This window comes from Aquarana catesbeiana, linkage group LG09, assembly GCF_042186555.1.
Source record: "Aquarana catesbeiana isolate 2022-GZ linkage group LG09, ASM4218655v1, whole genome shotgun sequence".
Lineage (NCBI taxonomy): Eukaryota > Metazoa > Chordata > Amphibia > Anura > Ranidae > Aquarana > Aquarana catesbeiana.
In genome coordinates, this window is record NC_133332.1 from 39,140,585 (window position 1) to 39,212,673 (window position 72,089).

The window sequence follows — 72,089 nt, forward strand, 5'->3', positions numbered from 1 at the left end:
GCTGCCTATCTGTGCCCACCAGTGCCACCTATCATGGCCACATATCAGTGCCACCTATCAGTGCCCATAAGTGCGGCATATTCGTGACTCCTCATCAGTGCCACCTAATCAGTGCCCATAAGTGCCGCCTCATCAGTGCCACCTCATCAGTGCCCATCAGAGCAGCCTATCAGTGCCCATCAGTGCCACCTCATCAGTGAAGGAGAAAAATGACTTATTTACAACATTTACTGACAAAAAATAAGAACAACTTTTTTTTCCAAAATTTTTGGCCTTTTAAAAAAAAAAAATTAAAAACCCAGAAGTGATTAAATACTACCCAAAGAAAGCTCTATTTGTGTGAAGAAAAGGATAACAATTTCACATGAATACAGTGTAGCATGACCGCGCAATTGTCATTCAAAGTGTGACAGTGCTGAAAGGTGAAAAATGGCCTGGGCAGGAAGGGGGTGTAAGTGCCTGGTATTGAGGTGGTTAAATAGTTTCAAAAAAATCACAGCGGCTACAGACTGAAATTGAAATGTAAATTTTATTATGTTAAATTCATAAATGGCTTGTGCAGCAATTTTGCAGACTTTATTAAATGTTTTATTGTAAGTTGGGTTCTCCTTTAGGCACTCAAATGGATTCCCTGGAAAACAAGAACACAACAGTATTTATATGTTTAAAACATAAACTATAACTCGTGCTAGGTGAAAAATAATAATAAAGTAAGACCGCAGCTGCTGTTGCAAAGGTACTAAAACCTTGTGGATAGAATAAACAGTGATAACAACGCTAGCGGAATAATGACACAATGTGATACCATGTAACACACTAAGAAAAAGAAATAAAGTGCTCAGTGCTTTCAAATGAAATGATCAGTGAACAAATAATATAAGCGCTAGTGATAGCACAATGTGATCCCATATATCACACACTAAAAAAATATTGCATATTAAAATGCTGGGTGATTGCGATAGTAAACAATGGTGATGAAAAAGTGCCTCCGATCAGATGATATCACCTCTTGTGACCCCACTCACCGGAGTTATTGGACCCTCAGCTTTGCAGTCCAGGGGTCAACTGGGCTTAGAGTTTTTTTGGGAGGTAAGACACCGATATCAATTTCTCAGAGGTGATGGGTCTCAGCAGGATCCAGGATAATTTAGGACATGATGAGGCAAAAGAGAGAGAAAATACATGTGAAGGACCGCCAGTACACAAAACACACTGCGCTGCTAACGAGTATCACTCACGAGACATTAGGCAAAAACAGGCATCAGCGTTTTCCGGGTTCGCACCATCCGCGTGCGTTCCATGGGAACGGGAAGTAGCGTCACTGGTTCACTACTTGATGACGCCCTGGAGGAGGGGCGAAATGCGTCAACATAATTTCAGTATAGTGAACCAGTGACGCTACTTCCGGTTCCCGTGGAACCCACGCGGATGGTGCAAACCCGGAAAACGCTGATGCTTGTTTTTGCCTAATGTCTCGTGAGTGACACTCAGCAGTGCAGTGTGTTTTGTGTACTGCCGGTACTTCACATGTATTTTCTCTCTCTCTTTTGCCTCGTCATGTCCTAAATTATCCTGGATCCTGCTGAGACCCATCACCTCTGAGAAATTGATATCGGTGTCTTACCTCCCGAAAAAGCTCTAAGCCCAGTTTGACCCCTGAACTGCAAAGCTGAGGGTCCAATAACTCTGGTGAGTGGGGTCACAAGAGGTGATATCATCTGATCGGAGGCACTTTTTCATCACCATTTATGTTAATGATGGATGAGTATATCCCGGTCACTTAAGAATATCTGAGAACAGAAATCTTGTAAGGGGAAGTGTGGAGGGGCATCTTTCTGTACCAGCCATGATATGGAGGGGAATATTTGGATGAAGCTTAAAGAACAAATTCACTTTTAGTGAAGTAGTTCCTTCTTAAATGTTTCCCCTTCAGTGGAAGTCACAAAATGAAATACTTTCCTTCAGCCCCACTGCCCAGATCTTCACTGTGCCACCCTGCCTGGCTCTGCACAGCTATTGTATAAAAAGTCATTGCCGAAGCTATTCATTTCTATGGCTGGGGCCTCACAGTATATGACTGCCAATGAGGGGGAAATCACCCATTAACCCTTTCAATGCCAGAGCCATTTTTGCATTTTGTGTACACATGTTTAAAAGATAATTTTAAGACCTCCTCTGTAACTCAAAACTGGTAACCTGTAAAAAATGTATTCTCTAGGGGGTCTGAAAAAAATATATAATGTTTTGGGGTTCTAAGTAATTTTCTAGCAAAAACAAAAACAGATTTTAATCACTTGCCGACCGCTGCATTCTGAAATACGTCAGCAGCGGTGGGCAAATGGGCTTATGTGTACGTCCCCCTTAAATTGGGTGGCTATTGGGCGCGCGCGTGTGCCCGCCGCATACAGCGTGACCGTGCCTGGTGGGTCCCGCAAGTCCCCCGGTCTCCCGGCGATCATGTCACGGAGCTGCAGAACGGGGAAGTGCCTATGTAAACAAGGCATTTCCCATTCTGCCTTGTGTCATGACAGAGATCACTGTACCCTGTCATTGGGAGCAGTGATCGCTTTCATGTGAGTTGAAGCTCATCCCCCCTTACAGTTAGAATCTCTCCCTAGGACACACTTAACCCCTTCATCGCCACCTAGTGGTTAACCCCTTCCCTGCCAGTGTCATTTACACAGTAATCAGTGCATTTTTATAGCACTGATCACTGTATAAATGCCAATGGCCCAAAAAAGTGTCAAATGTGTCCGATGTGTCCGCCATAATGTCGCAGTCCCGATAAAAATCGCAGATCGTCGCCATTACTAATCAAAAAAATAATAATAAAAATGCCAAAAAACTATCCCCTATTTTGTAGACGTTATAACTTTTGCGAAAACCAATCAATATACGCTTATTGAAATTTTTATTACCAAAAATATGTAGAAGAATACGTATCGGCCTAAAAACTGAGGAAAAAATTAGTTTTTTTTATATATTTTGGGGGGATATTTATTATAGCAAAAAGTAAAAAAAAATGAGTTTTTTAAAAAATTGTCACTTTTTTTGTTTATAGCGCAAAAAATAAAAACCCCAGAGGTGATCAAATACATCCAAGAGAAAGCTCTATTTGTGGGAAAAAGCGGTTAACTTGTAAACACCAAGCCTGAAAAATAGGCCTGGTCCTTAAAACGGAGTTCCACCCAAAAATGGAACTTCCGCTGTCCGGATTCCTCCCCCCCTCCGGTGTCACATTTGGCACCTTTTAGGGGGGAGAGGGCAGCAGATACTTGTCTAATACAGGTAATTGCTCCCACTTCCGGCAAAAGATCGCCATGTCCGGCCCCTCCTCCGCCCCCCACCGCTCTCTTCTGGGAGACACACAGGTCCCACTCAGAACGTGCAGTGCGACTCGCCCGTGTGCAGTAGGGAACCAGGCTGTGAAGCCGCAAGGCTTCACTGCCTGATTCCCTTACTAGCAATGCTGGTGCCTCCACCCGGAGCCGTGGGATGGATTGGCTTCGGGTGAGGACATCGCGGGCGCACTGGACAGGTAAGTGTCCTTTTAAAAGTCAGCAGCTGCAGTATTTGTAGCTGCTTACTTTTAATTTTTTTAGGCGGAACTCTGCTTTAAGTAGTTAACAGGGACCCCACTTTATTGATGTAATTGAAGCAATTATAGGACAACATTAGTAACACTACAATGTGAGCTATCGGTAGGAGAAGACTGCTGCACACTTGGCACTGAATAAATGCCACATGATTTGCATTTTAGTGTGTGTTGAATGTACTTGAGTTAATGTGCGTTGACGTGATTTTTTTAATGTGTTGCATTGCATTACCTTGATGTAAAAATTTTAGAGCAGAAGACAAAAATATTTTAATTTATCCTTCTTAGCACACAGTATCCTGCAGCAGGCTGTGATGATCTGTAGTGAATTGCTCTGTGTTTAAATGCAGCATGTATTGTTTGCACCCCGCACACATCAACATGGTGCATTGCTATGAAATTAGCTTATTGGAAACAACAGATTTCAGCTTGTTATTTCATTGGGCTGCATTAATCAATGCAGCCCAACGGACATGGTGTTAATGGGCCCTCAAGCAAACCTTGCATGAAAATGAAAGATACTGTACTGCAATTAAGTAGACCCCCCACATGTAAACACAATATCAAAAATAAAATATTTATTTTTTAGAAAGTAAGTTACTTAAACAAGTTGTAAACCCTGTCAAAAAAACAAACAAACCTGTAAGCTCATTATGACATACTTAGAACGAAGCTCTCTCAGTGGCACCCGCACACCACTGAGACGGCTGACATTTTTCCCAGCGTTTCTTCTGGGTTTGTGGGCTCCGGTGCTGTGATTGACCAGAGTCACGATGACGTCACTCCCACTTATGTGCACGGGAGCCGGTGGTCACGGTACAGGGTCCTAAAGAAACACCACGGGCGGCCATTTATTTAGAACGCATGCTCCGATGACGTTGGCATGGCGTGTACAGTAGATATCGCCTAAACGGTGCAAGTTTAGGAGATATTTACAGGACCTACAGGTAAGCCTTATTATAGGCTTACCTGTAGGTACAATTGTGTTCAGCAGCCAAATCAAAGTCAGTCAGCCAATGAGGAGAGAAAGGGGGCGGGGCCAGGCCACGACTCTGTGTCTGAATGGACACAGGGAGCTGTGGCTCAGCTTGGGTGCCCCCCATAGCAAGCAGCTTGCTGTGGGGGCACTCAACAGAAGGGAGGGGCCAGGAGCACAGAAGAGGCAACTGAGAAGAGGAGGATCCGGGCTGCTCTGTGCAAATCCACTGCAACAGAGCAGGTAAGTATAACATGTTTATTATTTTTAACTAAAAAAAAAAAAAAAAAAAAAGGACTTTAGTATTACTTTAATTATAGGGCCACATTCTCATGAGAATGTGTAAGGTAAGCATCTTTCCCTTTGTTTTCTTTCTTTCTTTGTTTCTTTATTTCATGGGGATTATTAACCTCTTGCCGACCAGCCACCATCATTATACTACAGCAGGTCGGCACGATCCCGCGAACCGTCGTAATTTATACGTCGGCTCCTTTAAGCGGGATACCCGGCCACATGCGATCGTGGGCACGAGAGGCAGAACAGGTGTGTAAACACACAAATCCCTGTTCTGTTCTGTGAGGAGAGACAGATCGTGAGCTCCTTCTTCTAGTCAGTCCCTTCCCCCTACAGTTGGAAACACACACAGGGAACACAGTTAACCCCTTGATCGCCCCCTAGTGTTAACCCCTTCCCTGCCAGTAACATTTTTACAGTAATAAGTGCATTTTTATAGCACTGACGCTGTATAAATGCCAATGGTCCCAAAAATGTGTCAAAACTGTCCGATGTGTCCGCCATAATGTCGCAGTCCATATAAAAATCACAGATCGCCGCCATTACCAGTAAAAAAAATAAATAAATATTAATAAAAATGCTACAAATTAATCCCCTTTTTTGTAGACGCTATAACTTTTGCGCAAACCAATCAATATATGCTTATTGCGATTATTTCTTACCAAAAAAATGTAGAAGAATACATATCGGCCTAAACTGAGAAAAAATTGCTTTTTTTAAGAAAAAATGGGGATATTTATTATAGCAAAAAGTACAAATATATACTAAAGCTGGAGCGTACAAAGTCTGGTGCAACTCTATATTGAAATCAGCTTTCAGGTTGTATTGCCAAAGCCTAATTGAACAAGCTGAAGTTAGAAGCTGATTGGCTACCTTGCACAGCTGCACCAGATTCTGAGTGCTCCAGTTTTAGTAAATCCCCTCATTTGTGTTTTTTTAAATTGTCACTTTTTTTGTTTATAGCGCAAAAAATAAAAAAAACGCAAAGATGATCAAATACCACCAAAAGAAAGCTCTATTTGTGGGAAAAAAAAGGACGTCAATTTTGTTTGGGTGCAGCGTCGCATGACCGCACAATTGTCAGTTAAAGCGACGTAGTACCGAATCGCAAAAAATGGCCTGGTCATTGAGCAGCCAAATCTTCCGGGGCTGAAGTGGTTAGATAAATTTGATGCAAGGTCTGCTTTAAGTGAATTGCTCCTTTGGCTCACTGATGGAGCTAAATGACTGAGTGGGATCATCCAATAAGCCAGCAACATAACCTCATCCAGATTTGATGTAAAATCAGGTTTATGCAAATTGATTCCCTTATCCCTAGCTGCAATGGAGTTTAGGGTAAAAATAATTTATTTTGACTATCTAGCCATAGAAAGGATGAAATTTATCCCCTAGATGTGAGATGAACTTTGATCTCACCAAGACGTCAGAGAAAATTCTTGATCACTTTCAACAGTAACTACTTACCGGGTCAACACTATAGGGGTCCGTCTTGCCTGAAACTGAGAAATAAACATTTATCAAGGCAGCCCTATAGAATACGGTGACCATACTTTCACAATAAAGTCCTGGGACTCCCTACTGACCACACCCACATTTAACCACACCCACAAAAAAATCACTTGCGTGGGTTTCCTCCGGGTTCTTCTTCAAGGACATGCTGGTAGGTTAATTGGCTCCTGTCGAAATTGGCCCTAGTATGTGTATGTATGAATGTGAGTTAGGAACCTTAGATCGTAAGCTCCATGTGAATGTAAAATATATACGTAAAGTGGTGTATAAATTGACAGTGCTATACAAGTACCTGTAGAAAAATATTTAAACAATATAAAAACATGTATATGTTAATAATACCCATAAGAGGTATTCTGCCTGGCTTTATCATCAAATCATAGGGCAGTATGACAAAATTTTGCTCTCAATCAAAATGCAAATAAAGTACCAACTACTAAGGTACTTTTAGTACTAAAGTATAAAGTACTAACCACTACATGGAAATAACCTTTTCAAGTTTCTGTATACAAACATATATAAGATCATCACCGGTATTATCATGGAGTCAGTATGTAGATCTGACCAATTGCATTCTTTAATTTATTATACACCCCCCAAAAAATTGTCATAGACATCCTTTAGAATTCTGTTGGGTTGCTGCACAAAAATTGTTGGTGCTTGTGTCCAATTCATGTACCTGCCAGAGACCGGTGCATGAATCCCTCGGAGCCCAACACAGGGGTCAAACTGTCCATACTGGACACTTCTTCCTCAGTGCGCTCCCTCCCAGCCACTGCATCCATCATACTGACAGGTGCATGGCTCAGGAGTTTTGTAGTACGGTGGGTGGAACCTGATGGGGAACTGAGAACCTAGTTCTCCATCAGGTCCACCTTGTTGTTCATTGACAGTGGATGGCAGTGGGCAAAACTAAACTAAGGTTAACCTGCTAAGGAATTAGTCTCTTCATTATCCATCAAGCTCTGCCTACCCAACAGGGACTTTGACCCCTGTGATTCAAGTCAATTCTCAAATATGGGCCAATGACATCACCACTTTCCCCAGCCCCTTTGTTTACATTCAGTTTTGAATATCCCAGCTGACAGCTGGATGGGGCTGGGGATAGAGCCCTGTGCACATCCCAACACAATCATGCCTGACTGAGTACTGGTATACCTGTGTACGCAAGCATAGAGTTGGTCTTAACTGCCACTGGTTTCCTAATCTGCAAACTGGGGGTAATTGTTTAGAAATCTGTATCTGCCATTGCCAAAGGAAATTACTGCCAGAAAAACAGATGTAAATGCTTTATTGATCTTCCCCCATTAATTTCATTAGGACTTTATTTTTTTATGTTCTTAACCTAGAAGGCTTTTTCTTACCATTTCATTTGTGTCAAACTCTATAGGGGCCTGTTGACTGTTGGGTGTATGTAATTTGCACTTGTCTTTGGTTACCAATAGCAATGGCATTACTCTTCCTGTTTGACTTGCCAAGTAGACTTCTTACAGTATCTGTGCTTTATACCCCACATGTACTTTACTGACCCAAGTTTTTTTAAATACACCAGGACCAACATGCACCCCTTTGAATAACTTTAGACTAAGCTTAAAACAGTTGACACAACATTACTTTACATTACAAACATTTATTTTTAGAGTTTCTGCCAATACAGTCCAACATGAACAGTGTTCATATCCTAAACCCTAACTACAACTGAATGGTTGCCCAGGCATACCTCTACGAGGTAGTAGTCCTTTTTGGTGTCCTCCAAGTGCTGGTTGATCACCGGATCCCCAATGCCTCTGATAGACTGCGAGGTGCAGCAGTCCTCCTCCACAGAAATTAAAGCATGTCCTGCTTGGTGTGGCCCGTCCGACGATCCCAAACCCAGCTTTCCCGCATATTTATGTAGCACTACCCCTGTAGGGGTTTCAGATGACAGTATGTAACTTCCACACTTTCTCCAGACTCAAGGAACAGTCTTTAAGCTTGGTTTTTATCTTTTATTTTAGGGTAATAACTTGGCTGCGGATTAGGAATTATGGGATGCCCAACGTGATAGCAACAAAACCAGGGACAACTTCCTCCCTATGTACAACTCTGATTGATCTCCTTCTCTCTATACAACTCTGATTGATTCCTCTTCTAGCAGCTAACAGTCTTTGTTAGAAAAACAATAGCCCCCTATGGACTAAGAACTCTTAATTTCTTTAGAAAGTAGCACAAAGTGTTGTGAACTGCATTTTAGAGTACCTCCAAATCCCTTATAGACACTGACCCCAGTTCTACTACTGCAGGGAATGCCAGCCCACCTGGCTGCCTCTTCACCAGTCTACCCGACTGACTCTTCACCAGTCTACCCGACTAACTCTTCACCAGTCTACCCGACTGACCTGGAGATCTTCCAGGGCAAGGTTAAAGAAGATTTAAGCACACTGATATCTTCCAGAGAGACCTGCTACGTGTGGCAGTATCTCCCTTTGTAGGTCCCTGAACCATGCTGTAGTACTCACACTGTCGTCATTGCTCTTGCTGCCTCTCAGGGAAGACTCCTTCCATACTGCTCCTGTTGTCAGGATCCTCCCAGGCCAGCCTGGAGCCCCAACCTGAGGCAGAGCACCCCCCAGACTAGGAGGTGTGTCTCACAGGCCATCAACAGTCCCCTCAGCAGTCCATCTCCATCTTCCACCCAACTCCCCTGCCAGCATGACTCATTTATATTTAAGGGTTGGCTTAGCCCCATGCCAGGCCTACTGCCAGGGGATTGGCCAAACTCCCCTAAGAATGCAGAACAACCCTCCTGGCCTCTGCCTTCCAGCTTCCAGAATGGTCTCCAACTTTCCAGAACCAGGGGAAGGTATCAGAGAGTTCTCTGTATGAGTCACCCACCCCCGACCTAAAATAAACCCATGACCCATTTAAAGACTCACAGGCTTAAGCATGAGTCAGACATACATTTTCCTGCACTCTAGAGGGTGTTACAATTATACTACCGGTGGTAAGGGTGGATCCAAAAAAGCCCAGGAGCTGCAGCACACATATTAAATCTTTTCCCCCTTGCGTGGGCCGGTCAATAACTAAATGGGTGTGGTGCTTTAAAAAGTTGCTGCATCTTTCATGCCCTTTCATAAAAAAAGCATGTTCTATACAGTTCAATAGTAATGTACCTGAAACGCATGTAAAACACACCTAAAACACAGTGTACCTAAGATGCACCACACAAATGTGAACTGGCCTTTAGTGTCAGGGGCCTGAGGGCCCTCTGATAACTTTCATACCCAACATTATACTCAGTGCGGTGGATTTACTAAAGGCAAATAGACTGTGCCCAATGGAAGTGCAGTTACAGTCATTTTTCGCAGAGCTTAGTAAATGTGGTAAAGCGCTTCTGATTTCCATCATCCAATCACGTGTAAGCTTAAAATGCTGTTTTGTTTTTTTTCTTGCACCCGATTTCAAAGTGAAGCTTTACCACATTTACATTTACTAAAGAAAATTAGTGCAACTGCTCTTGCAAAGTGCACAGTCTATTTTCCATTTAATAAACCAACCCCAGTATGTCCCAAACTTACCATTCTAATGCAGAATATCATTATTAAAATAGAGATGAATGAAGAAGACAGCAAAACCAAACGCACTTTTACATCATATTTGGTGGGTTCTGAAAAGAACAATAATTAAATATTATTATGAATATGAATAAAAAAGAAATGATCCATTCTGCATAATAAAGCTGAACTCCAAGCAAACAGCCAAATACAAAGATGAAATACACATAAGGGAGTTGTTTTACCTGATAAAGTATTGATATTTCTCTACATCCAGGGCTAAGATTTACACTCAGCTCTTTCATACAACACAGCCCTGCCTGGCAGGACACAAAGCTGATCTTTGATCACTGCAGTTAACCTCCCTGGCGGTATGATTCTTTCGGATTTTAGGTGCTGAAAGCGGTACAATTATTTTGTATGGAAATTTGGCGTTTTATATTGTAGGTCTGTAATTCTTAACAATAACACACTTACATCTGTCCAAACAAGAGTCTAGTAAACATCCCGGGTATGATAACGTTTGAAACACAAAATCATAAATTATAATATAATAAATAAATATAAATAAAAAAAATAATAATATAATAATAATAAAATAAATTTCCCCATGATTCACTATCGCTCAATTCTGCAAGTGTTCTAATTTACTATCGCTGTTTTCTAGCTGGTCTAAAGCCACTTTTGACGTAAAGGGACACTGTTTGGTTGCTATGGACAATCTCAAGTTTCCAGGCAGAAAGAACAGTATATATAACATAAAACTGCATGCAGGGCATTGGACAAAGCACTGGGGACAAAAGGGATGTGAAATGATTTCATACAGTACTGTAATCTGTAAGATTACAGTACTGTATGTGTTATGATTTTTAAAATTTTTGAATTTGCCGCCAGGCTCCGCCCCTGGAGAGTGGCTCGGGGTTACCGCTAACGGTGCTGAAATTTAACCCCGAGCCACACTCGGGAATACCATCAGGGAGGTTAATTAACACTTACAGATCTTGTGTCTCCCCCAGCCTGTGACTGGACAGTGAAAAGAGAAGCAGCAGACTGATTAGTTAATTTCTCTGTCTCTCTGTTCTCTCTTGCTATCAGCATGTCTTATATCAGCACATGAACTCTACTGATTTGCTACTTGGGCTTCTTCTCGCTCTCCTGTTCTGAACTCTGCTACACAGTGGGGTGGATTTACTAACAGCAAATAGACTGTGCACTCTGCAAGGGCATTTGCTCCAGAGCTTAGTAAATGAGGAGAAGCTCTGATGACTTCCATCATCCAATCACATGCAAACAAAAATGCTGTCAGTTTTTTCCCCTGCGTGTGATTGGGTGTTCTTTGTAAAGTGAAGCTTCATCTCATTTACTAAGCTCTGGAGAAACAGCACTTCCAGTGTGCATATGGGTTGATTTACTAAAGGCAAATAGACTGTGCACTTTGCAAGTGCAGTTGCTCCAGAGCTTAGTAAATGAGATAAAGCTTCACAGCTTCAAAAAATCACAATCACCTGCAAGAAAACTATATTTATGCTTACAAATGATTGGATGATGAAAGTTAGCAGAGTTTCTGCTCATTTACTAAGCTCTGTAGCAATTGTACTTGCAGAGTGCACTGTCTCTTTCCCTTTAGTAAATCCACCCCATAGTCTATTTGCCTTTAGTAAATCAACCCCGGTGATCAGATGCTGATACCAAATCAAATTCAGGTACTTGTACTGCTTGCATTACAATAAAGTACATTTAATAATTTATCATAAACACAGAGCTTTATCTATAAGTCTTTTATTTCTGCCTGGAGTTCAAAAGTAGTGATTAAATGGGTTTTCTCTGATATATTCAGCCCCGTCGTGAGTCTTGTTATCTGCAAGGCAAAAATAGCGGTCCTTTTAAGCAGTCAGGTTTTCTTGTAACCACTCAATAACCTCCCTGGCGGTTTTCCCGAGTGTGGCTCAGGGTTAAAATTCAGGACCATTAGCGGTAACCCCGAGCCACACTCTGGATTACATCGCAGGATCCTGGTGTGGCTTTACTTACCTTGTCCCCGGGATCCTGCGATGTCCCCTGCTGTGTCTGCGGGCTCCGTCCTGCTCCGAAGCCTCTCCGTGCCAGGCTCCGTTCCCTGCGAGCGTTGCGACGCACGTGGGCGGAGCCTGGAGGCATATTCAAAAAATTGTAAAAATCATAACACATACGTATGAAATGATTTCACATCCCTTTTGTCCCCAGTGCTTTGGCCCATGCCCTGCATGCAGTTTTATTTTATATACGGTATATTGTTCTTTCTGCCTGGAAACTGGAGATTGTCCATAGCAACCAAAAAGTGTCCCTTTACTTCAAAAGTGGCTTTAGACCAGCTAGAAAACAGCGATAGTAAATTGGAACACTTGCAGAATTGAGCGATAGTGAATCGTGGGGAAATTTATTTTATTATTATTATTTTTTTTTTTAATAATTTATTTTTATTTATTATATTATAATTTATGTTTTTGTGTTTCAAACTTCATCATACCCGGGATATCTACTAGACTCGTTTGGACAGATTTAAGTGAGTTATTGCTAAGAATTACAGGCCTACAATATAAAACGCCAAATTTCCATGCAAAATAATTGTACCGCTTTCAGCACCTAAAATCCGAAAGAATCATACCGCCAGGGAGGTTAAACACAGTCCCAAAGACTGTTTGTTATCTGGCTTTTATTGTATATCTGGAAGAAAGGTAGTTTGGAGAGGGCACATCATGACCCAGCACTGGATTTTCAAGAATTCAAGTCATTCCCTGCAGAAGTTTATGAGCTCCTGTAGAGACAAGGCAAACTGCCCCGAGTTTGGTTTGAGCGGGGTATGGCAAACTTCAAAGAAGTTTGGAATGGATGCCCAACCTGAACCCCAATGAACTCAATGAGAGCCGAATCTGTTACATTAAAACTGCCCATTTTCTGGGCTACAAGGCAAGGGGGTGCCAAAAATAGCAGGGTGGTGGGCACTGCCCTGGGGAACAATTTCAAAAAATGTTTTAACCCCTTCACACCGACCGCATGCAAATATGCAGCCTCAGCTTGAAGGGGTTATAGCGGGATGATTCCTGCAGCTGCACACATCAACCCGGGACCGTTTTTAGAGCAAATGGTCGGCTTTCTTGGGATAACAACAGATGGGGCTAGCAGCCACTCGGCTGTTAGCCCAAGCAGTGGGAGGGGACATTCCCCCCCACTACCTTACATGGCTCGCCCAAGCTCTCCCATCCCACCGGGAGGCCCAAGTGACAGTTGGCATGTCTGCTGGCTGGCTGGAAACCTGAATGAAGCTGCAATCGGCTTTGATTGGGTCTCGGATCTAGTAATCTGGAAGTGATGTCATGACATCACTTCCGGTTTACTGAAGACTTAAGGGCACCTAATTTTAAAAAATGACAGCATTCAAAACAGCCAAACTTTGTGTTTTGAATGCTTTTAAGTGCAAAGGAGGGATTTGTGGTCTCATAGATTCCCGATCCCTCCATAAAGAGTACCTGTCACTGCCTATTACTGTTACAAGGGATTTTTACATTTCTTGTGACAGCAATAAAAATAATCAATTTTTTTTTTTAAAAAGGGACCGTGTAAAAAACAAAAAAAACAAAAACAAATCATAGTGCCCCATCCCTCCGTGCTCACACGCATAATAAGTGAACGCATACGTAAGTCGCGCCCGCAAATGTTCAAACCACACATGCGAGGTGTAGCAGCGATTGTTAGAGCAATAATTCTAGCACAAGACCTCCTCTGTAACTCTAAACTGGTAACCTGTAGAAATTTCTCCAATATCACCTATGGAGATTTGTAGCCTCCCTGACGGTTTTTCCAAGTGTGGCTCGGGGGTTAAATTTCAGGACCATTAGCGGTAACCCCGAGCCACACTCAGGATTACATTGCAGGATCCTGGTGCGTCGTTACTTACCTTGTCCCCAGGATCCTGCGATGACCCCCGCTGTGTCTGCGGGCTCCGTCCTCTGCCCGAAGCCTCTCTGTGCCAGGCTCCGTTCCCTGCGAGCATCGCAACGCACGGGGGCGGAGCCTGGCGGCAAATTAAAAAAGTAAAAAACATAACACATACAGTACTGTAATCTTACAGATTACAGTACTATATGAAATCATTTCACATCCCTTTTGGCCCCAGTGCTTTGTCCTATGCCCTGCATGCAGTTTTATATTATATATACTGTTCTTTCTGCCTGGAAACTGGAGATTGTCCATAGCAACCAAAAAGTGTCCCTTTATGTCAAAAGTGGCTTTACACCATCTAGAAAACAGCGATAGTAAATTAGAACACTTGCAGAATTGAGCGATAGTGAATCGTGGGGAAATTTATTTTATTATTATTATATTATTTTTTTTAACTATTTATATTTATTTATTATATTATTATTTATGTTTTTGTGTTTCAAACTTCATCATACCCGGATATCTACTAGACTCTTGGTAGACAGATTTATTTTATTCTCTAAGGTCTCTGCTAAAAAATATATTTATAAAATGTTTGGGGATTCCAAGTAATTTTCCAGCAAAAAATATGGATTTTAACTTTAACTCAGAAAAAGGCTTAGGCATGAAGGGGTTAAATTCCATTCGGCAAGGAGCAATGATTTATTAATGCTTAATGTGAAATAATAAAGATGCCCAATGCCATTAACCTCCCTGGCGGTATGATTATTTCGGATTTTAGGTGCTGAAAGCGCTACAATTATTTTGCATGGAAATTTGGTGTTTTATATTGTAGGTCTGTAATTCCTAACAATAACACACTTAAATCTGTCCAAACAAGAGTCTAGTAGATATCCCGGGTATGATAAAGTTTGAAACACAAAAACATAAATTATAATATAATAAATAAAAATAAATAATTAAAAAAAATAAAAATAAATGGTAATAAAATAAATTTCCCCACGATTCACTATCGCTCAATTCTGCAAGTGTTCTAATTTACTATCGCTGTTTTCTAGCTGGTCTAAAGCCACTTTTGATGTAAAGGGACACTTTTTGGTTGCTAGGGACAATCTCCAGTTTCCAGGCAGAAAGAACAGTATATATAATATAAAACTGCATGCAGGGCATAGGACAAAGCACTGGGGACAAAAGGGATGTGAAATAATTTCATTCAAAAAAATGTCAAAATTATAACACATACAGTACTGTATGTGTTATAATTTTGACATTTTTTTGAATTTGCTGCCAGGCTCTGCCCCCGTGCGTCGCGACGCTCGCAGGGAACGGAGCCTGGCAAGGACAGGCTTCGGAGCAGGACGGAGCCCGCAGACACAGCAGGGGACATCGCAGGATCCCGGGGACAAGGTAAGTAAAGCCACACCAGGATCCTGCGATGTAATCCAGAGTGTGGCTCGGGGTTACCGCTAATGGTCCTGAATTTTAACCCCGAGCCACACTCGAGAAAACCGCCAGGGAGGCTACATAACATGACTGGGGTGTATACTAATCCTGACTGTGAAGGGACACATCTCTCTGATGCAAAGACTGACATTTGCAAACAACATATTATTCCTGGCTTTATTTAAAAACAACAAGCGAATTTAAGGAGGACTCCACAATAGAAAAAAAAAAGTGTGACGTTCCTCTGAAAATCCATACCAGACCCTTAATCTGAGCATGTAGCCTGGCTAGCCAGGAAAGGGGGGACGAGCAATGCCACCCTATCTAGAACCTTGGCAGGCCACATACTTTGAACATAGGGGAGTGCAAACACTCCATGTTGATGAGCACAAGGGCCTCTTCCCCCACAACCTTGGCCAGTGGCTGTGGGGGTATGCCAGTGATGTCAGTGCCATCTCTTCCCCTTTGCTTAAGTGGCATGAATTTCTGGTGACATCAGTGGTTCCTATGGATGTTACAGGTACAAGCACCCATAGCTTCCTTAGGAACCAGTGACAGTGGAAAGTTGTCATATATAGGATTGGTAGAAAAACAGAGGACCAAACAGGAAAAAGTTTGGGCTTTCAACAGCAGTGTTAATTTTGGCAGCAAATTTCGATTTAGTCTTAGGACTAAAATGGCATTTTTGTCCCATTTTAGTCTTCTGCAATTGTTCTAGTTTTAGTCGTATTTAGTTGACTAAACCTCCAGGACATTTTAGTCGACTAAAACTCATTTGAGTCATCTAAAATTGAATATGTTGAGTTAAATTGTAACACATTATTTAAGCATTTCTCTACAATTTCCAAACTCATTATATACTGCTGGAGTGAAAAATCTAATATGCTATTATTTATGGTATTGAGGTATGAACATGCACTACAGGTCAGTGTTAATTTAATTTAGTTTTAGTCTTAGTCTTTTGACTAAAATGGCATTTTAGTTTTAGTCGTATTTTAGTCATCTCAATTGTTTTAGTCTTAGTCATATTTTAGTCGACTAAAATGGTATTAGGTTAGTCAACTAAAATGTTTTAGTCCAGGCTGTCAGAGTCCCCCCTGGGCATGCATTATCATGCCACCCTGGGCTCACAGTGTGCCTAAAAGTATAGAAAATTTGAAGTTTGCCTTTAACAATGTACAGTATTTGCAGGATGTGCCTGACACATTGGACAAGCTCAAAACATCTTTTGACTTCTCAACTCATATTTACTTACCCCATTTTACAGTGAGAGTCTCCTTCAGACTGCTGTGGTCCACATGACAGGAGTAAGTATCTACCTCCCTTGTTGGCACTTCCACACTGACTCTGATCTGATAGGTGCCATCAAGATGGGGGAGAATTGGACTCATTTCATCTGAAGGAACATCATCCTCCCCATTCCTCACCCACTTCACATCCACAGGTCGGGGGTGAAACCCGTACACCAGGCACTGAAGTCTTGTTATCCCATCTGATTGGTGATGACTCCACACCTTCACCTCTGGGGGCACTGAGAAAAGCAAATAAAATATATATTATATCTTTATTATACAATTCATTAAGATATGGAAACTATTATTTGATCACATTCTTCTTTCCAGATTTTTGCATTCTCAGAAACTCATTCACTAATTAGTGGGTTTTGGGGCTGAAGTTTTACAATGCTGAGAGAAGCAGAGTAGCTTCATGTTTGTTAATGACCCTAGAGTCTCCAGCAAGAGGCCTGATAATAAACATAAGACTATATTTAGGTAGGCGAGAACCTCCCACCCAATACCGCTTTAAAGAGGAAGTAAAACCTGATGTGTTTTTCTTCTTCTTTATTCCCCTGCAAAGTAAAAGCATAATGGGCTAGTATGCATCGCATACTAGCCCATTATGTGCCACTTACCTGCAAACGAAGCCCACGATGTCCATGACGTCCCCGCTGGTGGCCGCATCCATCTTCATCCCTCTTCCTTCCGAGGCCCTTGACTCAGGCTCTGTGACTGTCCGGAGCCGCATGATGTCACTCCCGTGCATGTGCGCGGGGGAGACACCGGTCACGGCACACGCTGGGGGAAAAACGGCACAGCGCAGTGTACATGAAATATCTCCTGAACAACGCACATTCAGGAGATATTTTCATTACATATAGGTAAGTCTTATTATAGGCTTACCTATATGTAAATATGTCTCAGCGGGGTTTACAACCACTTTAAGCACCTGTCTGAAAATAACTTAAAGGTGAAGGAGTTTATATAAAATACATGGCAGGACAAAAAATATATAGGGGAAGGTGCATTTAACAACACCCTTTCAAAATACACAAAGGTCCAAACTACATCGGAAAAGCTAGGTGATTTGACATCATCAGCAAAATCAGCAAAAAATCAATAATATTTGAGAAAAATACACCTATTGACGTCTCCAGTGATTGCTAGACAGTCACATTCTCATCCAGTCACTGGTTATAGATTATAGTAATGAGCAGAGCCCTCTGATTCCTCCTGTATTGAATTGTATTGTAACTGGATTGTCTGCCCTTATGTTATAAAGTGCCGCATAAATTGTTGGCGCTATATAAATCCTGTATAATAATAATAATAATGATAAAACTGAAATGCCTGTTAATATGTCGTGAGCTAACCGGGCCCAGACATTAGTAAATTTTAGTGCTATTTTTTACAAGCAACTTTTTGAGTATGTAATTAATTGAATATCAAATTAAAAATCTAGTTAGGGCCTACAACTTTCATATCACCTGTTATGCTCATTTGTGGCAGAGTAACAAGTTTTGCTTTAGAGTAAGGTGGTTATGGGGCACATGCTTACATTTCATACACTTTCTCACCATTCTCTTCATTCACAAAATTGCTGTGTAAGCTCTGACCCAACCCCGAGTCCGAGCTTACACAGAGCTAAAAACCTACCCCCGTCCCATGTGACAGCTTTTGGGTCTAAATGTGTAATTGTGGGGAGGCAAGAGGAAGAGAGTCACATGTGCCTACTTATGTGGAAGAACTGTGTGCTTCTCTGGCTCCAGCAGGAACGCAAGTATGTGCTCTTAGGTCCATATCTAACATTACCAGGTTTGCTATGAAGGACACATGCATATGTTACATAGTTACATAGTTACATAGTAGGTGAGGTTGAAAAAAGACACATCAAGTCCAACCTATGTGTGTGATTATGTGTCAGTATTACATTGTATATCCCTGTATGTTGTGGTCATTCAGGTGCTTATTTAATAGTTTCTTGAAGCTATCAATGCTCCCCGCTGAGACCACCGCCTGTGGAAGGGAATTCCACATCCTTGCCGCTCTTACAGTAAAGAACCCTCTACGTAGTTTAAGGTTAAACCTCTTTTTTTCTAAATTAATGAGTGGCCATGAGTCTTGGTAAACTCTCTTCTGCGAAAAAGTTTTATCCCTATTGTGGGGTCACCAGTCCGGTATTTGTAAATTGAAATCATATCCCCTCTCAAGCGTCTCTTCTCCAGAGAGAATAAGTTCAGTGCTCGCAACCTTTCCTCATAACTAAGATCCTCCAGACCCTTTATTAGCTTTGTTGCCCTTCTTTGTACTCGCTCCATTTCCAGTACATCCTTCCTGAGGACTGGTGCCCAGAACTGGACCGCATACTCTAGGTGCGGCCGGACCAGAGTCTTGTAGAGCGGGAGAATTATCGTTTTATCTCTGGAGTTGATCCCCCTTTTAATGCATGCCAATATTCTGTTTGCTTTGTTAGCAGCAGCTTGGCATTGCCTGCCATTGCTGAGCCTATCATCTACTAGGACCCCCAGGTCCTTTTCCATCCTAGATTCCCCCAGAAGTTCTCCCCCCAGTGTATAGATTGCATTCATATTTTTGCCACCCAAATGCATTATTTTACATTTTTCTACATTATACCTCATTTGCCAAGTAGTCGCCCACCCCATTAATTTGTTTAGGTCTTTTTGCAAGGTTTCCATGTCCTGCGGAGAAGTTATTGCCCTGCTTAGCTTAGTATCGTCTGCAAATACAGAGATTGAACTGTTTATCCCATCCTCCAGATCAATTATGAACAAATTAAATAGGATTGGTCCCAGCACAGAACCCTGGGGAACCCCACTACCCACCCCTGACCATTCTGAGTACTCCCCATTTATCACCACCCTCTGAACTCGCCCTTGTAGCCAGTTTTCAATCCATGTACTCACCCTATGGTCCATGCCAACGGACCTTATTTTGTACAGTAAACGTTTATGGGGAACTGTGTCAAATGCTTTTGCAAAATCCAGATACACCACGTCTACAGGCCTTCCTTTATCTAGATGGCAACTCACCTCCTCATAGAAGGTTAATAGATTGGTTTGGCAAGAACGATTCTTCATGAATCCATGCTGATTACTGCTAATGATATCGTTCGTATTACTAAAATCCTGTATATAGTCCCTTATCATCCCCTCCAAGAGTTTACATACTATCGATGTTAGGCTAACTGGTCTGTAATTCCCAGGGATGTATTTTGGGCCCTTTTTAAATATAGGTGCAACATTGGCTTTTCTCCAATCAGCTGGTACCATTCCAGTCAGTAGACTATCTGTAAAAATTAGGAACAACGGTCTGGCAATCACTTGACTGAGTTCCCTAAGTACCCTCGGATGCAAGCCATCTGGTCCCGGTGATTTATTAATGTTAAGTTTCTCAAGTCTAATTTTAATTCCGTCCTCTGTTAACCATGGAGGTGCTTCCTGTGTTGTGTCATGAGGATAAACACTGCAGTTTTGGTTGTTGAAGCCCCCCGATTCACTCGTGAAGACTGAGGAGAAGAATAAATTCAATACCTTCGCCATCTCCCCATCCTTTGTAACCAGATATCCTTCCTCATTCTTTATGGGGCCAATATGGTCTGTCCTCCCTTTTTTACTGTTTACATACTTAAAGAATTTCTTGGGATTTTTTTTGCTCTCCTCCGCTATGTGTCTTTCATGTTCTATCTTAGCTGTCCTAATTGCACCCTTACTTTCCTGTTGCATTCTTTATAAAGTCTGAATGCTGAGGATGATCCCTCAACCTTGTATTTTTTGAAGGCCTTCTCCTTTGCTTTTATATGCATTTTTACATTGGAGTTAAGCCATCCAGGATTTTTGTTCGCTCTTTTAAATTTATTACCCAATGGGATACATTGGCTAATGCCCTTATTTAATATGCTCTTAAAGCAAACCCATCTCTCCTCCGTATTCTTTGTTCCTAATATTTTATCCCAGTTTATGCCTTTTAGCAAGGTTGCTCCCTCGCTACCTGAATAGGTGAAGCTTTGCTCCCAACCTGGGGAATGGCAGCTTAAATTCTGCAGAAATTTCATCAGTAGTGATGGGCCAAACACCCCCCCCCCAGTTTCGGTCTGCACCAGAACTCTTGAACAGGGAAAAAGTTCAGACCCGAGCTGCTAACTGTATTAAAGTCTATGGGACCCAAACATGATAGATCAAAAGTCCCTATTTTGAAGGCTTATATGCAAGTTATTGGCCATAAAAAGTGTATGGGGTCCCAGATACTGCTCAAGGGGACATATATCAATGCAAAAAAAAGTTTTTACAGCAGTGATTTTAACCAGCCGCTTGCCGACCAGCCACCGCAGTTTTACTGCGGCAGAATGGCACGGCTGGGTGAAACAATGTTACCTTATGTCGCTTTGCCTTTTGGACACTAGGGGCGCACGCGCCCACAGCCTGTGCACGGAGCCGATGCAAATGCCCGGCGGGCGTGATGACCGCCGCCCCCCCGCGTTCGCTCGTGACGGAGCGAGAACCGGGATCTGTGTGTGTAAACACACAGATCCCGGTTCTCCCAGGGGAGTGGAGAGAGATTGTGTGTTCATACTATGTATGAACACCGATCTCTCTCCTCCTAGACAGTCCCATACCCCTTCAGTTAGAACACACATAGGGAACACAGTTAACCCCTTAACCACCCCCTAGTGTTAACCCCTTCGCTGCTAATGACATTTATACAGTAATCAGTGCATTTTTATAGCACTGATCGCTGTATAATTGTCAACGGTCCCAAAAATGTGTCAAAAGTGTCAGATGTGTCCGCCGCAATATCGCAGTCCTGATAAAAATCGCAGATCATTACTATTTAAAAAAATAATAATAATAAAAATGGCATAAATCTATCCCCTATTTTGTAGATGCTATAACTTTTGCGCAAACCAATCAATATATACGCTTATTACGATTTTTTTTTTACTAAAAATATGAAGAAGAATACATATCGGCCTAAACTTAGGAAAAAATGTGTTTCTTTATAAAAAATGTGGGATATTTATTACAGCGCAAAGAATAAAAACCATAGAGGCGATCAAATATTACCAAAAGAAAGCTCTATTTGTGGGAAAAAAAGGACGTCTACATTGTTTTGGGTACAGCGTCGCACGACGGCGCAGTGCCATATCACCAAAAATGGCCTGGTCATTGAGCAGCCAAATCTCCTGGGCTGAAGTGGTTAATGATGCTTGAAGTGAAACAATAAAAATGAAATATTCCTTTAAATATTGTGCCTGGGGGATCCCCTTAGTCTGCCTGTAAAGTGGCACATCTGTTCAGTGTATATAACCCGCTGAAGAAAAACTGTAAGGAAAAAATAAAAGACATTTAAATTGACTATCGTGGCTGCGAGTTATTGCCGGCAATTAAAAAAAAAAGAAAAAAAAAATTGGCATCTGGTATGGATTTTAAGGGGAACCCACACACATTTTTTTTTAAATGGCACGGGGTCCCCCCAAAATCCATACCAGACCCTTATTTGAGCATGCATCCCACCAGGTCAGGAAAGGGGGGGCAGAAGGATGAGCGAGCACTCCCCCCTGAACCATACCAGGTCACATGCCCTCAACCTTAAATAGGTAAAGGGCAGGGCCACCTGGTGACGTCACTGATCGGTGCATGCTGAGTCAGTGACATCACAAGGGGGTGGTGCCACCAGGTGACATCACCAGGTGGCCCTGCCCCTTGCCTATTTAAGGACTGTCAGATGTAGGAGCAGGCATTCAAAGGTTCAATGGAGCTAAATCAGGGGACATTGTTTTTTTAATTTTTTTTAATAAAGGAATTGTCAAAAACTGTACCCCTACTTATACAAAAATATGTATAGAACCTGCTGCAGCAAAACAGACACAAAAAAAATGACATTTAAATTGATTTTCCTGGCTGCAAAAAACAAAAAAAAACCATTGCCGGCAATAAAAAAAAACACCCTTTAGGTATGGTATGGATTTTAAGGGGAACTGCACGCTAAAATGATTTTTTTTTTAAAATAAACAGCATTGGCCCCCTCCCCCCAAATCCACACTAGATCCTTAGCCAAATTATTAAAAAAAAGTAGCATGGGGTCCCCCCAAAATCCATACTGGACCCTTATCTGAAAGGGGGGACCTAATAGTCTGCTATGGGTTTTGGGGGGGGTCCCCACACCGTTTTTTTTTTATTCTGGCATGGGATTCCCCTTAAAATTCATACCAGACCCAAAGGGCCTGGTATGGATTGTGGGGGGGGGGTACACTTTTTTAAGATCTTCTAATGCTGGCAAATTTTTTGACTCATTCGTTGTTACGGCGGCTGGGTTTGGCTTATGCTCGGCCCCAACCGTTCGCCCATCACTATTCACCAGTAAGGGACAAACACTTTCCTGATCTAGCCAGCAAGGGCGTGGCACATGCAAGCAGTTTAGTGGGACATCTGCCATAAGCCGGCCATAGACGGGTCGAATCTTGACCAGTTCAACAGGAATTGGCTGAGATTCAAACCATGTATGGGCAGATTGAACGATCGATCAACTTGGGTACAACCAGCCTGTCAGATTTTACATGCAATTATTGCTGTTATAGGTGCTAGCAATAATCACAGTGATCTCCCGCTGGGGACGGATTTCTCCGCCCCTGCTGAGAGAACACAATGGCTCTGATTATGTTTATGGGCAATCGAGCGATTTCCTTTCCTGCAATCAATTCGCTCTGTCAATGGCTGGCTTTACTCTCCCTGCTCTAAATTGAACTTACCTTCCAATAACCACCTCTTTTGCAGAATGTTTTTCTGCTATGATGTGACGTGCACATTAAGATAGGACAAGTACACTTTGTGCTGTGTGTAGCACCAACTCACCTCTCTTGTTCAGCTCTGGTTCACCCAAGCTTATGTATTTTTGCAGAGCATTAGTGCAGTGCTGTGTAAGATAGCCTATTACACTCTTGGCAATTATTGGGTCGCTGTTCCATCGATCAGCGCTGATCTGTGCTTCATACAAAACCGGCGTCCACAGCGATGACTTGTCATCTAGGTACAAGAAGTCTCTCCCATTCAGGGCATACTGGTAATGGCCTCTGACACTTCCATCTGTGTTCCTTTTACAACCATACATAAGCTGGAGAGTGAGGAAAACTGTAAAGAACAAAGAACATACAATTAACAAGTGTCACCTTCACCACATCAGTCATCTAGATGCCTAAATGTACTAAGTTGCTGTCATATGATTGGCTGATTAGCAATTTGTGATAGCAAGCAATTGAACAGGTATACCTAATAAAGTGGCTGGTGAGTGTATATGTGATCAGGTATCTTTTAGACCCCAAAGGGGCTTTGGTATGATACTCAAAGGGGTTGTAAATGTTTGTTTTTTTAAATTACAAACATGTTATCCTTACCTGCTCTGTGCAAGGGTTTTTCACAGAACGGCCCTGATCCTTTTCTTCTGGGGTCCCCAAGCCTTGCTCCTGGCTCCTCCCTGCATCGAGTGCCCCCACAGAGAGCCACATTCCATAGGGGCACTCATACGGGCACGCTCCCGAGTCCTGCTGCTGCGTCCTTTGACACAGACAGCAGGACTCGGGCCCGACATTTGGCTCCCGTGTCACTGGATTTGATTGACAGCAGCGGGAGCTAATGACTCCTGCCGCTATCAATCTATCCAATGAGAACCAGAGACAGCGGCTGCAGCTACTATGCTCTCTCGTCGCTGGAAAGATCAGGTTCAGGTAAGTAAAAGGGGGACTCTGGGGGGCTGCTGCACTACAGAAGTTTTTTTCACCCTAATGCATAGAATGTATTAAGGTGATAAACCTTGAGGGTTTACAACCCATAATACATATGTACAGTATATGAGGTCTTTTCAAGTTGAGAACATTAGAGGTTGGCTACCAGGAGCAAACGCATGCCACATTATACACTCTTTATTGGGTGTATTTATCCTATATGACAATGATTTTTTTTAAATGATTTTATTTTATAATGTAACACTAAAATATGAATTTTTGTAGGATGTGGTGGTTCTTATTGCCACTTGAAAATGTCCACTTATCTAATTTATGGATCTGAGTCTACAGAGAGGAAGAGAAGACTTCCGAAGGCTTGTTCACTACAACCTATAACGTCTCAAACAATAATCCAAAAAATGATGTAACTTTAGTAATGAATAAGCTAAAAAATGCCGTATACAATACTCACCAGAAGAATCGTTGAGCCGATGCTTCAGTATACGGAGGTTGTCCTCGAAGACCTTCTCCCAGCCTCGGCGATAATTTGTTTCCCTGTCCCAATAACTTTCATCCTCGTGCTTTTCCATCCAGGAGGCCACAGGGACGTCACACTTTCTATCATGGTCATATTTGTCTATCTGCTGATCATTCACGAAGCCCACAGCTTCAAATCTGAAAGGACATTTGTCTTGCTGATATACTCCAGTGTGGTAATACATCAGGCTCTGTGTTTCTGATCAAGAGAAGAGAGGCAATTATACTACAAGAGAGCGCATGAAACCTGATGAAAAGTGAATTCTGATTGGTTGTTCTAGGTTATTGCATTTTACACGTCCTCAATGATGTTTGAATTGTCTTACTGAATAAAACTTGAATGAAGAGAATGGGGTTGATTTACTAAAAGCAAATAGACCGTGCAAGTGCAGTTACTCCAGAGCTTAGTAAATGAGGGAAGCTCTGCTGCCTTCCATCATCCAATCATGTGCAAGCAAAATTGCTTTTTTAAAATGTATTATTTTATTTGCACGTGATTGGATATTCTTTGCAAAGCTCATTTACGAAGCTCTGAAGTGACTGCACTTGCAAAGTGCACAGTCTATTTGCCTTTAGTAAGAGGCTGCAGTGTCAGACATTTGTGAACACAGCCAATAATTGCACAGGCACCAAGATTTATTTACATAATTTTGTCATCTCTTAACCAGCATCTTCACAAAGCTGACCCTGGATGATGCTTGGACAAAGAGAAAAAGCAGATAAAGACTTTGTCATGGGGAGCTTTGTGATTTCTGTGAGAGGTGATGAATACTTGGAAGTATTACACCGTACATTACTTCAAGCAAAGGGTTTGCAGCCTAAGCAGAGAGCATTGTTCTGCTTCTTTCACACTATTGGATGATGGATCTGACACTCACTGGCCTGTTAAGCTGGACAAACACTGGATTTTTAGTTCAGCCTTCAGACAGCATTGATGAGTGAATCTCCTGTTGCTCATATTGTAATACCTGAACAGTGGCTGCATCCGATTGGATGAAGCCACTGTCCCACCAAACATTTTCTATCTGGCGCATTCATTTTTTCATTAGAAGCAGGAGGGTGGTGACAGGGCCATTCATGGAGCGAATTCTGACTCATCAAGAGTAGTGTATGGCCAGTTTTACACATGTCAACTCTTTAATGTGTAGACTATTCCCCGAGTTACTGTGTGCCAATGCCAGTATCCCAAGCAGGCATAGGTGTGCATATGGAATAGGTGTGCCAATAGGTGTGCCAATGCCAGTATCCCAAGCAGGCATAGGTGTGCGTACGGGGTGTGCCGGATGTGCCTTGGCACACCCTAATCACCCCATGCATCTCCAAAAGTCTACCTGTGTGTAATTTAATCTCAGTATAAATACAGCTGTTCTATGAAGCCCTCAGAGGTTTGTTAGAGAACCTTAGAGAACAAACAGCATCATGAAGGCCAAGGAACACACCAGACAGGTCAGGGATAAAGTTGTGGAGAAGTTGAAAGCAGGGTTAGGTTCTAAAAAAATATCCCAAGCTTTGAACATCTCACAGAGCTCTGTTTAATCCATCATCCAAAAATGGAAAGGGTATGGCACAACTGCAAACCTACCAAGACATGGCCGTCCACCTAAACTGACAGGCCAGGCAAGGAGAGCAATCATCAGAGAAGCAGCCAAGAGGCCCATGGTAACTCTGGAGGAGCTGCAGAGATCCACAGCTCAGGTGGGAGAATCTGTCCACAGGACAACTATTAGTCGTGCTCTCCACAAATCTGGCCTTTATGGAAGAGTGGCAAGAAGAAAGTCATTGTTGAAAGAAAGCCATAAGAAGTCCCGTTTGCAGTTTGCTAGAAGCCTTGTGGAAGACACAGCAAACATGTGGAAGAAGGAGCTCTGGTCAGACGAGACCAAAATTAAACTTTTTGGCCTAAAAGCAAAATGCTATGTGTGGCGGAAAAAGAACACTGCACATCACCCTGAACACACTATCCCCACCGTGAAACATGGTGGTGGCAACATCATGTTGTGGGGATGCTTTTCTTCAGCAGGGACAGGGAAGCTGGTCAGAGTTGATAGGAGGATGGATGGAGCCAAATACAGCTCAATCTTAAAAGAAGACCGGTTAGAGTCTGCAAAAGACTCGAGACTGGGGCGGAGGTTCAGCTTCCAGCAGGACAACGTAGCCAGAGCTACAATAGAATGATTTAGATCAAAGCATATTCAATTGTGTTAGAATATAAGGATAAGGGTTTCAAGGCCCCCCTTTTCCTCATGGGAGCACAGCAGCTGAAGTTTCAAGTCTCCCCTCAGGCCGGGGGCTCGTGGCTTTGGGGGAGCCTTGTGACTGATAAAGAGGGGAGCCTTGCAAATAGGAGGTTCTGGAACCCCTTGGGGTCCCTTTATAAAGGGGGTGTGGATAGGGTCTGATGCCAGTCGCCGGTGGATGGTATAGGTGCAGGAGCTCCCCAACCCTCCCTCCCTTGTCGTGGTCTTTATATTGTGGTGGGCCACCTTTCTGTTTGGACAGTTTAATAAATACTGATGTGGTTTTGTAATACAGCTTGAGCTGTAATAGCCGAGCTGAATAAATGGTTATTGTATATTTAAGTTGGTTTAACTATCTATTGTGATTTTGTGTGAATCGTTTTTACAATTATATTAAAACCAATAATAAAGCTGCGGCCAATTTTTGTTCCAAATGATCTTGAGTGGTTTACACATTTAACATGTCTGGTGATTGTTTAATATATTACTGCTTGTGATCTTATGGACCAGTCAAAGTCCAGACCTAAATCCAATTGAGAATCTGTGGCAAGACTTGAAAATTGCTGTTCACAGAGACGCTCTCCATCCAATCTGACAGGGCTTGAGATATTTTGCAAAGAAGAAACATTTCACTGTCTAGATGTGCAAAGCTGGTAGAGACATCCCCAAAAAGACTTGCGGCTGTAATTGCAGGGAACGGCGGTACTAGTAAGGATTGACTGGGGAGGCTGAATACAAATGCACGCCACACTTTATCATTTCCACCTCACAATTATGTGCCACTTTGTGTTGGTCTATCACATAAAATCCCAATAAAATACATTTATGTTTTTGGTTGTAACATAACAAAATGTGGAAAATTTCAAGGGGTATGAATACTTTTACAAGGCACTGTACATGTCTGTTTGTGCACACCCTAATGTAATAGGCTTCGCACATGTATACATGCTGGTCTGCCTGTGGAATACCATCCAATATGTGTGTTGTTTCAGCTTCTAGAATGAATATAGGCACTCACCAGAGACGAGACTCTGAAACAATGATGTTAACATTACTTTAAGTATTAACGAAGATGAAAGATAGGCTGCAGGAAGTAGATCTCTGGAGGATGAATCTGATTTTTTGAGTATACCATCTGTAATTAAACCAAAAATATACATCATCAATGCATGCCTGCATATACTGTCTGGGGTCCCTCCTTCCCATAAATGGCCTTCTGATAGTAGGTCCAAAATTGACATGTAAAGAAAAAAGCTAACCTCACCCCCATTTGCCACCCAAAGTGTCTAGGTGAAGAAAATGTCATGGTTTATAGGCAGGTTTTGGGCTGAAGTATATCCACTGATCTGAAGGAGTTTGCATTTCCTCAGGCTGGCAGGAGACCATTGAGCACTAATTTGACCCCTGCTATGGGCTCCAGGCAGCCATCTTGGGGGGGGTGGCTTATCTTACTGGATGCTGAAGTCTGGAGAGATTTGGGCACCCATTTCAACACAGAAGTCCTTCAAAATGAGATTTTGAATCATTCAGTGGGCCAACAGTGTGGGAGTAAGATATGGATAGAGTACCCGCTGTATAGGCAGTGAGTAGGAATAGTATTAGGGAGTGGTACATGTTGAAGAGAGAAAGAACACATTTCCTCATAGGCTTTGAGACAGCAGTGGGAGCCATTGGCTCCTGCTGCTGTTAATCACAGCCAGTGAGCAGAGAGAGGGGATGAGGCCGAGAGATAGCAATTATAGTGTGTTGGAAGTAAGAGATAATTGATTATAGGTATCTAATATTTGGACAAAATAGGAGTCAGACAGCAATAAAAACTGACAAATGTTCTAATCTAGCAGGTCCCTCATAGCCTCCCTGGCGGTTTTCCGGAGTGTGGCTCGGGGTTAAAAATTCAGGACCATTAGCGGTAACCCCGAGCCACACTCGGGATTACATCGCAGGATCCTGGTGTGGCTTTACTTACCTTGTCCCCGGGATCCTGCGATGTCCCCCTGCTGTGTCTGCAGGCTCCGTCCTCCTCCGAAGCCTCTCCGTGCCAGGCTCCGTTCCCTGCGAGCGGCGGGACGCACGGGGGCGGAGCCTGGCGGCAAATTAAAAAAATTCTAAAAACATAACACATACAGTACTGTAATCTTACAGATTACAGTACTGTATGAAATTTTTTCACATCCCTTTTGTCCCCAGTGCTTTGGCCCATGCCCTGCATGCAGTTTTATATGATATATACTGTTCTTTCTGCCTGGAAACTGGAGATTGTCCATAGCAACCAAAAAGTGTCCCTTTATGTCAAAAGTGGCTTTAGACCAGCTAGAAAACAGCGAAAGTAAATTAGAACACTTGCAGAATTGAGCGATAGTGAATCGTGGGGAAATTTATTTTATTTATTTGTTTTTTTTAATTATTTATTTTTATTTAATATATTATAATTTATGTTTTTGTGTTTCAAACTTTATCATACCCGGGATATCTACTAGACTCTTGTTTGGACAGATTTAAGTGTGTTATTGTTAAGAATTACAGACCTACAATATAAAACGCCAAATTTCCATGCAAAATAATTGTACCGCTTTCAGCACCTAAAATCCGAAATAATCATACCGCCAGGGAGGTTAACCCTCTTGTATTGAATTGCATTGTTGCTGTATTGTCTCCCTTTATATTGTAAAGTGCTGTGCAAACTGTTGGCGCTATATAAATCCTGTATAATAATAATAATTCCTCTCCACTCTATCAAGAACTAAACAAACTAAACAACTTCGGCCTCATGCACGCTGGACGTTATAACGTTATAAAAACGCCAGTAGGTTTGCAGTGAGTTTTACAAAGTTTTTGAATGTTTTTGCAATAGCGTTTAGCATTTTTCAGCATTAGCGTTTTTTTTAGCGTTTATTTCTTTCAATGGATCAAAAACGAAAAAAAAATTTATTGGTGAGCCACATTTTTGAGAGTTTTTTGGCGTTAGAGCGTTTTCACAGCTGAAAAACTCCTCTCAGAACCCACTAGTTTTGGGTTTTTATTTACAGCCAGAAAACGCCCCAGCCAAAAACAGTTGATAACATCCTATGTGTACATGGACACATAGGATAACATTCTGGAGAGTTAATTGACTGTAGAAAAAAACGTCTGAAGCCAAAAACTGCAACTGAAAAAACGTCCAAAAACGTCCAGCGTGCATGAGGCCTAAAGTGGATATTGCACCCGAAGTCCTACTTTTGGGAATCGGTGTGGCGCCACAAATGTGGCGTCGCACTGATTCGGATGGTGCCATTGCCGTCAATTGCCACCGATTTGGCGTGCAATTTGACATATCAAATCGCATGCCAAATCACATCAATATGAACCTAGGCTAAGGCATTTTAAAAAGTATATGTAAATCTCTTTAGGTACTAATAGAAGGTATTCTAGAATATAATGCATTTATTGTATTATAGTTACAGTTCTGTTTAATTTGATTGAACCGAAATTCAACTTACATGGGGATATGGAAAAGAGTTTTCTAGCTGGCTCCTTTCGAGGACGTTTGTTATACTGGGAATGATGGCCAAAATCCAACTTGAACTGTGTTTTAGACTGTATGAATCTCAAATATATTTTTCTTATGATGCCAAGATACACTTATTAAAAGAAATAATAAATAAATAAACAAGATACAACTGGTCAGTTATTGATGTAATACATACAATGTTTTTGTGTGCTACATCATAAAAATGGACACTTGTGGAAAGACTACTGTAGTGCATTCAGAGAAACAGACAACCATGATCAATATACAGTAAAAAAAAATGATAATAGTAATAATCAGAATTTTCCCCAAAACAACAAAAAGTTTAATTATAATACCAGCCAAAAATAACAAGAAAAAAAAGAAGTGTAGCACAATAAAAAGGTAAGATAAAAAAAGCAGCTTTTGCTGAAATAGTTTGCTTTATTCCAGATATTTTCTCCACAGTACTTTTCCTCTGCAACTAGATGACGTTGATCAGATCTAGTTTCTGCCACTAGATCTGACCAGCATCATTCAACCTACCTCCCCTGAGCCCAGGTCATACTGGACCCACCTCTAGCCTGTGATTGGATAGTAAAAGAAGAAGCAGCACAGTCATGAGCTCCTCTCTCTTTCACTTTGCTTTTTCCTTCTATCAGCATGCTTCTTGTCAGCACATTAACTGACGGGCTCTTTGTACTTCAAGTGGCTGATACCAGGTCACATTCAGGCATGTACACTGTTTGTATATAAAACATACAAATATCCAACTCAGGGCTGCTTGTAAATGTACATGTGCAGTGGGGTCCCCTGATGCACTGCATGGGTTAAATGCTTGTGTGGCTGAGGGACAGGAATAAGTACAACTACTTACCTTATTGCCCACTCCCACAGGCTCCTTCCTCTTTGTGCAATCAATTCCCTGATTCCACTTCACTGCCTGGCTGGTTACGTTTCTCTGATATCACTACATACATACACGGGTGTATCTACCGCGAGGCAAACAAGGCGTTTGCCTTTGGCGAAATTTTTGAGAGGGGGGCGGCTCTGCTCAGGTAGAAGGGGCTCTTTAACCACTTGCCAATTGTGCTATAGCCAAATGATGGCTACAGCGCAGTTGTCCAGTTCTGGGAGGGCATCTATTGATGTCCTCCCAGAACTGCGCCCGCTGCAGCATGCACCCGGGGCACTCTGTGATCGGCTGCTGACACAGCAAATCACAGATCGGGATAAAGAGCCAACCACAGTGGCTGTTTACAATGTGATCAGCTGTTTCCAGTCACAGCTGATCACCATGTAAACACACTTGCTGGTTATTGGCATTCACAGCATGAGGAGAGGAGAGAGCCAGTAACTGGTGGTCAGTGTGAAAGGGGACATTTGTACCAATCAGTGTCCATCAATAAGGATGAGCTCAGGCGTGTTCGCAAACTGCACGGGCAGAGCCTGCCAGGAAGTCAGCACTGTGGAGCGCTAATCATAGGTAGTGAGACATTTTCCTGATGCGCAGCTGCAGAGATCGGGAAATGTCTCACTGCCTGTGATCAGCGCTGTGCAGTGCCGGTTCTGCAAGTGCGGTTTGCGAACACGCCTGAGCTCATCATTATCCATCAGTGCTGCCAAAAAGTGCCGCCTATCCGTGCCCATCAGTGCTGCTGTATATCAGTGCAGCCTCATCAGTGCCCACCGGTGCAGCCTCATCAGTGCCCACCAGTGCAGCATATCAGTGCTGCCTATTAGTGCCTATCAGTGCAGCTTCATCAGCTTCATCAGTGAAGGAGAAAAATTACCTGTTTGCAAAATTTTCTAACAGAAACAAAGACAACTTTTTTTTTATTTTTTATGTTCGGTCTTTTTTCGTTTGTTTATGATATTTATTTTTATTTTATTTTATTATTTTTTGTTTATGATGATATTTTTACCGGCCCCTTCCCCCGCTTTTTATCCTGAAACATCCCCCTGTGTGCCTGCAGCAGCAGCCGGTGGGAGAGGATAGGAGAGGAGAGGAGGGAAGCCGGAAGCGCAGCAGCATAATTCTGCATTGCATGGGGTGATGAGGGTGAGTTCCAGGCACACCCTGTGCACATGCCTATGCTTAAATCTGCCTAGTGTTCAGCTATAAAATGCAAGTTCAGGAAAATCTTGCTTATATATTTTTTTTTAATTAAAAGGCAATATTTTCCAGCATTTTAATATTTGGCTGTCCTGGAACTTTGCTGCCACAGGTGTTCTATTTCTCTGTTTTTAATCCGTTTGTTGATGTATGAAAAAAAGACAGCGTTTCATTCCTATGGGCAAACGGATGTCAATGGGCGTTGTCCATTTGCATCAGTTTTTCGTCAGATTACGATAAGCTCTGTTTTTTTAATTGCAGAAGTCTGCATTTTTGTTCCATTTAAAAAACATAGGCGGACAAAAAAAACCAGATGTAAATGGAAAAGAACTAAAACAGAAGATGATGCTAACTGATGTAAACTGAATGAGTTTTTTCTTAGCAAAACCGAGACTGAACAGATGATGCTCATATAAAAGGGGCCTAAAAGTCAGCTATTGTAAATGTCTAAATTGTAGAAGCAGAATATGAGTAGATAACAATACACTTTGCTTAGATATATATATATATATATATATATATATATATATATATATATATATATATATATATATATGGCTTTTCTTCAGCGGGAATGTCCGGCACCTCCAGCACTAAGTGTATGTAATAGCATGGGGTGTCGGGTGTGCTGGAGGGTCTATTGATGTTGGCTGCTGGGGGATCGATTGTCACTAGTGGGGATCTGATTTTGTGTGAGGGTCTATTGTTGCTGATGGGGAATCTATTGTTGCTGGGGGGGTCTTATGTTGCTGTAAGGGATCTACTGTTGACGGAGAGGTCTATTTTTACTGGCTGCTGGAGGATCCATTGATCCTGGCAGCTGGGAGATCTGTTTTTGCTGCTGGGAGGAGCGTCTAATGTTGCTTGGGTGGATATTTTGTTACTGGGTGTGATATTTTGTTGTGGGTGGTTCACTGTGGCTGCAGGGAATCTATTGTTGTTGGGGTGGAGTCCATTGTTGTTGGAGGAGTCTATTGTTGTGTGGGGATCTATTGCTGGAATTCTATTGTTGCTGGCGGCAGGAGATCTATTTTACTGCTTTTCTTTGTATCATTAACATGTTCCATACAAATGATTTAGCACCACAAAATGATACTTGGTTCTGTATTCTCTAAAAGGGGCAGTACTGGAAGGTGGGTAGGGGGTGGAATCAAGGGACGGTGGTCAGAGGTGGGTAGGGGGCAAAGACAAGGGGCGACTCAAATGGGGGGAGTTCCTGCACCTATTCTCCAAGAAAAAAAGCCCTGTGTATATATATATATTATTTGGAGGTCACCAACATTCTTGCTGAGCGGAAATAGATCTCAAAGATTGTAGCTAAATACATCTTCTATATCTTACCGATTAGACATGATCTGATTACTTCATATTTAGGTTTTAACATTCGTAAACCTCCATCATATGATGTGACGGGCTCTGGACTTTCCTCTGGGCACTGTACACATTTATCTTCAGGACCATAGAAATAAATACATGTAGTTAGACAGAATGTAGCAGGAGAAGAACATCTATTTATTGTATATAATCTGAAAAGGTCACTATTGCTTATAGAAATCTGGATGCAGACAAGTCACTGTCCAATAACAGCTCTTGTGATGAAATTAGACATGGACATTGAATTAATCCCATCATAACAGAAATACAAGAGATGCCATTTCTGACCTCTATCTGTTAGTTGCCTGGCTAATATTCTGACCCATTGGATCACTATTTTCTGAGTCACTGACCCAGCGCAAGTAAGATCAAGATAGTCGAAGAAAAATCAAAAAGTTCTTATGCCCATAGTACTTGTCCCAAGTCAGGAAAACAGCCCGGCCACTAGTATTTTTAGAAAAAATGTCTTTTTTTTTGGCAGAAAATGAAAGAGCAAATTCACTTAGAATTTGGCATTATATATTAAATACATACACATTACATTAAAATAGATGTATTGTCAAACAGAATGATGTACCCCCTTAGCTAGTAGTAGTTAGTCACATACATCTAGATTCTTCTGTAATGGTGAATATGTTGTGAAGCTTATCAAAGCGGCTTCTTCAGTTCTAATGAGTGCCAGGAACCTGCTTTGGCATTTATAGCCACACAGATAGCTCAGTTCCTTTATTCCAATCACTATGGAGTGTGTCTCACCCCCTATTTCAAGAACAAGCACAACTTCTACAGACAGAAAATATGGCCATGCAATACAATCACCAGTATCTCCTATTGTAGCTAACCTGTACATAGAGGAGGCAGAGAGGGGAGTCTTGAACTCATTCAAAGGAACAACACCAAGTCATTGGTTCAGATATTTGGACAATACAGTGGAACCTCGGATTGCGAGTAACACGGTTTACGAGTGTTTTACAATCTGAGGTTTTTTTTTTAAAATCCTGATTCACTTTGCGAGCGTTGTCCCCCAAGACGAGCAGATTTCAAGCCTCTGGGGTGTGCAGTACCGCATTTGACCAGAGGTGCGGGGGCACCGGTGACACTCGGAAACACTTCGTTCCCGAGTGTCTCCGAGTGTCTCAGGCGCCCCCGCACCTCTGGCCACATGCGGTACTGCATAGATAAGCAGTGGCTGTAGAACAGATTATCTGAGTTTCCATTATTTCCTATGGGGAAACTCGCTTTGATATACGAGTGCTTTGGATTACAAGCTTTCTTCTGGAACGAATTATGCTCATAATCCAAGGTATTACTGTGCATGGGCCAAGATATGAATCTTGGAAGTGGAAGATTTTAGTGAGTGAACACAAACTCTGTGGATAAAAAACATCAGGTTTATATCTGAAGAGGCACAGAACAACTTACTCCTTTTCACTCTGTGTGTTACATGTCAAGGAAGGGGGTGACTTGGAAAGATTTGGGAGTGAGAACTATATATTAACTGTTTTTTAAAACCATAATATAAGTGAAATAGCTACTTCTGTGCACCGATCAGTCAGTGTCATTCTCATTAGCAGGTGTCACATTCTTCCCGGCTGCAACAGGATCCGTGATTAACTATCCAGCAGAATTAAAATTAAGATCTGGTGTTCTGTGCCTGTTACCCAGCACAGTCTGCTAACAGTCTAATTCATAGGGGGACATTTTACCCCCCCAGCTATACACGTGTGGAGGTGATGGTGAAATGGCTATATCTAGGATATAATGAAGCACTCTTCCTGTTTTTTGGACTCTAGTACACCTGTTAATGTGAAGTGATCACACAGTTGCAACGATTACTGTGGACTTTACCCTTATATACATGGTTATGATAACACACTCGTGACAGCGGGAACTTGTCTGTATATGTAGCGCTGCCTTGATGAATGTTTTTTATCTGTTCTAAATTGAATTTGCTTGCCATCGGCAAGCTTATGCGGTAGCAGATTCAGCCTTAAATAGGATATCTATGGGTGTATATATATATATATATATATATATATATATATATATATATATATATATATATATACACACACACATTCATACATTTTCTTATATTATTTACTGTCAGAGTTTTACCCAATCCTTAAAGAGGAAGTAAACCCTGATGGGTTTTACTTCCTCTTTATTTCCCTGCGAAGGTAAAGCATAATGGGCGACTATGCATCGCATAGTCGCCCATTATATGTCACTTACCTGAAACCGAAGCCTGTTATGTCACCGCTGTCCCCACTAGCAGCGAGCCTCCATCTTCACCCCCTTCCTTCCGGGGCCACGAACTCCGGCTCTGTGACTGGCCGGAGTAGCGTGACGTCACTCCCGCGCATGCGTGAGGGAGCCGACAGTCATGGAATAACCCCTTTAGAAGCGGCACAATCTTCCCTTTCTAAAGTGCGCATGTGCCGTAGTCATCGGCGCTCGGCTTTTTCTTAAATATCTCCTAAACCGTGGATGTTTAGGAGATATATCCAGCACCTACAGGTAAGCCTTAATATAGGCTTACCTGTATGTAGAAGTGGTTGTACAGGGTGTACAACCACTTTAAGCATGCCTGAATTTGTAGGAGGAGGCCAGTTTGTCTACAAGTAGTTATAACTATAATATAAAATGTGGTGAACAAATAGATGGTCTAGTGTGACGGGAGGAGTGTATATAAGAGGACCAAACCCCAACAAGCATCCGCAGGGCTGCTGATAGAAATCGTGGGGCCCAGTACAGACTAACTGACAGGCCCCCCCCAAGAAAAAATTAAAGCTATATAACCCCTGAAGAAGTCCAATACTTGGTGACACATGTCGGGATTATTGGGATTATCATTTCATGGTTACCACCTACAATAGATCATGGCTGTAAATTTTTAAAGATAAATGGATCCATCATACTATTAATGTATTTTAGACGGTTTTTACATTTATTTGTTCTGTTTTTTGTGACATATTTTTAACTTGATGTAATAAAATATTCAAATTTTCTTTTGTATAAAATTTGAAATTTAGGGGCACCTTAAAAAACCCTGCTCCTTTGGGAGCATTTTGTTCTGTATCTTGTCCTATAATATAATGTGCATTGTATGCAGGCTACACATTGTTTCATTAAGAGACCTGTATATATACTGTATGTGTATATATACACAAGGTGTGTCTAAAAAGTTTGGTGAATGGTATCAGAAAACAAACAAAACAGAAGATACAAACAAATTACCTTTATTGGCCTTCAAAATAATCTCCATCCTTCATAACTCACTTTTGGCAACGTTCATAAAGCTTATGGAAACTATCAGCTTTTGCAGGTGACTCTTTTTGGGTCATGGGGAAGGCAGTGAACGCCATTCCACCGATTGCCGTTTGGATTCCGAATCAAACTAGTAGCACCAGGTCTCATCCCCTGTGACGATAGTTCGCAGAAAGGATGAATCCCCTGGTCACACATGGTAATGAAATCTCCAGAGGTTTCCAACTGTTTTGCTCTCTGTTCGTCTGTCAGCTTGTGCAGCATAAACTGGGAACAGATCTTCTGCTTACTCAAATCTTCACGGACGATAGTGTGCACCGTGTGCTTGCTAATGCCCAACTCCTTCGCCATCAATCGAAGAGTCAGACGCTGAACTCATGGCAGCATTCATCACACTCGCTCGATCATGTCTGGGGTTTTGCTTGTCGATGGCCAACGAAACATGGCTCATTCTTGGTCGTTTCCTTCCCGTCGTGAAAGTTGTAAACACATGTTCTGTTTGCAGCTTCCGTCCTGTACATGTCGCGGTCTTCCCCAATTTGTATCAGAACTTGATGTTCACTCATTGCTCCATTGCACTATGACCCTACCTCTCACACTGACTACGTTTGACTGCCAGCAGCGGGTTTAACCTGGCGGTCACGTGTACTCCATGCTAGGTGGTGGTTCTCGATGTGTCTCTGAATAGCCATGTGCATGTGCGTGCACCTGGTCCATGTTGTCATTGAGATATCGGACCATTCACTAATCTTTTTAGACACACCTCGCATGTTATTATCTATGAATCTTATGTGAATAAAAGCTGTAAAAGTATTTTTTTTTAAAACTGTTTGCCCTTGCACACCAGTAAAAGTCCAAAGTGTCCTTCCCTTTGGAGTTTGTTTTAATATGTTTTTAGGATGTAGTGCTGTCTAATATTGCTTCCTCTACAACATATTATACTATGAAAGCCTTGGGTAATCTGCACCATTGGCATTTTCGTCTATTTTGTGGATAATGATTATAACATTATAAATGTGGCATTGTGAACATATGAGGCAGCTGTGGTCTGTTTGGTAATCCTGTATGAGCATTGTATAATACTAAAGCTCAGATTGACCTCTAGGCTTTGAGGTCTAACTTTCTGGTATGCCTTGGATTCAAATGTTGTGACTGTGGTTCATCTTGATATGGAAGTCTCACTCATGCTGTCAAACTTTTGTTAAAGGGACTTGCATCTGACGTTCCTTTTGAACATCATGGTGAAGGATTCTCTCATGATGTGGAACAGTCTTATTACTACCACAATATATATATATATATATATATATATATATATATATATATATATATAAAGACTTTTAGGTTATGCAAAAGCCTTACTACCATTACTGCAATTTTCTTTTACCTATGTTTTTTACTAGCACTGCAGTTTTGTTTACTATTAGAATTCACACCTTTAGCCATGTAAATTGAAGGATTAGCACATGTTGCAGGCTTCCCGGCACCATGGGATTGAATGATTTAATTAGAAAAGGGTGTTTTCACAAACCTTTACACCACCAATCCTGTTTTTGGACAATCAACATCTGCCTTGACACATTCCATGGTGATTGGATTCATTTGAATGAGCCACCTGTGTGACTATAGATGCTGGGGTAAACGCCTGACACTATTTCGAACTGAAAAGCAGCTTAGATAAGCTATGATAGCCGCCGCCTCCTGGCCCTTTAAGAGGTTTGAAATGCTGGGAGGTGGAGGCGAGAATTCAGATCATGTGACCACTGTGATTGGCTGTCACATCAGTCTCATGATCGGAAAGCTCCTGATCACAAGTATGCATTGGGAGCTTTCCGATTCCCTCTGGCAACTGTGCTGGGAGTGCGTAGGGTGTGGGCTCTCAGCATAGAAAATGGTCACATAGGAACACATATGTGGCCTCTCGGCATTAAAACCCACCTGCTAAGAGGCCGCATATATGCGCACGGCCAGCGGGAACAGGTTAACATTACAGAACAGGAACAGTTCTACACTAGCTATACCATGACCTGATTAAATAACAACCTTCACAAGCATGTACCCCCTTCTTATAATACATTAAAGGTAAACTGTTATGGTTTTGCTAATTTTTTGTGTTTATAAACTGATATTACATATTTATATTTTGCATTTTTTTTTCTATAAAATCCTTATTTAAATAATGAATACAGGGTGTTTTTATACTCCAGTGTTTGAAGTACATGATGGGTTGTCTAATAAAACAGCCCAAAACTAATTCTACATTTGTTGACAGCTCCTGCAGACTTGTATTCTAGGTACCATCTCTTCAGGACAAGAAAATGAGGGGGTGTTTCTCTTTTTTAAGTCATGTAGCTGTGTGTATGTCTTTTTTTAGCTTACCAACTGAACAAGATTCCATTGGTCTAGGTTGATATGCTTGCAGACAATCATCGTGTGATTTGAGAGACTCTGGAGGTTCTTCCGGACAAAGTACAAATACATCTTGAAAAACACGGAAAGAAATAAAATTGGTATATGTTGAATTTGAGTTATTACTGTATTAATAACTATATTTCAATAATTCATATTGATGAGAAAAGTTCCAAGAAAATCCGTTCAGTTCTCGTGTAAAAACTCAAAAATTGATTTAAAAATAAAATAGCAAAATGTTACAAAAACAATGTCAAAACGTAGAATATAAAAATAGAATCAATAAGTTTCTTATTCTTCTTATGAAGATTAAATCAGATATGTCTGTGCATAAAAGTAGCATCAATTTTTTGAGATGTAAGTGTGTGAGTGTGTGTGAGAAGACTTGTCAGCCTCCTTCAATGTCTCATCCCCTCTGTCTGGAGTGAATGTCTGCCTTTGTCCCCTCATGTTACAAGCTTTTCTACTCCTAAAAAACAACCCCTCCCTTTTCGTATTCAGGCTGGTTTAAAGGTTTGTTTTTTCCTTATAGTCCCACAGAAAAACCGGGAACTTTGAATGAGCAATTTCCCTCCCACCTTTCTAAAAAGGTGGGTGTCACTCAATCTAACATTGCTAATGGTGGGGCTGTGGACTATGTGAGAGTAGATAAAATGAGAATAATTGAACTTATACAATATAAAGGTTTCCTTTAACCAGTTGCCGACCGCCGCACGACGATGTACGTCGACAGAGCGGCACGGGCAGGCAAAAGGGCTTACCTGTACGTCCTTGCCTGCCCGCGGGTGGGGGGTCCCAATCGGTGGTGAGGGGGAGGCCATTCATTCGTGGCCCCCCCTCGCGATCGCTCCCAGCCAATGGGATCATTTCCCTGCCTCTGTATTGTACACAGAGGCAGAGGAAATGATGTCATCTCTCCTCGGCTCGGTATTTTCCGTTTCGGGCCGAGGAGAGAAGACTAACACACACACACACAGTAGAACATGCCAGGCACACATTACACCCCGATCCCCACCCCGATCGCCCCCCGATCCCCCCCCAATCACCCCCCCAGTCACAAACTGACACCAAGCAGGTTTTGTTTTTTTTTTGTTTTTTTTTTCTGATTACTGTATTGGTGTCAGTTTGTGACAGTTACAGTGTTAGGGCAGTGAGTGTTAGGCCCCCTTTAGGTCTAGGATACCCCCTAACCCCCCCTAATAAAGTTTTAACCCCTTGATCACCCCCCGTCACCAGTGTCGCTAAGCGATAATTTTTCTGATCGCTGTATTAGTGTCGCTGGTGACGCTAGTTAGGGACGTAAATATTTAGGTTCGCCGTCAGCGTTTTATAGCGACAGAGACCCCCATATACTATCTAATAAATGTTTTAACCCCTTGATGGCCCCCTAGTTAACCCTTTCACCACTGATCACCGTATAAGTGTTACGGGTGACGCTGGTTAGTTCGTTTATTTTTTATAGTGTCAGGGCACCCGCCGTTTATTACCAAATAAAGGTTTAGCCCCCTGATCGCCTGGCGGTGATATGCGTCGCCCCAGGCAGCGTCAGATTAGCGCCAGTACCGCTAACACCCACGCACGCGGCATACGCCTCCCTTAGTGGTATAGTATCCATATACTAGCGTCCCCAGCAGTTTAGGGTTCCCAAAAACGCAGTGTTAGCGGGATCAGCCCAGATACCTTCTAGCACCTGCGTTTTGCCCCTCCGCCCGGCCCAGCCCACCCAAGTGCAGTATCGATCGATCACTGTCACTTACAAAACACTAAACGCATAACTGCAGCGTTCGCAGAGTCAGGCCTGATCTCTGCGATCGCTAACAGTTTTTTTGGTAGCGTTTTGGTGAACTGGCAAGCACCAGCCCCAGGCAGCGTCAGGTTAGTGCCAGTAGTGCTAACACCCACGCACCGTACACCTCCCTTAGTGGTATAGTATCTGAACGGATCAATATCTGATCAGATCTATACTGGCGTCCCCAGCAGTTTAGGGTTCCCAAAAACGTAGCGTTAGCGGGATCAGCCCAGATACCTGCTAGCACCTGCATTTTGCCCCTCCGCCCAGGCGAGCCCAGCTCACCCAAGTGCAGTATCGATCGATCACTGTCACTTACAAAACACTAAACGCATAACTGCAGCGTTCGCAGAGTCAGGCCTGATCCCTGCGATCGCTAACAGTTTTTTTGGTAGCGTTTTGGTGAACTGGCAAGCGCCAGCGGCCTAGTACACCCCGGTCGTAGTCAAACCAGCACTGCAGTAACACTTGGTGACGTGGCGAGTCCCATAAGTGCAGTTCAAGCTGGTGAGGTGGCAAGCACAAGTAGTGTCACGCTGCCACCAAGAAGACAAACACAGGCCCGTCGTGCCCATAATGCCCTTCCTGCTGCATTCGCCAATCCTAATTGGGAGCCCACCACTTCTGCAGCGCCCGTACTTCCCCCATTCACATCCCCAACCAAATGCAGTCGGCTATGAGAGGCATTTTTATGTCCTCCCGAGTACCCCTACCCAACGAACCCCCCCAAAAAAGATGTTGTGTCTGCAGCAAACGCGGATATAGGCGTGACACCCGCTATTATTGTCCCCCCTGTCCTGACAATCCTGGTCTTTGCATTGGTGAATGTTTTGAACGTTACCATTCACTAGTTGAGTATTAGCGTAGGGTACAGCATTGCACAGACTAGGCACACTTTCACAGGGTCTCCCAAGATGCCATCGCATTTTGAGAGACCCGAACCTGGAACCGGTTACAGTTATAAAAGTTACAGTTACAAAGTGTAAAAAAAAAAAAAAAACACAAACAAAAATATAAAATAAAAAATAATAGTTGTCGTTTTATTGTTTTCTCTCTCTATTCTCTCTATTGTTCTGCTCTTTTTTACTGTATTCTATTCTGCAATGTTTTATTGTTATTATGTTTTATCATGTTTGCTTTTCAGGTATGCAATTTTTTATACTTTACCGTTTACTGTGCTTTATTGTTAACCATTTTTTTGTCTTCAGGTACGCCATTCACGACTTTGAATGGTTATACCAGAATGATGCTTGCAGGTTTAGGTATCATCTTGGTATCATTCTTTTCAGCCAGCGGTCAGCTTTCATGTAAAAGCAATCCTAGCGGCTAATTAGCCTCTAGACTGCTTTTACAAGCAGTGGGAGAGAATGCCCCCCCCCACCGTCTTCCGTGTTTTTCTCTGGCTCTCCTGTCTCAACAGGGAACCTGAGAATGCAGCCGGTGATTCAGCCAGCTGACCATAGAGCTGATCAGAGACCAGAGTGGCTCCAAACATCTCTATGGCCTAAGAAACCGGAAGCTACGAGCATTTTATGACTTAGATTTCGCCGGATGTAAATAGCGCCATTGGGAAATTGGGGAAGCATTTTATCACACCGATCTTGGTGTGGTCAGATGCTTTGAGGGCAGAGGAGAAATCTAGGGTCTAATAGACCCCAATTTTTTCAAAAAAGAGTACCTGTCACTACCTATTGCTATCATAGGGGATGTTTACATTCCCTGAGATAACAATAAAAATGATTAAAAAAAAATAAATGAAAGGAACAGTTTATTATTTTTTTTTTTCTTTATCTTATTTTCAAAGAAAAAAAAAAAAAAAGCACCCCTGTCCCCTCTGCTCTCGTGCTAAGGCGAACGCAAGCGTCGGTCTGGCGTCAAATGTAAACAGCAATTGCACCATGCATGTGAGGTATCACCGCGACGGTCAGATCGAGGGCAGTAATTTTAGCAGTAGACCTCCTCTGTAAATCTAAAGTGGTAACCTGTAAAGGCTTTTAAAGGCTTTTAAAAATGTATTTATTTTGTTGCCACTGCAAGTTTGTGCGCAATTGTAAAGCATGTCATGTTTGGTATCCATGTACTCGTCCTAAGATCATCTTTTTTATTTCATCAAACATTTGGGCAATATAGTGTGTTTTAGTGCATTAAAATGTAAAAAAGTGTGTTTTTTCCCCAAAAAATGCGTTTGAAAAATCGCTGCGCAAATACTGTGTTAAAAAAAAATGAAACACCCACCATTTTAATCTGTAGGGCATTTGCTTTAAAAAATATATATATAATGTTTGGGGGTTCAAAGTAATTTTCTTGCAAAAAAAAAATAATTTTTTCATGTAATCAAAAAGTGTCAGAAAGGGCTTTGTCTTCAAGTGGTTAGAAGAGTGGGTGATGTGTGACATAAGCTTCTAAATGTTGTGCATAAAATGCCAGGACAGTTCAAACCCCCCCAAATGACCCCATTTTGGAAAGTAGACACCCCAAGCTATTTGCTGAGAGGCATGTCGAGTCCATGGAATATTTTATATTGTGACACAAGTTGCGGGAAAGAGACAATTTTTTTTTTTTTTGCACAAAGTTGTCACTAAATTATATATTGCTCAAACATGCCATGGGAATATGTGAAATTACAAAATACATTCTGTTGCTTCTCCTGAGTACGGGGATACCACGTGTGAGACTTTTTGGGAGCCTAGCCGCGTACGGGACCCCGAAAACCAAGCACCGCCTTCAGGCTTTCTAAGGGCGTAAATTTTTGATTTCACTCTTCACTGCCTATCACAGTCTCGGAGGCCATGGAATGCCCAGGTGGCACAAAACCCCCCCAAATGACCCCATTTTGGAAAGTAGACACCCAAAGCTATTTGCTGAGAGGTATAGTGAGTATTTTGCAGACCTCACTTTTTGTCACAAAGTTTTGAAAATTAAAAAAAGAAAAAAAAAAATTTTTTTTTTGTCTTTCTTCATTTTCAAAAACAAATGAGAGCTGCAAAATACTCACCATGCCTCACAGCAAATAGCTTGGGGTGTCTACTTTCCAAAATGGGGTCATTTGGGGGGGGGGGGGGGGTTGTGCCACCTGGGCATTCCATGACCTCCGAAACTGTGATAGGCAGTGAAGAGTGAAATCAAAAATGTACACCCTTAGAAATCCTGAAGGCAGTGCTTGGTTTTCGGGGCCCCGTACGCGGCTAGGCTCCTAAAAAGTCCCACACATGTGGTATCCCCGTACTCAAGAGAAGCAGCAGAATGTATTTTGGGGTGCAATTCCACATATGCCTATGGCCTGTGTAAGCAATTTATCATTTAGTGACAACTTTGTGCAAAAAAAAAAAAAAATAGTCACTTTCCCGCAACTTGTGTCAAAATATAAAATATTCCATGGACTCAACATGCCTCTCAGCAAATAGCTTGGGGTGTCAACTTTCCAAAATGGGGTCATTTGGGGGGGTTTGTGCCATCTGGGCATTTTATGGCCTTCAAAACTGTGATAGGTAGTGAGGAGTAAAATCAAAAATGTACGCCCTTAGAAATCCTGAAGGCAGTGATTGGTTTTCGAGGCCCCGTACGCGGCTAGGCTCCCAAAAAGTCCCACACATGTGGTATCCCCATACTCAGGAGAAGCAGCTAAATGTATTTTGGGGTGCAATTCCACATATGCCCATGGCCTGTGTGAGCAATATATCATTTAGTGACAACTTTTTGTAATTTTTTTTTTTTTTGTCATTATTCAATCACTTGGGACAAAAAAAATGAATATTCAATGGGCTCAACATGCCTCTCAGCAATTTCCTTGGGGTGTCTACTTTCCAAAATGGGGTCATTTGTGGGGGTTTTGTACTGCCCTGCCATTTTAGCACCTCAAGAAACGACATAGGCAGTCATAAATTAAAGGCTGTGTAAATTCCAGAAAATGTACCCTAGTTTGTAGGCGCTATAACTTTTGCGCAAACCAATAAATATACACTTATTGACATTTTTTTTACCAAAGACATGTGGCCGAATACATTTTGGCCTAAATGTATGACTAAAATTGAGTTTATTGGATTTTTTTTAGAACAAAAAGTAGAAAATATCATTTTTTTTTCAAAATCTTCGGTCTTTTTCCGTGTATAGCGCAAAAAATAAAAACGGCAGAGGTGATCAAATACCATCAAAAGAAAGCCCTATTTGTGGGAGGAAAAGGACGCAAATTTCGTTTGGGTACAGCATTGCATGACCGCGCAATTAGCAGTTAAAGCGACGCAGTGCCAAATTGTAAAAAGTGCTCTGGTCAGGAAGGGGGTAAATCCTTCCGGGGCTGAAGTGGTTAAACATCTAAAATCCTACTACATATCAGTATATATACATTTAAAATGCAGCGTTCTTATTAATATCCTAAACAAGAAATATTGTAATGTAAAGAAAGAACTTATATTCTTAACTTAACATATATAAATTTTGTGTCTTTGGAAAAGGATGTAACCTTATCTCTTACGATGGGGGAGGTGAAACTAATTGATACCACATGAGAATTCTACATAAAACTGCTTTTCCAATAATATAATATAATATAATATAATATAATATAATATAATATAATATATATATATTTCACTTTATCCATACCTAGAATATATGATGCTATACATAAGCAAGTCAATCATTCTCAAAAGACCCAAACCATTCATAAATATTGATATTCTATCAGTATAATGGAAGGAGACATGTGTGAGAGCCAGGCAGGGCTGCACACCCCAAAAGTTTTATAAAGAAATACAGAAATTGGTGAGATTGTAGAAGAAGCATGGAAAAACTACTAAAGGCAAACCTTTTCTTTTAGTTTTGGAAAACATGCAGAGAGATTAGAACACCTATACAGTTCTACTTGAAGTCTAGATTTTGTATATATTGTGAAAGTGTCTCCACCGGTTATGGAAGTCTGGATGTGGACAACTCAAGACCAGAGACTTCATCTATGGGTAATATTTTTATGGTGTAGGGAAAAATAGTGAAGAGGAACTCTCATGGTGAAGCTGGATACAACTCAACAAACATGCAAATACCATCTGTCTATCTAAAGAATTCTTTAGGACAAGTTTTGGACATAAACATGAACATTTGGACTCCTAGTGCACTTGAGTTATCATTAGCACTTATTAACTTTTAGAAAATGAGGATCCAGACAAGTGCATCTCTACTTGGTTTGGCCAGCTGTGTGTGTATAGGATCAAAAATGATTCAGCTGTGTCTGATTTTTCCTGCTAATGAGTACTCAATTATCCTTAACACCTAGAAGGTCCAAAACAGGATTTTCAGCACCCTTCAAGGATTTATTGCAATTTCTGGAATGACAAAATTACAATACCTTTTGTCCAAACACAAAATATTGCATTGGTTTTCAATTGTTATTTTCCCCAGCGACATTAATTTTTTAAAGTGTAACCACCATGTCCTAAACAGGGGCTACTTGTTAAATTTAGTTTTTGGCTGGGTGATAGTTAGCCCAGACTGATTGTATAGTTTGTCTTTTCCTAAGCTCAAGGTGAGTTGTGATTTCTCTGCTGCCAGTAGGTGTTACTGGTACCAATGGCAATAGTATGAGATTTCACAAACAGACTGAGTTAGGAATATTTATATTTCCTTCAGCCAAGCCAGTAGGAGGTGCAGGCCACTGGTGCATGCTGGGGAGGATATAAATATTTGGGACAAGTCTTGTAATCATTCTCTTCCCCTAGGCTGAGGCCTAGGGAGGTGCTATTGGATTTAGCTCTGCTATTAGGCCCCACCTGTGTGGGACCTAACCATTGCTGAATTTAGGCTTAGACCTGAAGTGGTCCTGGAGCTGTCCTGCCTGTAGATGATGGAAGCTGTGCCAGGGAGGGGACCCAGGTGAGGACCTTTGCTGGAGAAAGCCAGGATGAAGTCTGGTTTCTCACTGGGCCTGCTTACTCACTTGGAGGACACACTGAACCTAGGAAACAGAGAAGTCTGAACGAGCTAGGATGCTATTTACAGTGTTGTTGGTTGGCTTAAAGTTCTTGCACTGTGAAGCTGGACATGGAAATGAAGAGCCTGTAAGTGATCTGCTATGGAATCTGGGGCCCCTAACACTCACCTCCTTAACTGTTCCAGAATAAATCTTTAAAAAAACAAAAATGACTGGAGCCCAATATTCTTTCTCAGTCCCCCATATTAACCATGGACTCATCTCTGGGGTAAAATGCTGGCCTGTCCACTGCCTCTGGAGGTGCCACCATGACTCCATAGGTGCCACCAAGCCTTCAGGTGTCAGGGTGTTGCTAAAGACATTTGAAAGTGTGATTTTCTCATGAACTGTTAGTTTATCTCATGACAGTAGTATAATTGCTTTTTTTGTGTAACTTTTCTTTTTATTTTTTTTTACGTTTTAAAGAAAACACATTAAGTCAAAAAATAGCAATTTAAGGTTGACACAGTCAAATGTAAGTTTTTTTTTAATTTTTTTTATTTGCAGATACTGGAATTAAGGGGCAAAGTGAATAGACTATGACAGAAATAAATGACTTGAATAGGCTTTTTACAATTAAAATACTGTTGAAAAAACAGTCCCTTTAGAGGGCAGTGTTTACCTGCACGGGTTTTCTTTGCAGGCAGGTCATTCATGTCAGCTGGGATGCAGCGATTGCATAGACACAGTCTCTGCTCCCAATATTACAACTGTATGAGTGCATGTCACTAAACTCACCCTGGCTGCATTTGGAGCCATGCACCCTCACCCACATGGATGTCACATTAGGAGGCAACTGTGTTCTTGCAGCTTCTGTGTCCCAATTGACATCAAAAGGACTGTCTGCTTGGGGATACAGAGAACACCTGCACATCCCTATGCGGTTAAACACGGCCCCTGCATGGGGTACGCATTGATATACCCCATATTAACGAGGCCTGAAAGTCCAACTAAAGTCACAGAGATGCAATCAGATATTATGCTAGCAACCTCTATTTTCAAAGTCTTATTGCCACTTCTACTGTTACAGCAGTTGGGCAGGGTGTCTTAACAGAGCTGTACAGTCTAACGGAGGCCAGAAAAGACCCAGTGCACTAAGTAATCACACAGATCTGGTTGGATACACCTTCTCCCCTTCTCTGAAATACTAGACTATACAGATTGTTGTGATGAGGGGTGTGACTGCTACTCAACTCTGCCAGCACAGATCTCTGGAGTGTGAAGGTTTGAAGCAGCTTTTTCACTGGCCATTTTAAAGCAACTCCAAACAAAACTCAGTCGCAATTATAACATGTGGGTGTACAGCACCATAAAGAGATAAAAAGGTGCTAGACTTTAAGGGAAGCTTTATAGAAATACAAGTGTAGGAATTCAAATGATTCATTTTATGTTTACATCAGATAGATAACAGAAGTTTTGGGCTAAAAAATGTGAAGACACATCAAGACCCAATGAGATTTTTGATTAATTACGCCAATTCAACATGAGACTTCCATTCCTCACTATTCTGAATAAAAAATAAAGGCTCTAGCCTGCTTGTAAGGGGTCTTCTGATTGGCTGTGTGTTGGTGCCAAAGTGTGCCAGTACACGCCCAGCTTCTCTCTCATATAGGACAATAACCTACCTGCTGGTAGCTGGATGCCTTCGCCATATTGTGCCAAACTCCTGGCCGTAGGCCCAGTCATGACATTCCTGGCCGTAGGCCTTAATATTAAAGAATAAAATAAATGTCCACACAAGAAATACGTTTTTCACACTAATGTAGCTCTTCAAAGATGGTTGTGATATCTAACGTCACATTGCCATACTCACAGAACTCTTCAGTATGGAGCACAACACAGCAACGGACATTCTGTAGCAGTTATTTGGGTGTGAAATGCCAGCACATAATAAAAAAGCCATCTTCCCTTATACCTACTCATTCCTTGGGAGCAGCACAGTTTTGGGACCATTCGTCATGTATACTAGATTCCCAACATTCAGGCCCTGTCACAGATGTCCAGGGTGCTTTTCTTTAGTATACCTGTTTCTCCCTCCATGTCCAATTCTATAGATCTGCCCAGTCAGGCACCCTCCCAAATGTTACTCTCAGTCCCGGTTTACTAGTACTCACGTCAGAGAACACTTAGCATGGTCTAAAAGGCCTTTTGCAGCCTACTCACAGCCCACAACAGACCGTAACAAGAGTCAGGGTGACTACAGCCGGTTCTTCTGGGTGTTAAACTGCCTCACCCAATGTTTCAGCCTTGTGAAGGGTCCTTGCAGTAGCTGACTACATCCACATGACTCTGGGGTGTTCAGCTCCAATGTCCCATGTCTAAGACTCCTCCCATTCTCATATTTATATGGGCACTAGCTCCATCCACTACAATACTTGAAGAGGGTTTTCTCTAAAAGGGGACCTAACATCCAATGACATAGTTACCTTTACCATACTATGTTTGGACAAAGCCACCTAGTGTCAGACTAGCTAACTGCACCTGCTAACATACTCTCAATATCTGACATTCAGAATTGCTCACTATTGTCTCCTAAATGGTCAAACGTGTCTAGTCATAGTAAATAATGTTTGAAATCAGAATTCAGATTGAAAAAAGCTAATTTAGTCCTTACCTTCAAGAGTCTTCTCATCAGGTTCTAGAAAAAAGCAAATGACAAAATAATCTTCTTGTGTCACTATTGTAGTTGGATGTTAACAGAATTTATGAGACTGGCTCCTTCTATCCTACAATTTTCTTTTAACCAGTAATTATTTTTAATATATAACAGTAAAAATGATCAGTCAGTTAAAAAAAGGGAGTGTAGGCTGTTCAATTTGCAAAGTAAACACACTCTACTCCTTTAGTAAATTAACCTATTAAATCAGAAAGACTTCTGCTTGTGTATTGGTATTTACATTAGTCTGCACTGTGAAATCATCTCTCTAAGCACCATGAAAAAAAGCAAAGGTATCAGGTTATCAGGGATCTCCATAATTAAGCTCTGAGGGGCGGAGCGAAAAGTGCTGGGGGCGTGGCCTGGCTGGAGTCCAAGCTGAAGTTGCCACTAACACATTGATCAGAGAGATCATTCGGCTAAGGGAGGCTTTTTCCCATATCAGGTTGTATTTAAATAGCTTCCTGATGTCTCTAACTATACTAAAAGAGCTTGTGCTTTTTAAAGTTACCGGTATCCTTTTTTCCATGTTTTTTCATGTTAAATTGACTATTTTTTTGAAGATTACTTATAACCCTCAACATATTGTAAGTTTTCTACAAGCAGAGGGCCTATAGAATAAAATGATGGTAATTGCATTGTTTTGTTGTGTGATACTAGTGCAAGATTTGAAGATTTTGATTCCTGTGCTAATTAGGTAAGATGCAGCAGCCAACCCCTTCCAGCCAATTGGACAGGTTGGCAGGGTGGTAGCTCTATTCTAATCTCTAAAGTATAAAGTTGATATCTGCAATCACACCTTGGTTTTTAAAATCAAAGAACTAGGCTGCACTTGAAGAACAAGTACCCAGGGGCGGCCCGTCCATTAGGGGGAAACAGGCACCCCCCCATCCATGGGTTTGGCCCCCTAATCTACATGCAGGGTGCATAAATTCCAATGGGGGGGGGTGTTTTTTTGAAGGGTGGTCTCGGGGCGCAGAGAATGCAAACCGAGCCCAACCAGGAGTGTTACAATAGCAAATTAATATTCGCTATTTTAACACTGATCCTCCTCCCGGCCAATCAGGAAGTGGGTCTTGAGATCCGTCACCTGATTGGCTGAAAAGATGGGCAATCCTATTGGAGTGTGGAGGAGGAGAGAACACAGGAGCCACTGCCCGATGCCCGCCACCTAGATGGGGTAAGTGCTGGACTGACAGACAGCAAGCGGAATGAGTAAGTACCCCTTACTCATTCGCATGGGGGGCTGTTCTCGGGTGCCCCTTATTGATAAAGAGGGCTTCCAGATTCTGATGAGCCCCCACCCATAGACCCACCCCACCACAAACACTAGGCCAGGGTTGTAGGGATGAGGACCTTGTTCTCAACTTGGCAGGGTACCACCCTGTTGAGGGCATGTGGCTTTGTGTGGTTCAGGAGTGCCCAAATCCTGCCATGCTGCATGCTTGGATAAAGGTCTGGTATTTTTTTTGCATGATTTGCCCCTCAATATCCACACCAGATCCTCATTAAGGAAAAGGATCTTGTATGTATTTTTAGGGAAACCCCACACACAAAAAATGCCCCATGAAAATCTTACACTCAGGCCCTCACCTTGGATAAGGGTCTGGTATAGATGAAGGGAAGCCCCAGACATTTGTTTACAAACCGAAGTAAAGAAGCTGAAGCTGACATTTACCAGTAATTTAACCTGAATCTTTCCGTGACAATGTCAGTTTTGCTGTAGTTGGTTGTATACATCACACAGATGCGCCATGTGACATGTGGGGCATCACCCAGGCTTGTTATTTCTAGGAATTTTGCTTGATTTTAAAACAATAGTAACATTTTCATACCACCCAACTTTTGAACTTCAGAATGAGGGACACTGGAGGAGTAAAAAGACCTGCAATGCGCTACCTTGCGGCAAATTGTGGGTGTGGCAAGTGCCTAGCAGTGGGAGGGACTTAAGGGAAGTGGTTAAACAAAACCCGTGCTTCCTTGTACCTAAAAAATATGCTTTGATTGCTTTGTCTGAACCTAACTTAAAGAACTTCATTAAAATAAAATTGAATTAAAATAGTCAGGGACTGCATAGCAGAGGTATGGACATAATACATGAGATGGTCAGAGACTGCAGACATACTACAGGAGATGGTCAGAGACTGCAGACATAATACAGGAGATGGTCAGAGACTGCAGACATACTACAGGAGATGGTCAGAGACTGCAGACATAATACAGGAGATGGTCAGAGACTGCAGAAATGATACAGGAGATGGTCAGAGACTGCAGACATGATAAAATAGGTGGTCAGAGACTGCGGACATGATACAAGAGACATGATACAGGAGATCTCCAAGAGAATGCCAGAGACTGAACATGCTCCAGGAGACTGTGGACATGCTCCAAGAGACTGTCAGAGATTGTGAACAGGCTCCAAGAGACTGTGGACATGCTCTAAGAGACTGTCAGAGACTGTGGACGTGATACAAGAGACATGATACAGGTGATGGTCAGAGACTGGAGATTTGCTCCAAAAGACTGTCAGAGACTATGAACATGCTACAGGGGTTGTTGGAGACTGGGGGCATGCTTCAGTAGTCAATCATAGACTGGAGACATGATACATGACAGATTTCAGATAAGTGTCTGCAGGGGACCAATGGGCCACACAGAAAGGGGCAATTGGCTACATGTGGCCCCAGGCACTAAACACTGCACTGTAAGTATGGAGGGCAGTGCACATGTTTTTTTTCCAAAACTCCAAGCGCTAGCACTCTTCTCCAGCTCTGGCAACACTGCCAGGATGTTGGCTATGATACATAAAATACTATCTATTGCTGGAGATTGGGGATAGGGATGAGCCGAACACCCCCCGGTTCGGTTCGCACCAGAACCCGCGAACGGACCGCAAGTTCGCACGAACGTTAGAACCCCATTGACGTCTATGGGACTCGAACGTTCGAAATCAAAAGTGTTCATTTTAAAGGCTAATTTGCATGGTATTGTCCTAAAAAGGGTTTGGGGACCCGGGTCCTACCCCAGGGGACATGTATCAATGCAAAAAAAACTTTTAAAAACGGCCGTTTTTTCGGGAGCAGTGATTTTAATGATGCTTAAAGTAAAAAAAAAAAAGTGAAATATTCCTTTAAATATCGTACCTGGGGGGTGTCTATAGTATGCCTGTAAAGTGACGCGTGTTTCCCATGTTTAGAACAGTCCCTGCACCAAATGTCATTTTTAAAGGAAAAAATCTCATTTAAAACTGCTTGCGGGTTTAATGTCATGTCGGGTCATGGCAATATGGATGAAAATCAGTGAGACAAACGGTGGATCAAGAAGGGTTGCCATTACCAGGCCCTTTGGGTCTTGTATGGATATTAAGGGGAACCCCGCACCCAAATTAAAATAAGGAAAGGTCCCTATATACTCTGAACAGCAGTATACAGGCGGTGCAAACAAGACAGGGACTGTAGGTTTGTTGTTAAGTAGAATCTGTTTGTAATTTTGAACATTTTTAACTTGTTTAGCTCCAGCCAAAAAATCTTTTCTAAGCTTTTTGGAAAACATAGGGAAGGGTTATCACCCCTGTGACATTTGTTTTGCGTCTTTCCTCCTCTTCAGAAGATTTCACCTCACTTTTTTGTCCCAATGAAAAATGTTTTTTGAAAATTTGGGTTTTTTTGTGGAACAAGGATTGGAAAGCATCAGTGGAAAGGAGAAATTGTTCTCCCATATTAACTCTTACAGGAGAGAATTTCCCTTCCTAGGGGTAGATTTCATCTCACTTCCTGTTGTCTCCTTCCGTTTGCAAGTAGGAGTCGTTTGTAAGTTAGATGTTTGAAAGTAGGGTCCTGCCCTATATACTCAGCAGAAATTTGGGCCTTAGGTGTTGCTGTGGCCACAACACTGTAAGCCCTCACAGGGCCCTGCTGTGAAATATTAGATCAAGAATTGTAATTACATGCCCCTGTTGAACAGGAGCTGAAAAATTAGGCCTTAGGCACTGGTGCTGGTGCCACAACACTGCAACCCCTCACAGACACTCTAGTTGGAACGCAGGAACGAGCCCTGCTGCAAAGTATTGCATCAAAAATTGTAATTACACGCCCCTGTTAGACAGGGGCAGAAAAATTGGGCCTTAGGCACTGGTGCTGGTGCCACAACACTGCAACCCCTCACAGACACTCTAGTTGGAATGCAGGAACGAGCCCTGCTGCAAAGTATTACATCAAAAATTGTAATTACACGCCCCTGTTAGACAGGGGCAGAAAAATTGGGCCTTAGGCACTGGTGCTGGTGCCACAACACTGCAACCCCTCACAGACACTCTAGTTGGAATGCGGGAACGAGCCCTGCTGCAAAGTATTACATCAAAAATTGTAATTACACGCCCCTGTTAAACAGGGGCTGAAAAATTGTGCCTTAGGCACTGGTGGTGGCGCCCAGAACCAAAAATGTTCTTACAAGCTATCAGCGTGATGATTGAGGAGGAAGAGGATAATTACTCAGGGATAGTCACTCAGCATCAGCATAGGCAGTCTTTGAAGGGATCTGAGATTTCAAAAAAAATTATTCGGTTACATCTGCATCAGGTGCTTGGTAGCTGGTGGTGATCCAAGACTGATTCATTTTTATGAAGGTCAGCCGATCGACCGAGTCGGTGGACAGACGCACCCTGTGATCGGTTACCACGCCTCCAGCAGCACTGAATGTGCGTTCCGAAAGAACGCTGGATGCAGGACAGGCCAGTAGCTCAATTGCATACTGTGCAAGCTCTGGCCAGTGATCCATCCTCAAGACCCAGTAACCCAGAGGATTTTCGGTGGGAAAGGTGTCCAAGTCTGATCTTGCCCCTAGGTATTCCTGCACCATGTAAAACAGACGCTGGCGATGGTTGCTGGAACCGATCATACCTTGGGGCTGCGGACCAAAAAATTGTCTGAACGCATCGGTCAGACGGCCACCTTCTCCACCGCTCCTTCTTTGACTGACCGAAGCCTCAGCAACACGTTGTCCAGAAACAGGAGTTTGTAACCTCCCAGTCTCTGGGAACGCGTTGCACAGACCTTTCTGCAAGGCCTCCCGAAGATGTTTCATCCTCTGCTCCCTCTGCGATGGCAAGATAAGGTCCGCAACCTTACCCTTGTAACGTGGATCAAGGAGGGTTGCCAGCCAGTATTGGTCCTTCTCCTTGATACCACGAATACGAGGATCCTTACGCAGGCTTTGCAGGATCAGGGAGGCCATGCAGCGTAGGTTTGCTGAGGCATTCGGTCCGGAGTCCTCTGGGTCACTAAGGACAACAACGTCCGCAGCCACCTCCTCCCAGCCACGTACAAGTCCATGTGTTCCTTGGGACTGATCCCTTAAAGACTGCTGATGCTGAGTGCCAGGCTCCACCTCCATACTGACACAATCTTCCTCCTCCTCCTCCTCCTCCTCCTCGTCCTCTTCCTGTGTGATCGGCGGGCACGCAGGAACACTGTCTGGATAAAGGGGGCCTTGAGAGCTAAGGAAGTCCTCCTCTTCCTGCCTCTGTTCTGCCTCAAGTGCCCTGTCCATTATTCCACGCAGCGTGTGCTCCAACAGGTGGACAAGGGGGACAGTGTCACTGATGCATGCACTGTCAGTGCTCACCATCCTCGTGGCCTCCTCGAATGGTGACAGGACAGTGCATGCATCCCTGATCATGGCCCACTGGCGTGGGGAAAAAAAACCAAGGTCCCCTGACCCTGTCCTGGTGCCATAGTCGCACAGGTACTCATTTATGGCCCTCTGCTGCGTGTGCAGCCGCTGCAGCATGGCCAATGTCGAGTTCCACCTGGTGGGCATGTCACAGATTAGGCGGTTCTTGGGCAGGTTAAACTCCTTTTGGAGGTCCGTCAGCCGAGCACTGGCATTATATGACCGGCGGAAATGCACACAGACTTTCCTGGCCTGCCTCAGGACATCCTGTAAGCCCGGGTACCTGCCCAAGAACCGCTGCACCACCAAGTTAAGGACGTGAGCCAAACAGGGCACATGGGTCAGTTGTCCCTGTCGGAGGGCAGAGAGGAGGTTGGTGCCATTGTCGCAAACCACCATTCCTGCCTTAAGTTGGCGTGGCGTCAACCACCTCTGAACCTGCCCCTGCAGAGCTGACAGAACCTCTGCCCCAGTGTGGCTCCTGTCCCCCAAGCACACCAGCTCAAGCACCGCATGGCATCTTTTGGCCTGCGTACTTGCGTAGCCCCTTGAACGCCTACGGAGCACCGCTGGTTCCGAGGAAGAGGCCATGGAGGAAGAAGAAGAGGAGGGGGTGGAGGAGAGAGGTGTGTCACAATCAGCATTTTGGAGGCGTGGTGGCGGAACAACCTCCAACACTACTGCACCTTGTCCTGCATCCTTCCCAGCTGCCAGCAGAGTCACCCAATGCGCCGTGAAACTTAAGTAACGTCCCTGTCCATGCCTGCTGGACCATGAGTCAGCGGTAATATGCACCTTACCGCTGACCGCCCTGTCCAGCGAGGCATGGACATTGCCTTCCACATGCCGGTAGAGAGCTGGAATCGCCTTCCGTGAGAAAAAGTGGCGTTTGGGTACCTGCCACTGAGGAACCGCACATTCCACAAACTCACGGAAGGGGGCAGAGTCTACCAACTGAAAAGGCAGCAGTTGAAGTGCTAGCAATTTTGCCAAGCTAGCATTCAACCGCTGGGCATGTGGATGGCTGGGAGCAAACTTCTTTCGGCGGTGCAGCAGCTGGGGCAGGGAAATTTGCCTGGTACAATCTGGCGTCGGTGTACCAAAAGCAGATTGCCCACAAGTACTTGGCTGTGACACACCTAATTCTACACCTTCATTCCTCTCACTGCAGGTCTCAGAGAGGACTGAAGGTCTAGTGGGGTTGGAAATCTCAGCTGATGAGGAGCAAGGAGAGATCCTCTTTGTTCTTTGGTGTGGGTCTTTTAGATACGCTTGCCAACGAACTGCATGGCAGGTCAACATATGTCTGGTCAAGCATGTGGTACCCAAGCGGGAGATGTTTTGGCCACGCGAGATACGCTTGAGACATATGTTGCAAATAGCAGCGGTGCGATCTGATGCACTCGTCTCAAAAAAGGCCCACACCAAAGAACTTTTTGAATAACGCGCAGAGACTGCAGCGCCCTGCACATGTGGAGCTTTGGGGTGTGATGCAGTCAATGTGCTGCCCTTAGGCTGGCCCCTGGAGGGCATCCTGCCTCGTTGGTGATGTGCCGCCTCCTCCTCCTCCTCCTCCTCCTCTCTCGTATCAGGCACCCACGTTGAGTCAGTGACCTCATCATCCCCTCCCTCCTCATCACTGGAGCAAACCTGGCAGTATGCTGCAGCAGTGGGAGCATGACTGCCAGATTGCTGTCCTTCTTGGGCACCCCCTCTGTCCGTGCTCATGTTACTGCCTTCATCGAGCTCAGTATCATCATCAGAGCCTTCCAAACGCTGGGCATCCTCCTGGAGCATGTACCCAACACTGTGGTCAAACAGTTTGAGGGAATCCTCATGAGGACATGGTGGAGCTAGGGAAGGAGTCACTGATGACATTGAGCTGAGGGAAGAGGCCGCTGCTTTGCCAGACAAAGCACCCTGGGCATGGGTGAGAGAGGATGAGGAGGATGAGGACGGCTTGGTCATCCACTCGACCAAGTTTTCCGCATGTTGCGGCTCAACACGGCCAGCTGCCGAAAAAAAGGCCAAGCGTGTCCCATGGCCACGTGCTGATGAGGATGCACCGTCTCCACGACCAGCACTAGACACAGAGCCTGCTTGCCCTCTCTTATTGGCTTGTGACTGTCTGCCTCTCCTTCTTGGCCTTCCAGACATACTAATGGCCTGTAGCTGCACTAAGCTGGGATAGAACACCTGTAATTTTCTTCAGGTAGCTTTATATACTGTAACCAGACAAGCCTGCCTGTCAGTAGGAAGATAACAGGAACGGATCTAGCTGAACACTGTGAGCAGGACGCACTGCACTAAATGTAAATAGTCTAGCTGCCTGACCGTGGTACTAATAGGATCAAATAGAACACCTGTAATTTTCTTCAGGTAGCTTTATATACTGTAACCAGACAAGCCTGCCTGTCAGTAGGAAGATAACAGGAACGGATCTAGCTGAACACTGTGAGCAGGACGCACTGCACTAAATGTAAATAGTCTAGCTGCCTGACCGTGGTACTAATAGGATCAAATAGAACACCTGTAATTTTCTTAAGGTAGCTTTATATACTGTAACCAGACAAGCCTGCCTGTCAGTAGGAAGATAACAGGAACGGATCTAGCTGAACACTGTGAGCAGGACACACTGTACTAAATGTAAATAGTCTAGCTGCCTGACCGTGGTACTAATAGGATCAAAAAGAACACCTGTAATTTTCTTAAGGTAGCTATATATACTGTAACCAGACAAGCCTGCCTGTCAGTAGGAAGATAACAGGAACGGATCTAGCTGAACACTGTGAGCAGGACACACTGTACTAAATGTAAATAGTCTAGCTGCCTGACCGTGGTACTAATAGGATCAAAAAGAACACCTGTAATTTTCTTAAGGTAGCTATATATACTGTAACCAGACAAGCCTGCCTGTCAGTAGGAAGATAACAGGAACGGATCTAGCTGAACACTGTGAGCAGGACACACTGTACTAAATGTAAATAGTCTAGCTGCCTGACCGTGGTACTAATAGGATCAAAAAGAACACCTGTAATTTTCTTAAGGTAGCTATATATACTGTAACCAGACAAGCCTGCCTGTCAGTAGGAAGATAACAGGAACGGATCTAGCTGAACACTGTGAGCAGGACACACTGTACTAAATGTAAATAGTCTAGCTGCCTGACCGTGGTACTAATAGGATCAAAAAGAACACCTGTAATTTTCTTAAGGTAGCTATATATACTGTAACCAGACAAGCCTGCCTGTCAGTAGGAAGATAACAGGAACGGATCTAGCTGAACACTGTGAGCAGGACACACTGTACTAAATGTAAATAGTCTAGCTGCCTGACCGTGGTACTAATAGGATCAAAAAGAACACCTGTAATTTTCTTAAGGTAGCTATATATACTGTAACCAGACAAGCCTGCCTGTCAGTAGGAAGATAACAGGAACGGATCTAGCTGAACACTGTGAGCAGGACACACTGTACTAAATGTAAATAGTCTAGCTGCCTGACCGTGGTACTAATAGGATCAAAAAGAACACCTGTAATTTTCTTAAGGTAGCTATATATACTGTAACCAGACAAGCCTGCCTGTCAGTAGGAAGATAACAGGAACGGATCTAGCTGAACACTGTGAGCAGGACACACTGTACTAAATGTAAATAGTCTAGCTGCCTGACCGTGGTACTAATAGGATCAAAAAGAACACCTGTAATTTTCTTAAGGTAGCTATATATACTGTAACCAGACAAGCCTGCCTGTCAGTAGGAAGATAACAGGAACGGATCTAGCTGAACACTGTGAGCAGGACACACTGTACTAAATGTAAATAGTCTAGCTGCCTGACCGTGGTACTAATAGGATCAAATAGAACACCTGTAATTTTCTTCAGGTAGCTTTATATACTGTAACCAGACAAGCCTGCCTGTCAGTAGGAAGATAACAGGAACGGATCTAGCTGAACACTGTGAGCAGGACGCACTGCACTAAATGTAAATAGTCTAGCTGCCTGACCGTGGTACTAATAGGATCAAATAGAACACCTGTAATTTTCTTAAGGTAGCTATATATACTGTAACCAGACAAGCCTGCCTGTCAGTAGGAAGATAACAGGAACGGATCTAGCTGAACACTGTGAGCAGGACGTACTGCACTAAATGTATATAGCAGGAACGGATCTAGCTGAACACTGTGAGCAGGACGCACTGCACTGAATGTAAATAGCAGGAACGGATCTAGCTGAACACTGTGAGCAGGACGCACTGCACTGAATGTAAATAGCAGGAACGGATCTAGCTGAACACTGTGAGCAGGACGCACTGCACTAAATGTAAATACCAGGAACGGATCTAGCTGAACACTGTGAGCAGGACGCACTGCACTGAATGTAAATAGCAGGAACGGATCTAGCTGAACACTGTGAGCAGGACGCACTGCACTAAATGTAAATACCAGGAACGGATCTAGCTGAACACTGTGAGCAGGACGCACTGCACTGAATGTAAATAGCAGGAACGGATCTAGCTGAACACTGTGAGCAGGACGCACTGCACTAAATGTAAATAGCAGGAACGGATCTAGCTGAACACTGTGAGCAGGACGCACTGCATTAAATGTAAATAGTCTAGATAGAAGATAACAGGAACGGATCTAGCTAAACTGAATACAGTGTATATATATATATGCAACACCTGGGATGCATATATATACACAATACACTGTAAGTGCAGCTAACTGACTGACTGTTCTGCCTAATCTATCTAACTCAAATCAAATGACACTGTCTCTCTCTCTCTCTATCTCTCAGCACACCGGAACACACACTACACAGGGCCGCCGTGCAGGCGGCCTTATATAGTGTGGGGTGTGTACTAAATCCCCTGAGCCATAATTGGCCAAAGCCACCCTGGCTTTGGCCAATTACAGCTCTCTCTACTGACGGCGCTGTGATTGGCCAAGCATGCGGGTCATAGTGCATGCTTGGCCAATCATCAGCCAGCAATGCACTGCGATGCCGCAGTGAATTATGGGCCGTGACGCGCCACACGAATTTGGCGCGAACGGCCCATATCGTTCGCAATTCGGCGAACGACCGAACAGCCGATGTTCGAGTCGAACATGGGTTCGACTCGAACACGAAGCTCATCCCTAATTGGGGACATGCATGGATCAGTCTTCACACAGCAACAATTTTACTACCTGGCAAACCTGAAGACTGGTACAACATAACCTGAAACCCCTCAGCACTCTCCTAAAATGTTAAATGCTGTTAAAGTTCAACTTGAAAATGATCCCTTGCAGTGATGATGTGCCAGAAGTGCAAGGGTTACCTGCATTGTAACTGTTGTCCAATCTTCTATTGTTGTGCTTCCTCCCCCTTCTTCCTCTGTGTACAAGAATACATCACAGCACAGGAGGAGAAGGGGCGAGTTCCATGCATTGTGTGTGTAAGAGGCAGAGGGGAGAGATGCAGGTGGCCTGTAAGTGTAGCTCGCGGCATGTGGGAACCATGGTGAACCGCATATGCCACGGCCATTCCGAGACTCAGCCCTGATTCGCCGGGAGAGGGTCCAATTTGCCGGACAATCCCAGTGAATCAGGGACGGTTGGGGAGATATGAAATCGCTACTCCCCTCAGAATTAAAAAAAATAAAAAAATTCTGCATTGGTACATGTCCCTGAGGGCAGTGCCAAGCCTCCTCGGGCTATTTGTATGACAATCCTTTGCCTATTAACCTGAAAATGACTATTATTATATTGTTATATTGTTATATTATTATACAGGATTTATATAGCGCCAACAATTTGCGCAGCGCTTTACAACATGACTGTTTTATAACTTTTAACTCCCAATGGGTTTTGGATTTGTCACCTGAAATGTAGTCATGTTCTGTAAACCTGCTTCAAACTGAACCCAGGTCTGTTTGGCTTATCTCTACATTTAACACTTCTGAGATTGTCAGATACCTGTGTTCCCTGTCATATCTGTGGCTCCTTTCACTGACCTGTATGTCACTCATAGGAGTGTGCAGCCTACTGCATTAGGGTGTGCACCCCAAATCTCAAACACACATGAACGCCACCTGCTGTCACAGAAAGGAGGCTCTGGTGTTGGGAGACAGTTGATTGGGAGCATATTACATTACGTCTAAATATGGGTGTAACGTGTTCCTACTGTTGAACCTAGCCTTTAATATAATGGGGGCATTTACACTGGCCACTAGCACCCCCAACCACTCACCTGGTGCTGTCCCTGGATAATGCTAATGCACATGGGGTGATTAGGGTGTGCCCAGGCACACCTGACACACCCTGTGCACACGCCTATGATGTCACTACTGTGTCCACTAGTAATGTAGGAGCTGGTTGAAAAAACAACTAGCTGTAGTGTCTAAGACCTATGACACACTTGAAGAATACCAGAGGGGGGTTGGTAGGGTTGTTGAAGAGCAAGAGATTGAAGATCTGAGGAACGGGCAGTGAAACAGATAAGTGTAAACCCTCTTCTCTACAAGTTCCCATTTCCTTTACATTTTTTACCCCAGTGTCAAAGTCGCTTTATGTTTGGACACAATAGCAGCTGGTGTTACAGTGTGCTCAGCATTTGGTTTTGAAGTCTGCACCAACAAATATCGCAGCCCGTGTTCATTTCAGGTCATTGTTCAGCAAATTAAATTCTCTAAATTCTCTAAATGGTCCTCCATATAGTGTACTAATCAGCAATATGCATGTCAGTTTGTTAGGTCACAATAATAAACAAAATGGTTATCATCAGAGAGTTATTAGCTGCTCTGCATATATTGAAAGTCTGGGTTATGCATATATTATTGTATTTTTAAACACTCCTTGTTATCTGTGGATTTGCATTGTAAATATAAGCAAACTTTTACTCACTCAAATAACAGGATCGTATTGACCTTCCAGCTGTCTCCGGGATCGATAGTTTAATGCCGTCTGTAGTAAAAAGTAGAAACATATCTTAAGAAGAAACTCTAGCTAAGAAGTGACCTGACTTATAATCTTTTTGTGTCAAGGATTCAAACAAAAACAATGCATCGCTCAGAGCAGTGGAATTCGAGTGCAGGCTGAAAGTTGCAATCTGGGTGCCAAAGCTGTGATGTCTTCCCATCCACCAAAAGACAGTATAGTCGTCAGAAAAAGACAGCTGGCAACTCAACAATCCTCAAGTATTTTATTTTGCTATACCAATGAGTACACAGTAAGTGGCAGGCGCGTTTCGTCGATAAGCCTTGTTCACAGCACACATGTGAATTAAAAATGAACATACATATACATATACATACATACACACATATATATATATATATATATATATATACACACACACACACACACACACACACACACACACACACACACATATACACACACACATATACACACACACACATTATATATATATACATATATATATATATATATATATATACACACACCCACACACACACACACACACAGTATCTCACAAAGGTGAGTACACCCCTCAAATTTTTGTAAATATTCTATAATATCTTTTCATGTGACAACACTGAAGAAATGACACTTTGCTACAATGTAAAGTAGTGAGTGTACAGCTTGTAGAACAGTGTAAATTTGCTGTCCCCTCCAAATAACTCAACACACAGCCATTAATGTCTAAACCACTGGCAACAAAAGTGAGTACACCCCTAAGTGAAAATGCCCAAATTAGGCCCAAAGTGTCAATATTTCGTGTGTGGCCACCATTATTTTCCAGCACTGCCTTAACCCTCTTGGGCATGGAGTTCACCAGAGCTTCACAGGTTGCCACTGGAGTCCTCTTCCACTCCTCCATGATGACATCCCTTCCTTCCATTTGAGGATGCCCCACAGATGCTCAATAGGGTTTAGGTCTGGAGATATGCTTGGCCAGTCCATCACCTTTACCCTCAGCTTCTTCAACGAGGCAGTGGTCATCTTGGAGGTGTGTTTGGGGTCTTTATCATGTTGGAATACTGCCCTGCAGCCCAGTCTCCAAAGGGAGGGAGGTCCTGCTCTGCTTCAGTACATCACAGTACACGTTGGCATTCATGGTTCCCTCAATGAACTGTAGCTTCCCAGTGCCATCAGCACACATGCAGCGCTAGACCATGACACTCCCACCACCATGCTTGACTGTAGGCAAGACACACTTGTCTTTGTACTCCTCACCTGGTTGCCTCCACACACGCTTGACACCATCTGAACCAAATAAGTTTATCTTGGTCTCGTCAGACCACAGGACAGGGTTCCAGTAATCCATGCCCTTAGTCTGCTTGTCTTCAGTAAACTGTTTGCAGGCTTTATTGTGCATCATCTTTAGAAGAGGCTTCCTTTTGGGACGGCAGCCATGCAGACCAATTTGATGCAGTGTGTGGCATATGGTCTGAGCACTAACAGGCTGACCCCCCACCTCTTCAACCTCTGCAGCAATGCTGGCAGCACTCATACATCTATTTCCCAAAGACAACCTCTAGACATGATGCTGAGCACATGCACTCAACTTCTTTGTTCGGCCATTGTGAGGCTGTTCTGAGTGGAACCTGTTCTTGATTAACCACTGTATGGTCTCGGCCACTGTGCTGCAGCTCAGTTTCAGGGTCTTGGCAAATTTCCCATAGCCTAGGCCATTTTTATGTAGAGCAACAATTCTTTTTTTACAGATCCTCAGAGAGTTCTTTGCCATGAGGTGCCATGTTGAACTTCCAGTGACCAGTATGAGAGAGTGAGAGCGATAACACCAAAATTAACACACCTGCTCCCCATTCACACTTGACACCTTGTAACACTAACGAGTCACATTACACCGGGGAGGGAAAATGGCTAATTGGGCCCAATTTGGACATTTTCACTTAGGGGTGTACTCACTTTTGTTGCCAGCAGTATAGGCATTAATTGCTGTGTGTTGAGTTATTTTGAGGGGACAGCAAATTTACACTGTTATACAAGCTGTACACTCACTACTTTACATTGTAGCAAAGTGTCATTTTTTCAGTGTTGTCACATGAAAAGATATAATAAAATCTTTACAAAAATGTGAGGGGTGTACAATACACACACATACAAAAATATCAAAATAGTTTCCACCCCTCCTTCAATTAGTAACACATTAAATTAAAGGGTAACTCCACTTTCGTGGGGAAAAAAATAGCAAATAAAGAAAAAATAATATAGCGCATATGATTGTGACACTAATCGTTTTGTAACTGAATGTTATTAAAAATTACCTTTCCTTTTTAATCTGCAGTCAATGTAATTTTCTGAGAATACATTGCAATATGGCTACCTGGAGTTTTCTGTACACAGAGTGTGTACTGATCACTCCCCAGAAACATAATTTCCTGCTTGTCTGATTGGCTCACTAATTTTCCCAGAAGTCTGCCTAAGATACAAGTCAGATTTCAGGCATCCCCTGCAACAAAAATTTAATTTTTTGAGAGATACTTTCAATAGGAACCCGTCTAAAGGGATGCAGGCCCAGCAGATTTCCTCATTAGTGCCCTGTAGCTCCACACCTGACAGTTGTGAAACCACTCCCATTAGACCTACTCAGAACAGAGACACAGACAAACACACATGGAGTTCTTCAGAATACAAAAAGGTAGGAATCTGCAAAAAGTTTGTTATAACCTTGCAATGTAGGGGAATATTTTTTTCTCAACAAAAGTGGAGTTACGCGTTAAACAATTAATGATCAATCATGAAATGTACCTTGGTACAATACCTAATAAAACAAGATAGTCCTATCCCAATACATATATAATAAAAGAGAAGGGTATACCCATATATACAAAAAAGATGTTTTAAAAATATGTATATAATTAGATACACACAAATGAAGATCAAATAGGTAAGAACTACTTGGGAAACAGATCTACATCATAACCAGTGGTGGCTGGTGCTCAAAATTTTGGGGGGGGCGCAAACAAGCTGAAAAATTCTGAAAAAAAACCCATCAATTGCAGCTGCACTGTACCATCAAACACAGCCACTGTGCCTATCAAACGCAGCCACTGTGCCCATCAAACGCAGCCACTGTGCCCATCAAACGCAGTCACTGTGCCATGTCAAATGCTCCCACTGTGCCATATCAAATGCTCCCACTGTGCCATCAAATGCTGCCACTGTGCCCCATCAAATACAGTTACTGTGGCCCACTGTACCATCAAACGCAACCACTGTGCCATCAATCGCAGCCACTGTGCCCATCAAACGCAGCCACTGTGCCCATCAAACGCAGCCACTGTGCCATATCAAATGCTCCCACTGTGCCACAAAATGCTGCCACTGTGCCCCATCAAATGCAGCCACTGTGCAGCATCAAATGCAGCCTCACTGTGCCCCATCAAATGCTCCCACTGTGTCCCATCAAACGCAGCCACTGTGCCATATCAAATGCTGCCAGTGTGGCCCCGCCCGCCATCTGTACTTACCCTGTCTCTGTGTCGGTGGGACAGCTCCTCGATGTCTTCTCCCGTCCTCTGCTATGATTGGACACCTGATAGGCGTCCAATTACAGCGCCCGTAGTTTCAGCCAATCAGGTGACGGGTAACAGATTGGCGGAGAGGTTTAGTGTTAGGAATGCGAATATTCAATCACTTTTCTAACACAGCTGAGTGACCTGCGAGCGCCAAGCATGGCGCTCGCAGGTCACCTTTTTTTACGCCTATTAGAGCCTATGGCTCTAATCAGGTGCTCAAAAAAAAACAAACCCTGCCGCTGTAATTTAGGCGCCCGAAAAGAGGCCGGGCGCCTGAATAGGGGGTGGAAGCGGCGGCCATGGATAGATTCATGCAATACATGAATCTATCTATTGGTGCTAGAGGGGTGGCTGGAGAGAGGGGGTGGTGCCGTGCGTCCTTATGGATGCACTGCCACTGCATTAGGCCACATTTACATTTGAGGTTTCCTGAATGTGTGACAAAGTGCACAGGTAATGGACAATTTGCAGTGCATTTTGAAAATGCACTGCACATGCGCATAGAACTTGTGGTGCTATTAATTGTTAATGGCACCCCAAATGCAATGAGCAGACATGCGTTTTGTCATGTGGCAAAGCTGCATGCCTTAAAAGTTTACAAAGCCTCTATGATGTGTTTGTCACACATATGGCAGCTCATTCAAGTGAATGGGTTACCCTATGTTGGAAAAACAAGAAAAAAGAAAATGTGAGCATTTTCCTGTTATGTGAAGTATAAAGGGACCTTAGGGATGGTATATAGAAATAGCTGGGCAGAGATGCCTGGCAGCTGGAGAGAGAGAGATGTGTCCACTGGCTTCATGTTCAGCACTGCAGTGACAGCTATCTGCAGTTCTAGGCAGGCTTCATATTCACCCTCTCTACAAAATCCTAAAGTTTTGTGACTTTGTTCCAGCAGCTCCACCCAAACCCTGGAGTTCAGTGAACACAGAGCAGTGAGAGCATGATCTGGAGAGAGGGGGATCAGAGGTCAGGACTCAGGGAGGAGGTAAAGCAAGCTTCCTACTCACGCTGACCAGAGATAACACTGACAAGGGGGAGTTTCAGGACCCGGCAGATACACAGGCAGACTGAGACTGCAGCTGTCTTCTGCCCATCAGTGGTGGAGGAGTCCACTCCTCATGCTTCCTCCGCTCAGGCACACTGGCACAGAGAAAACCAGAAGTGACATTGTAACTCGACTGTCAATCAAAGCACCCGGCCGTAGTAATATTACTACGGGCAGCCGGTGGAAGCTGTTCGGCGCATGGATTGTGCTGCAAGGCGGGTCAAAAGCCTGCAAATTAAGCACCTCGTCTGCAATCTCATGATTGCATAGACGTGGCGCTTCCCATAGTGCACTGTGTCCGGCACCCGAACACAGGGAACTTAAGGACCTTTTTTTTCTATTTTTTTTCTTTAAGGTGCCATTTTTAAAAATAGTTTTTAAAAAATTTTTTTTTTTTCTGACTGCCTGGATAGGGGACGGCACCCATGCGCCCCCTATGGATGGGCCGCCACTGATCATAACAGTGATTCATTCCCTGGGGTACTCTCGTTTGAAGATTGAATATCCACCAAACCTCACGTAACAGGAGTCTACAGTGAATATCCCCACCGTAAGAGAACGATTTAACCCTTTCCAAACCTAAAAATGAAAAAGATGCCATATTTCCACCGTGTTCATACTTAAAATGTTTGGATACATTAGATAGTTTTTTTATCACAGTTATAAGATGCCCCATGGAAATTTTCACTCACTCTAGTTCTTAAAGGTCTAGAAGTGCACCCACATATTGCTCATGGTTATGGTTTGGGATAGTTCCTCTCTCGATTGTGCTTCCTTTGTGTCTTGGGTTAAAGATAATTCATTTTTAATTCACATGTGTGCTGTGAACAATGCGTTCAGGTAAAACTGTTTAGGCTTTAAAAGCACTTTAGGCTGGGTTCACACTATTGTGAATTGGATGCTGGTTTTCTCCGCATCCAATTCGCATGTCAGGAGATTGAAAATGGTGAACAGAGATGCACCGGACCCCTGCTGTGAGATGCTCCGTGTGCCAGTGTGAACCCAGCCTAAAAAGTCAGGAAGAAGCAGTTTAACAGGTAAGAAAAAATGGCCAAATCTTTAGACAGAGTGTACAGATTTTAACTTTACTGAACAGGCACACAATAAGTTTAACCACTTAACGACCACATTTGAAGACTTTGAAGCCACAGATACAAGAGAACGACTACTAGGTCTGGGTACACAGGAGAACACCCGGAGGGATCTCTGAGCTGGTAGAACAGGTGAGCAGCAGGAGGAGTCCCAGGGCTGGTACCACAGGCAGGTACCTGGAGATGCAGAGCTACCCCACTTGAACCACAGTACTATGGTAGCAATTGGTGAAGTGCACAGTGGTTGGGTCTCCTTTAGATTATGCATGCTTTTAGGCTCCTGCCCAGCTGCCTGCAGGTCAGGACTGACCCCAGGTTCACATCTACAGTATGTGGTTTCACCAGAGCCCAATTTGCTCTTTCAAATGATCGGGTTGCTGTACCCAATGAAAATGCAGGAAAAGTTCCCTGCACATTTTCAGAAAATGTGGCCACAGGGAAATTGCAAAGTGCAGGAGCTATTCCTAGTATGGGAAACCATGCTACTGTTTCCAGTGCATGGGGGTACCATTAGGATTAAAGGCACCCCCTTGTATCTCCTAAACTGCATTACATTTTCTTCTGTGTATGAAGGAAAGCATGCAATTACACACCTCTCCACAGCCTGCACTATTGTGAACCTAGCCTAACAATGGAGGACTGTACACCTGGCTGCAGGCCATATGTTCTGCCAACTCTGCCTCATCAGATGCAGCCTCCCCCAACTGCCGAGGGAAAGAAGCAGAGAAACGTATATTCCCTGGGCACGTCTAGGAGTCCAGATGCTTGTGCGAAAAAGATTTAAATGGACCGACAGCTGTATCTGAACATATTACAGTGATGCGAAAAAGTAATTGCCCCCTTGCTAAATCATGAATGAACTGTGAACGAGTTCAATGTCACTTGCCACGCCCAGGCCTGATTACTGCCAGTCCTGTTGTACAAAGGAATCACTTAAATAGAAGCTGTCTGACAAAGTGAAGCATGCTAAAAGGTCTCAAAAAGCAACACATCATGCCGTGATCTTAAGAAATTCAGGAACAGATGAGAATCAAAATAAGTGACATGTATCACTCGGAAAAGGGTTACAAAGCCATTTCTAAGGCTTTTAGACTCCAACGAACCGCGGTGAGAGCCATTATCCACAAATGGAGAAAACTTGGAACAGTGGTAAACCTTCCTAGGAGTGACCGGCCTACCAAAATTACTCCAAGAGCATGACGATGACTCATCCAGGAGGTCATAGAACCCAGAACAACATCTAAAGAACTGCAGGCCTCACTTGCCTCAGGTAAGATCAGTGTTCATTATTCAACAATAAGAAAGAGACTGGGCAAAAATGTCATCCATGGGAGAGTTCCAAGGCGAAAGCCACTGCTTACCAAAAAGAACACAAAGATTCGTCTCACATTTGCCCAACAAAAATCTTGATTATCCCCAAAATTTTTATTCAAACATTCTGTGAACTGATGAGACAAAAGATGAACTTTTTGGAAGGTGTACGTCCCATTACATCTGGCATAAATCGAACACAGCATTTCATCATACCAACATCATACCAACAGTCAGATATGGTGGTGGTAGTGTGATGGTCTGGGGCTGCTTTGCATCTTCAGGACCTGGACAACTTGGCATAATTGATGGAACCATAAATTCTGTGCTCTACCAGAAAATCCTATAGGAGAATGTCCGGTCATCAGTTCCTGACCTCAAACTCAAGCACAATGAAATCATAATTTAACCACTTAAGGAGTGAGCCTCTTTTTTAGATGTGTTGTTTACAAGTTAAAAACATATTTTTTTGCTAGAAAATTACTCAGAACGCCCAAACATTATACATTTTTTTTCTTAACACCCTAGAGAATAAAATGGCGGTTGTTGCAATACTTTCTGTCACACCATATTTGCGCAGTGTTCCTACAAGAGCACTTTTTTTTGGAAAAAATATTACTCCGAGTAAATTGATACCCAACATGTCATACTTCGAAATTTCGCCCGCTCATGGAATGGTGACAAACTTTTACCCTTAAAAATCTCCATAGGCGACGTTCTGCAGGTTGCATGTTTTGAGTTACAGAGGAGGTCTAGGGCTAGAATTATTGCTCTCACCGTTCATAGGCGTGCGCACAGGGTGTGCCAGGTGTGCCTGGGCATACCCTAATCACCCTGTGTGGTGCAAATTCCCCCTATTTAAATCCCTAATATTTCACCAAAACCCCCTAGCAGTGCTTCCACAAAAAATTGTAAATAAAAAAAAAACAATAAAAAATGTATGTAAAATATAATAAAAAAATTAAATAATAAAAATAAAAATTACTGACACCATGCACTGCCCTACTGACACTGTCCACTGCTCTACTGACACCATCAGTATACAGTATATACACATGCACATAGGTTTGAGCTTTGAGGTGCACACCCTAATGCAATAAGCTGTGCACACCTATGACACCGTTTAGATATGCGGGCGCTACTATGCGTTAAAAATTGTGTTATAATATTGTGTCACTTTTATTCCTATTACAAGGAATGTAAACATCCCTTGTAATAGAAAAAAGCATGACAGGTCCTCTTAAATATGAGATCTGGGGTCAAAAAGACATCAGATTTCATATTTACACTAAAATGCAATGAAAAATAAATAAATTTGTCATTTAAAAAAGTGATTTAAAAAAAATGGCCCTTTAAGAGCTATGGGTGGAAATGCCGTTTTGATGTCGCTTCCGCCCTGCAGTGTCATGGAGACAGGTGGGGGCCATCTTCCCCCTCACTCGTCTCCATGCACAGCTAGTGAGAGGACCGGATCGCCTCCGCTGCTGCCGACGGCTCCGGTAAGCCGCAGAGGGCACCGGAGCGCGGCCCTCTCCCGCTGCCAATAAAAGTGATCTCGCGGCGAATCCGCCACAGAGACCACTTTTATCTTGTAGCCGGCAGAATACGGGGATACCAGGGTTATGGCAGCTGGCTGCTGCCATAACAACAATATCCGTCCTCAAAGTGAAGACGTATATCGACGTTCGGAGGTCGGCAAGTGGTTAAAAACTGCATTTTGTATTTACTCAGGTTATCTTTGTGTAATATTAAAATTTGTTTGACGATCTGAATCATTTAAGTGTGACAAATATGCAAATATGTTTCAGTATCATAATGCTTGTTTTTTTTTTTCTTCTTTTACTTTTTTTTATGTTTTTTTTTATTATTATTGATTTGTCACATAGGGTTGATTTACTAAAGCCGGAGAGTGCAAAATCTGGTTTTTATTACGTTATTTTAACGTCCAGTGTGCATAAGGCCTCACTGAAAAATCTGACGTTAGATGCTGATTGGTTACCAATGCCATGCACAGGTGCACCAAATTTTGCACTCTACCGTTTTAGTAAATCAACCCCAATGTGACATTTTATTCATGTCACTGCATAGTTACATAGTATGTTGTACTGCTGTGCGGCGACATCCAATGAAGCATTTTTTTTGCACTGCACTGCACATCACGCCAGCATTGTGTTGTGAACAGGACACATAGAAGACAATTGTTTTCTATTTGTCCTAGTGCTGACCTGCACTTATCCAGTGCAGAAAAATGCAGATCACTGCAAATAATGTGAATAAGTCCTAAAACTTTGTTCTGCAAGTATTCACAAATGCAACAAAGAGGGACCCCTAGATCAGTTCCTGGGCTCCAAAAAATGACCTTGCCA

General features: G+C 42.9%; 1 protein-coding gene across 3 annotated transcripts; it reads right to left on the reverse strand.

Annotated features, from left to right (window-relative positions):
* Window positions 1–510: 510 nt before the first annotated feature.
* Window positions 511–49,163, reverse strand: LOC141107527 (zinc-alpha-2-glycoprotein-like). Of its 3 annotated transcripts, XM_073598323.1 has the most exons (12): window positions 49,084–49,122; window positions 47,370–47,443; window positions 39,678–39,779; window positions 33,996–34,103; window positions 30,531–30,671; window positions 28,073–28,189; window positions 24,753–25,016; window positions 23,415–23,690; window positions 16,524–16,799; window positions 9,932–10,020; window positions 6,330–6,364; window positions 511–631 (listed from the first exon to the last, which is right to left on the reverse strand). In XM_073598323.1, exons 3-12 carry the CDS (start codon window positions 39,694–39,696, stop codon window positions 619–621), a joined length of 1,338 nt encoding a protein of 445 aa, XP_073454424.1. In that variant the 5' UTR covers window positions 39,697–39,779; window positions 47,370–47,443; window positions 49,084–49,122; the 3' UTR covers window positions 511–618. The 3 variants fall into 3 exon arrangements, with proteins under 3 accessions (XP_073454424.1, XP_073454422.1, XP_073454423.1); XM_073598321.1 differs by lacking the exon at window positions 47,370–47,443 and having other exon boundaries at window positions 49,084–49,163; XM_073598322.1 differs by lacking the exons at window positions 6,330–6,364; window positions 47,370–47,443 and having other exon boundaries at window positions 49,084–49,163.
* Between the last annotated feature and the right edge of the window lie 22,926 nt (window positions 49,164–72,089).

What these genes read in the sequence shown, in the direction of transcription:
- LOC141107527 (XM_073598321.1), bottom strand. Translation starts at nt 49,144, where the DNA reads ATGACTGGGCCTACGGCCAGGAGTTTGGCACAATATGGCGAAGGCATC. An exon ending in ACCAGAGCTGAACAAGAGAG is followed by an intron (nt 16,800 to 23,414) that starts GTGAGTTGGTGC and finishes TGCTTTTCTCAG; the next exon opens with TGCCCCCAGAGGTGAAGGTG. An exon ending in TGATATTCTGCATTAGAATG is followed by an intron (nt 6,365 to 9,931) that starts GTAAGTTTGGGA and finishes TTTATTTCTCAG; the next exon opens with TTTCAGGCAAGACGGACCCC.